Raw genomic sequence first — 72,089 nt, 5'->3', positions numbered from 1 at the left:
GGAAAAGTATGTTCTAGGGAGATGATATGGTTTGGCTGTGTCCCCACCCAAAATCTCATCTTGAATTGTAATCTCCATAATCCACATGTATCAAGGGCAGGACCAGGTGGAAGTAACAGGATCATGGGGGAGGTTTCCCTCGTACTGTTCTCATGATAGTGAGTGAGTCTCACAGGATCTGATGGTTTTATCAGTGTCTGGCATTTCCCCTATTTGTACTCATTCTCTGTCCTGCCTCCCTGTGAAGAGGTGCCTTCCACCATGATTATAAGTTTCCTGAGGCCTCCCCAGCCATGCGGAACTGTGAGTCAATTACATCTCTTTTCTTTATAAATTACCCTGTCTCAGGTACTTATTCATAGCAGTGTGCGAATGGAATAATACAGGAGATGGGATTGGATGTCTTTCACATAACTGAAATCTATATACTAAAAATTAAATCCCAACTTTCCTTCACCTGCATTACTATTCAGTGCTCATTAGTATCTAAAATTCTTTGAGTAGGACACTAGGCTAAGCACTGTATCATTATCTTATTTGATCTTCACCATAACTCTTATTTGTTAGAGATAGCTGGTTTTCACATTTTACAGATGAGGAAACCGAAGCTGTGAGAGATATACACACACACACACACACACACACACACACACACACACATATATGTGTGTATATATATACATATATATATATATTTACCAAACTATTAAGTGGCAGTAACATTACTCAAATTCAGTGTATATTCACGGTCATAGTCCTTAACTACATAGAGAGCCATATAGAACATTATCAGAACTCTAGATTTTACTCAGCATGAAATGTATATTTTATACTACAATGATATCTCAGTTGCCCAAGTAAGTATTTGAGAAGTCACTCTGGTAGGCAGAAAAGTGGACCCTGCCTGCAGATATCTATGTCCTAATCCCTGTAATCTATAAATCTGTTACATTACATGGCAAAGAGGAATTAGGGTTACAGATGGAATTAATGTTGCTAATCAACAGATAGAAAAATTATCTGGGTATGGCCAAAGTAATCAGAAGGGTTCTTAAAAGTGAAATGAGCTTGCAGAATAAAAGATAATTAAAGAGATGGCACTGTGAGAGGCCATGGTCTGACATTGCTGGCTTGAAGATGGAAAATGGGGCCATGAGCCAGGAAATGTGGGTGGCCTCTGGAAGTTGGAAAAGGCAAATAATCCAGATTTTCCCCTACAGTCTTCCAAAGGAATATAGCTCTGTGTACTTTGATTTTTGTCCAATGGGATCCATTAATACTTCTGACTCCCAGAATTGTATGATAATACGTTTTTGCTATTTTAAGCCACTAAGTTTGTGGTAATTTGTTACAGCAACACTAGGAAACTGATAGTCATCGTTAACTTTTCTTTGTACCTCTCCACCATTTCTATCATAGTCATAATGAAAATTTGTGTGGGTTTTATCTTTAATTTTTGTTGGCTTATCACTCCCTCACCACCATGTTGTCTTAGAAAGGATTTAATGTTCTTACTGGGTTAATATCTTCAAAAAAGTTCATCTTTTCTAGCTTTATTTTCGTTTAATTCAGTACCTCATTTTCTCTCCACTGAATATTTGTGGTATTATCTTTGCTAGTTTTCTTGCCTTCTACACTTATGCCTTGGTCCACATTTGTGCAAAGTGATCCATCATTCTAAAATGCATGCAATGACACAGGGGAGTATGTAGAAGTAGAAGAGAGGTGCTTTAGCGAGAGCCACCAGCGTGAAGGAAGTTGGTTTTTTACCCCCTGTTTCCATGTGAGATTTGTTTTATTTAGATCATTCATTATGCATTAACTTACTCTTGCTATTGCTTACAGACAGGATACTTTACTTTTAGAAACTACAAGTGCAAAGCACAGGAATGTAGATGCTCACCACAACTTAGAGTTATGTGGGTGCTTCTCTGCTTCCTGTTCTCATCACGGGACATGACAATGCAACAGAGAGGACTTTTGACATTCCTAGTTAAGAAACCATTCATAAGCAGCAAAAAGAAAAACCATTAATCCAACTTATTCCTAAATCCTAATAATCTGTATTCAAATTGTTTATTTAGCATTATAGAATGAAGACTGAACTTGGAATCTTAAACATGGAAGGTGAATTCTACCTTTAACTCTTATTGTATATATGTCCTCATTACAAGTCACTCCACCTGTCAAACCTGTTTCCTCATCTGGAAAAATGAATGTAGAAAGGAAATTAACTTGGGTTGGGAGCTGGGCTACAGACGTATGTACATTGTCTCATCTAATCTCCAGAAAAAAGCAAAGAACCATTAGTGCACAGACTTGTCTTTTCACTCTTCTATCTAAAAAACCAAAAACTTTTATGAATTATAATAATAGAAGAGGCTGAAATATGAACTCTGAATAACTGTGAACCTTAGCTGTAATACTGGGAGGCAATATCCATTTCTCCCAAAGGACATCAGGAAACCTGGCATCTAGTAACTACTTTGTTGTTGATAAGATGCGTGACTTTAGACAAGCTATGTGCTCCCATTTCTGCTGCCTTCTTAAAATGAGAGGATTGGATTATTTCTACAAACCCTTCCCTTTGATATTCCATGCCGGGAATTGGCAACTATCTTCTACAAAGGGCCAGATAGTAAATATTTTAGGCTTTGCAGACCATAATGTCTCTGTCAAAACTACTCAACTCTATCTGTACAGAACAAAGACAGCTGTAGATAATATGTAAATTAATTGGCATGATTACATTAGAGTAAAACTCTACTTACAAAACAGATTGTGGCCTGAATTTAGCCCAGAGAACTTAGTTTGATGAGCCCTGGTCTATGGAGCAATGAAGAATTTTGTGTGTGACCAATTCCACTCTTCCTTTTTCTGTTTGGATCAATATAGTCAGAACTAATTTTGTTCATGCCTCGCCTAAAGGTGTCTCTCTGTTGAAGTGGAGTTTACTTATGTGCTTCAATCTTTTTTGTTTCAGTCAGAATTAAGCTGAGAATTTTGAGAAGTAAATAGACAGGTTTTTGGCTGTAGCTTATTAAGAACAGCATTGGCTATCTTAAGCATACATGAATACTATCATGTTCTACATATGAACATGACAGAAATGAAGAAAACATTAATGAATAAAAGTTATATGATAGTTATGAATTTGGATAGATTTAAGATCCTACTCTCACCTATTTGTTCCAATTTTTATGTGTGATTACATTATCACAGCATCCTAGCCAGTATATTGACACCAATCAAAATACACGTTGGATTGTGTTTTAAGTTATCAAATGTATTGCTTTTATGAAATGCACAGAGGTCTTTAATGAGGCTTCTTAGCTATAGGAGAATGTTTCACAAAGGATGGGGAACAGAGGGGAATTAAGAATTTTCATGTATTTCTGAAGATGGTAGATGGACAAATGGCCTGTTAAAGATATTTGATTAGGTTAAGCAACCATCACAGGAAAGTGACTTGGAAATCACTGTCGAAGCCAGCATTTGAACAATAATATAACTTTAGGTCTGTGTACTCTAAGTTTTTCTTTATGTATGGCTTGGCCAGTTCAACAATGGTATTACTTTAGTATTACTAAAGCATTAGTATTACTAAAGCATTACTTTAGAACTTTCTTTTCTTTTGCTCTTGTTTAATTCAGCTAGCTCTTTGTGCTAAAGATGAATCTGATGGCAATGTGTATCACCAAAGGTTTTCATCACAGCAAGAAGTACTTCTGAAGCTGGAGGAAACTTTGGGCACATTGACAAATATCCCCAAAGCAAGACTTGCAGTATGGGCTCCTAAATCAGCAAGTGTTTTGATATTTGCATGTTCTCTTTATTTTCTATTCTCATTGTTTCTTTCTGTTCTGCTATACCTTCAACTTCACTTGCTCAGTGACTTCAGTCATAGAAAATATTCAGAGGGCGTGGGCAGATGGTGAATTCACCAGGGAGTTTATGCAATTCTCTGATTCATTTCATCATTCTAGAATTATACAGAAATAAGCCCAGTATGAGCTTAAGCATATTCTGCCTTGAAGAATGAAAAAAAAAACACACCAAAAATGATTAAAACATAAATTTCAGTAGTCTTCTATTTGCCCTGTAGAATATTTCTAATTAGATTTAATTGAATTCTGTCAGTTCCTTACCCCTGATAGCTGCATTTTTCAGTTCTGGATAACATTTTTATCAGTGTTTGTTTTTTTTTCTGATAATGACATTTTTCTCATGATTTTTTATCTGATCAACCTTTCATGAATTTTATAAATAAATATGTATTTATTGTATGAGCTTCAACATTATTGTGCTTACTTTTGACATGATCCATTTTGTTATTACAACCTGGTGCCGTGTAAAGAATCTGTCAATTCCACTGGTTCTCAATGAGATGCAGTTTTATCCCATGTCACACATTTGGAAATGTTTGGAGACATTTTCGGCTCTCACAACCTGGGGTGAGAGGAGACAGGGAGAGATACTAGTTGCATCTAATGGGTACATGTCAGGGATTTTGCCAATGGTCTTGCTATGCACAGTCCAGACCCTCATCCCCAATAAGGAAAACAAAAATATCCAGTTCAAGTTACCAACAGTGTCCAGGTCTAAAAAATTCAGGTCTGGTCTAAAAGCATGTAAAAATGTACACAGATAATTCAAGCAATTCTATATCATAGCACAAATCTTTAACATGCCATAAGTCCTTACAGTACATATGGGAAAGTTTTACAGGAAAGTGCTAGAAGCTTTGTTTCTGATGGTATTCAATCTACTCTTATATTAAGAAAATTGCAAAGTAGAGAGTCTTACAATGCACCCAAATTAATATATTTTTCCTTGAGAAATGACCAGGAGGATTTGATTAAGAATATATATATTTGTTTGTAGTTATCTTCGTAGTTACATCTGCACAGAACATTTTTTTTCTATTAATTGCTGTCAGTCATTCTATTCCATTTCTTTGCTACCCATACTTGAGTACTAGAGGAGCTGCCAAATATAAGCTTTGACCCTGGAAATTTGGGGAAAGACATTGGGAGTGAGAATCTACTCTCTCTTTCTTTCCCTATGGTGACTAAACCTATAACACACAATGTACCAGATATTTCTAAGGCCGTACTTTTGATTACATGAATTGAAGAAGCACTGAAGATCTAGAGGGAGACAGAGATAAACCAAAAGAGGAAGAAGTTGTGTAATAAGCTCTTCTGTGTGTTATGAATGTATTTTCCACTCTGGCACATTTTCAAAAGTAGGAAATAAAAAATAAAGTTGCTTTGTGCATACTGGCAATAATAGACTGTTGTTTGTTTCTTTTTTTTTTTATTATACTTTAAGTTTTAGGGTACATGTGCACAATGTGCAGGTTAGTTACATATGTATACATGTGCCATGCTGGTGCGCTACACCCAGTAACTGGTCATCTAGCATTAGGTATATCTCCCGATGCTATCCCTCCCCCCTCCCCCACCCCACAACAGTCCCCAGAGTGTGATATTCCCCTTCCTGTGTCCATGTGATCTCATTGTTCAATTCCCACCTATGAGTGAGAATATGCGGTGTTTGGTTTTTTGTCCTTGCGATAGTTTACTGAGAATGATGATTTCCAATTTCATCCATGTCCCTACAAAGGACATGAACTCATCATTTTTTATGGCTGCATAGTATTCCATGGTGTATATGTGCCACATTTTCTTAATCCAGTCTATCATTGGTGGACATTGGGGTTGGTTCCAAGTCTTTGCTATTGTGAATAATGCCGCAATAAACATACGTGTGCATGTGTCTTTATAGCAGCATGATTTATAGTCCTTTGGGTATATACCCAGTAATGGGATGGCCGGGTGAAATGGTATTTCCAGTTCTAGATCACTGAGGAATCGCCATACTGACTTCCACAATGGTTGAACTAGTTTACAGTCCCACCAACAGTGTAAAAGTGTTCCTATTTCTCCACATCCTCTCCAGCACCTGTTGTTTCCTGACTTTTTAATGATCGCCATTCTAACTAGTGTGAGATGGTATCTCATTGTGGTTTTGATTTGCATTTCTCTGATGGCCAGTGATGATGAGCATTTTTTCATGTGTTTTTTGGCTGCATAAATGTCTTCTTTTGATAAGTGTCTGTTCATGTCCTTCACCCACTTTTTGATGGGGTTGTTTGTTTTTTTTCTTGTAAATTTGTTTGAGTTCATTGTAGATTCTGGATATTAGCCCTTTGTCAGATGAGTAGGTTGCGAAAATTTTCTCCCATTTTGTAGGTTGCCTGTTCACTCTGATGGTAGTTTCTTTTGCTGTGCAGAAGCTCTTTAGTTTAATTAGATCCTATTTGTCAATTTTGTCTTTTGTTGCCATTGCTTTTGGTGTTTTAGACATGAAGTCCTTGCCCATGCCTATGTCCTGAATGGTAATGCCTAGGTTTTCTTCTAGGGTTTTTATGGTTTTAGGTCTAACATTTAAATCTTTAATCCATCTTGAATTGATTTTTGTATAAGGTGTAAGGAAGGGATCCAGTTTCAGCTTTCTACATACGGCTAGCCAGTTTTCCCAGCATCATTTATTAAATAGGGAATCCTTTCCCCATTGCTTGTTTTTGTCAGGTTTGTCAAAGATCAGATAGTTGTAGATATGCGGCGTTAATTCTGAGGGCTCCGTTCTGTTCCATTGATCTATATCTCTGTTTTGGTATCAGTACCATGCTGTTTTGGTTACTGTAGCCTTGTAGTATAGTTTGAAGTCAGGTAGTGTGATGCCTCCAGCTTTGTTCTTTTGGCTTAGGATTGACTTGGTGATGCAGGCTCTTTTTTGGTTCCATATGAACTTTAAAGTAGTTTTTCCAATTCTGTGAAGAAAGTCATTGGTAGCTTGATGGGGATGGCATTGAATCTGTAAATTACCTTGGGCAGTATGGCCATTTTCACGATATTGATTCTTCTACCCATGAGCATGGAATGTTCTTCCATTTGTTTGTATCCTCTTTTATTTCGTTGAGCAGTGGTTTGCAGTTCTCCTTGAAGAGGTCCTTCACATCCCTTGTAAGTTGGATTCCTAGGTATTTTATTCTCTTTGAAGCAATTGTGAATGGGAGTTCACTCATGATTTGGCTCTCTGTTTGTCTGTTGTTGGTGTATAAGAATGCTTGTGATTTTTGTACATTGATTTTGTATCCTGAGACTTTGCTGCAGTTGCTTATCAGCTTAAGGAGATTTTGGGCTGAGACAATGAGGTTTTCTAGATATACAATCATGTCGTCTGCAAACAGGGACAATTTGACTTCCTCTTTTCCTAATTGAATACCCTTTATTTCCTTCTCCTGCCTAATTGCCCTGGTTGAATAGGAGTGGTGAGAGAGGGCATCCCTGTCTTGTGCCAGTTTTCAAAGGGAATGCTTCCGGTTTTTGCCCATTCAGTATGATATTGGCTGTGGGTTTGTCATAGATAGCTCTTATTATTTTGAAATACGTCCCATCAATACCTAATTTATTGAGAGTTTTTAGCATGAAGGGTTGTTGAATTTTGTCAAAGGCTTTTTCTGCATCTATTGAGATAATCATGTGGTTTTTGTCTTTGGCTCTGTTTATATGCTGGATTACATTTATTGATTTGCATATATTGAACCAGCCTTGCATCCCAGGGATGAAGCCCACTCGATCATGGTGGATAAGCTTTTTGATGTGCTGCTGGATTCGTTTTGCCAGTATTTCATTGAGGATTTTTGCATCAATGTTCATCAAGGATATTGGTCTAAAATTCTCTTTTTTTGTTGTGTCTCTGCCTGGCTTTGGTATCAGAATGATGCTGGCCTCATAAAATGAGTTAGGGAGGATTCCCTCTTTTTCTATTGATTGGAATAGTTTCAGAAGAAATGGTACCAGTTCCTCCTTGTACCTCTGGTAGAATTCACCTGTGAATCCATCTGGTCCTGGACTCTTTTTGGTTGGTAAGCTATTGATTATTGCCACAATTTCTGCTCCTGTTATTGGTCTATTCAGAGATTCAACTTCTTCCTGGTTTAGTCTTGGGAGAGTGTATGTGTCGAGGAATTTATCCATTTCTTCTAGATTTTCTAGTTTATTTGCGTAGAGGTGTTTGTAGTATTCTCTGACGGTAGTTTGTATTTCTGTGGGATTGGTGGTGATATCCCCTTTTTCATTTTTTCTTGCGTCTATTTGATTCTTCTCTCTTTTTTTCTTTATTAGTCTTGCTAGCGGTCTATCAATTTTGTTGATCCTTTCAAAAAACCAGCCTCTGGATTCATTAATTTTTTGAAGGGTTTTTTGTGTCTCTATTTCCTTCAGTTCTGCTCTGATTTTAGTTATTTCTTGCCTTCTGCTAGCTTTTGAATGTGTTTGCTCTTGCTTTTCTAGTTCTTTTAATTGTGATGTTAGGGTGTCAATTTTGGATCTTTCCTGCGTTCTCTTGTGGGCATTTAGTGCTATAAATTTTCCTCTACACACTGCTTTGAATGCATCCCAGAGATTCTGGTATGTTGTGTCTTTGTTCTCATTGGTTTAAAGAACATCTTTATTTCTGCCTTCATTTCGTTATGTACCCAGTAGTCATTCAGGAGCAGGTTGTTCAGTTTCCATGTAGTTGAGCGGTTTTGAGTGAGATTCTTAATCCTGAGTTCTAGTTTGATTGCACTGTGGTCTGAGAGATAGTTTGTTATAATTTCTGTTCTTTTACATTTGCTGAGGAGAGCTTTACTTCCCAGTATGTGGTCAATTTTGGAATAGGTGTGGTGTGGTGCTGAAAAAAATGTATATTCTGTTGATTTGGGGTGGAGAGTTCTCTAGATGTCTATTAGGTCCACTTGGTGCAGAGCTGAGTTCAATTCCTGGGTATCCTTGTTGACTTTCTGTCTCGTTGATCTGTCTAATGTTGACAGTGGGGTGTTAAAGTCTCCCATTATTAATGTGTGGGAGTCTAAGTCTCTTTGTAGGTCACTCAGGACTTGCTTTATGAATCTTGGTACTCCTGTATTGGGTGCATATATATTTAGGATAGTTAGCTCTTCTTGTTGAATTGATCCCTTTACCATTATGTAATGGCCTGCTTTGTCTCTTTTGATCTTTGTTAATTTAAAGTCTGTTTTATCAGAGACTATGATTGCAACCCCTGCCTTTTTTTGTTTTCCATTGGCTTTGTAGATCTTCCTCCATCCTTTTATTTTGAGCCTATATGTGTCTCTGAACGTGAGATGGGTTTCCTGAATACAGCACACTGATGGGTCTTGACTCTTTATCGAATTTTCCAGTCTGTGTCTTTTAATTGGAGCATTTAGTCCATTTACATTTAAAGTTAATATTGTTATGTGTGAATTTGATCCTGTCATTATGATGTTAGCTGGTTATTTTGCTCGTTAGTTGATGCAGTTTCTTCCTAGTCTCAATCGTCTTTACATTTTGGCATGATTTTGCAGCGGCTGGTACCGGTTGTTCCTTTCCATGTTTAGTGCTTCCTTCAGGAGCTCTTGTAAGGCAGGCCTGGTTGTGACAAAATCTCTCAGCATTTGCTTGTCTGTAAAGGACTTTATTTCTCCTTCACTTATGAAGCTTAGTGTGGCTGGATATGAAATTCTGGGTTGAAAATTCTTTTCTTTAAGAATGTTGAATATTGGCCCCCACTCTCTTCTGGCTTGTGGGGTTTCTGCTGAGAGATCCGCTGTTAGTCTGATGGGCTTCCCTTTGAGGGTAACCCGACCTTTCTCTCTGGCTGCCCTTAACATTTTTTCCTTCATTTCAACTTTGGTGAATCTGACAATTATGTGTCTTGGAGTTGCTCTTCTCGAGGAGTATCTTTGTGGCATTCTCTGTATTTCCTGAATCTGAACGTTGGCCTGCCTTGCTAGATTGGGGAAGTTCTCCTGGATAATATCCTGCAGAGTGTTTTCCAACTTGGTTCCATTCTCCCCATCACTTTCAGGTACACCAATCAGACGTAGATTTGGTCTTTTCACATAGTCCGATATTTCTTGGAGGCTTTGCTCATTTCTTTTTATTCTTTTTTCTCTAAACTTCCCTTCTCGCTTCATTTCATTCATTTCATCTTCCATTGCTGATACCCTTTCTTCCAGTTGATCGCATCGGCTCCTGAGGTTTCTGCATTCTTCACGTAGTTCTCGAGCCTTGGTTTTCAGCTCCATCAGCTCCTTTAAGCACTTCTCTGTATTGGTTATTCTAGTTATACATTCTTCTAAATTTTTTTCAAAGTTTTCAACTTCTTTGCCTTTGGTTTGAATGTCCTCCTGTAGCTCAGAGTAATTTGATCGTCTGAAGCCTTCTTCTCTCAGCTCGTCAAAGTCATTCTCCATCCAGCTTTGTTCCGTTGCTGGTGAGGAACTGCGTTCCTTTGGAGGAGGAGAGGCGCTCTGCTTTTTAGAGTTTCCAGTTTTTCTGTTCTGTTTTTTCCCCATCTTTGTGGTTTTATCTACTTTTGGTCTTTGATGATGGTGATGTACAGATGGGTTTTTGGTGTGGATGTCCTTTCTGTTTGTTAGTTTTCCTTCTAACAGAGAGGACCCTCAGCTGCAGGTCTGTTGGAATACCCTGCCATGTGAGGTGTCAGTGTGCCCCTGCTGGGGGTGCCTCCCAGTTAGGCTGCCCGGGGGTCAGGGGTCAGGGACCCACTTGAGGAGGCAGTCTGCCCGTTCTCAGATCTCCAGCTGCGTGCTGGGAGAACCACTGCTCTCTTCAAAGCTGTCAGACAGGGACATTTATGTCTGCAGAGGTTCCTGCTGTCTTTTTGTTTGTTTGTGCCCTGCCCCCAGAGGTGGAGCCTACAGAGGCAGGCAGGCCTCCTTGAGCTGTGGTGGGCTCCACCAGTTCGAGCTTCCCGGCTGCTTTGTTTACCTAATCAAGCCTGGGCAATGGCGGGCGCCCCTCCCCCAGCCTCGCTGCCGCCTTGCAGTTTGATCTCAGACTGCTGTGCTAGCAATCAGCGAGACTCCATGGGCGTAGGACCCTCCGAGCCAGGTGCGGGATATACTCTCGTGGTGTGCTGTTTTTTAAGCCCATCGGAAAAGCGCAGTATTCGGGTGGGAGTGACCCGATTTTCCAGGTGCGTCCGTCACCCCTTTCTTTGACTCGGAAAGGGAACTCCCTGACTCCTTGCGCTTCCCAAGTGAGGCAATGCCTCGCCCTGCTTTGGCTCGCGCACGGTGCGCGCACCCACTGACCTGCGCCCACTGTCTGGCACTCCCTAGTGAGATGAACCCGGTACCTCAGATGGAAATGCAGAAATCACCCGTCTTCTGCGTCGCTCACGCTGGGAGCTGTAGACCGGAGCTGTTCCTATTCGGCCATCTTGGCTCCTCCCTCCAGGGTTATTAATTTAAGCCATGAAATTTGAAGTGGTTTGTTATACTGAAATAGGGAGGTAATACAGGTTCTAGCAACCAAGTAATCTGGAAGAAAGTGCACAGTATTTCTTTTCTGCAGTGACCATTAAGTTACCCAGAAACTCAAAATAGGGTTTATAGAGATGAAATAACTTAAGCCATGAAAAACAGTTTATCTTTACACGAAAATTTTAAATGGTTGTTTTGTCCTTGCTTTTATAAGAAACCCTGTAAAATATACCAATACCCAGATTGGTGAGAGGAGGGGAAGGATTATAAAAGGAGGGTAAGTACTATGTTCTGAATGTTTATGTCCCCCACAAAATTTATATGTTGAAACATAATCACCACTGTGATGATATTCAGAGATAGGGCCTCTTGAAAGGTGATTAGAATATCAGGACAGAGCCCTAATGAGTGGGATTAGTGCTCTCCTAAAAGGGGCCTCAGAGAGCTGCCTTAACTTTTATACCATGTGAGGAAACAGCCAGAAGGTGCCATCTATGAACCAGAAAGTGGGCCCTCACCAGGCACTGAAACTGCCTTAATCTTGTACTCCCCAGTCTCCAGAACCATGAGAAATAAGTTTCTGTTGTTTATAAGCCACCGAGTATATGGTATTTTGCTGTAGCAGTCTGAATGGACCAAGACAGTAATGAATGTGACATGAACATAAAATTGAAATTGAAGTTCCTTGTCTTAAATTTCTGGTTTTGTGAGTTGGTGCTTATGATAAATAATACTGTGAATTATACTCATGGACACAAATAATCCCACTGGAAATTTTTGGATAAAAATTTTAATGTCTGACAATTTGTGACATGAATGTGGCTATATTTCTAGTATTTTAAATTGCCATTTGCAAAGATAAGCTGGTACCTCAATGAGATAATAAATAGCTGCATTTATCTAAAGACATTTAAAAGAAATTGGCGTTCAACATTAAAGCGGCCTGCATGCAATTAAAAAAATGTGAGTTAACTTCAAACTAAATCAACAAAGGGAACTTTTAGATAAAGTATGATTTTTTCACCTATTTATGTTTTTGTATTCCCTAGAGGAAGATACGGATTTTTCTTTGGCTATAGCTGGAGTCTGAGTGATCATAACAGAGATGGTCTAAAGCTATCCAAATTGTGACCACTTTTAAGAAACATAAACTATTAGAGAAAAAAAATGAGAAAAAAATAGAGGTTGCTAAATGTGAGTGAGGAGAACAACACTGTAATTTGAATACATGGTGTGGTTTTATAACACATAACATGGTAAAATAAAGGCAATGGAAAAGGAGAAAAACTGGTAGCACAAAAATGCAAATGAAAGATTGAATTAATAAACTCACATTAAACCAGGTAAAAAAGAAACAATGACTTAACAGCAACAATGTGAAATTGTGATGTGTTTTTGAAAAAAATAATACTTTTGATCCACTGTGAAAGTGGATAGTAGCCTCCATTTTACCCTGTTCCACCTTAAGCACTCATGTGAAATAATTTCAACTCCCAGCATACTGAATTTGGTCTTTTTTTTTTCTAAAACAAAACTGGAATCCTTAGAAAGTTGCATACTTTAAAATGGGCTGGAAGCCTCCTGTTCTTGTGAGGAAGCAAGATGACTTTCAAAGATGTCTGGAAGTTGTGACATAGGAGCCAGCTTAAAATTGTGCCCACTAGTCTGTGAAAATTTGAACTTTAAAAAGGTGATTATGATCACCTGGAATCAGTGGTCTACGAAAGGCCAAAAGTCCATGGTAATGCTTAAGAGGACAACATGAAGTAAGCAAGAAACAAGTTTTATATAATATGTCGTTAGATTGGGGCACCAGTACAAACCATTGTAGCTAGATATCAAAATCTACCAAGGGTCAGGGCTGTGCTGTGGAAAATGCATGTACGATTACGATCCTCAGACAAATTTTTATCAGGTCCATCTGAGTCTAGATATTAACTCAGATCTGTGTACTTTCTCGGCTACTGGGAACATGGGGGCAGATATTGCATGGGCACTTGGGTATTCACATTGTTAATGAGGGCAGAACCTTTTTGATGGTGAGAATGAGTCAAAATAAAACCATATATATTGTGCGAGTTCTTTCTGAATGACATAATACCACATATAAAGAGGTGATGATACAACAGTGAGTTTAAATGTGTCAGAATCCCATCCTGTGTGGACATTTGCAGCTACACTTCCCCAGGAATCCTAGGTACTGAAGAGAAGGTTTGTTGAGCAATGAAAAACTCAGACTTTATACCACCATTCAGGAAAAAAGTATATGCTTCAGTCACCAAAAACTAGAAATGTATGCAATGATATAGTTTGGCTTTGTGCCCACCCAAATCTAACCTTTAATTGTAGCTCCCATAATTCCCACATGTTGTGGGAGGGACCCGGCAGGAGATAATTGAATCATGGGGCTGGTTTCCCACATACTGTTCTCGTGATAGTGAATAAGTCTCACAAGATCTGATGGATTTATTAGGGGAAACCCCTTTTGCTTGGTTCTCATACTTCCATGTAAGAAGTGCCTTTTACCTTCCACTATGACTGTGAGGCCTCCTCAGCCACGTGGAACTGTGAGTTCATTAAACCTCCTTTTCTTTACAAATTACCCAGTCTCGAGTATATTTTTATCAGTAGCATGAAAACAGACTAATACAGCAAACTGATACTAGTAGAGTGAGGTGCTGCGGTAAAGATACCCAAAAATGTGGAAGCAAATTTGGAACTGGGTAACACGCAGAAGTTGGAACATTTTCCAGGGCTCAGAAGAAGACAGGAAAATGTGGGAAAGTTTGGAACTTCCTAGAGACTTGATGAATGGCTTTGACCAAAATGCTGATAATGATATATACAATGAAATCCAGACTGAGGTGGTCTCAGATAGAGATGAGGAACTTGTTGGAAACTGTAGCAAAGGTGACTCTTGCTATGTTTTAGCAAAGAGACTGGCAGCATTTTGCCCCTGCCCTAGAGATTGTGGAATTTTGAACTTGCAGGAGATGATTTAGGGTGTCTGGCAGAATAAATTTCTAAGCAGCAAAGCATTCAGGATGTGACTTGTGTGCTGTTAAGGGCATTCAGTTTTAAAATGGAAACAGAGCATAAAAATTCAGAAAATTTGCAGCCTGATGATGCAATAGAAAAGAAAAACCCATTTTCTGGGGAGAAATTCAAGCTGGCTGCAGAAATTTGCATAAGTAACAAGGAGCCAAATGTTAATCACCAAGACAATGGGGAAAATGTCTCCAGGGTATGTGAGAGACCTTTGCAGTAACCAGTCCCATCACAGGCCCAGAGTCTTAGGAGGAAAAAGTGGTTTCGTGGGCTGGGTCCAGGGCCCCCTTGCTGTGTGCAGCCTAGGGCATTGATGCCTGGTGACCCAGCTGCTTTAGCTGTGACTAAAAAAGGCCAAGGTACAGCTCGGGCTGTGGCTTCAGAGGGTGCCAGCCCAAAGCCTTGGCAGCTTCCACATGGCGTTAAGCCTTCAGGTGCCCAGAAGTCAAGAATTGAGGTCTGGGAACCTCCGTCTAGATTTCCGAGGATATATGGAAACTCCTGGATGTCCAGGCAGAAGTTTGCTGCAGGGGCAAGGCCCTCACAGAAACCTTCTGCTAGGGCAATGGGGAAGGAAAATGTGGGGTTCAAGCCCGCACTGAGTCCCCCGTGGGGCACTGCCTAGTGAAGCTGTGAGAAGAGGGCCACTGTCCTCCAGACTCCAGAATGGTAGATCCACCAACAGCTTTCACTGTGTGCCTGGAAAAGCTGCAGACACTCAACACCAGCCTGTGAAAGCAGCCAGGAGGGAGGCTGTACCAGGCAAAGCCACAGGAGTAGAGCTGTCGACCATGAAAGCCCACCTCTTACATCAGTGTGACCTGGTTGTGAGACATAGAGTCAAAGGAGATCATTCTGGAGCTTTAAGATTTGACTGCCCTACTTGATTTCAGACTTGCATGGGGCCTTTAGCCCCTTCGTCTTGGCTCATTTCTCCCATTAGGAATGGGTGTATTTATCCAATGCCTGTACTCCCATTGTATCTAGGAAGTAACTAACCTGCTTCTGATTTTACAGGCTTATCGGCAGAAGGGACTTGACTTGTATGGGATGAGACTTTGAACTGTGGACTTTTGAGTTAATGCCAAAATGATTTAAGACTATGGGGGACTGTTGGGAAGGCATGATTTGTTTTGAAATGTGTAGACATGAGATTTGGGTGGAGGGCAGGGGCAGAATGATATGGTTTGGCTTCCCCACCCAGATATCATCTTGAATTGTAGCTCCCTTAATTCCCATGTGTTGTGGGAAGGACCCTTTGGGAGATAATTGAATCATGAGGGTGGTTCCCCCATACTGTTCTTGTAATAGTGAACAAGTCTCATGAGATCTGATGGTTTTATAAGGGGAAACCCCTTTCGCTTGGTTCTCATTCTCTCTTGCCGCCACCACATAAGAAGTGCCTTTCGCCTTCCACCATGATTGTGAGGCCTCCCCAGCTACATGGAACTGTGAGACCATTAAACCTTTCTTTCTTTATAAATTACCCAGTCTCGGGTATGTCTTTTATCAGCAGTGTTAAAATGAACTAATACATGCAATAAGGGAGACGACTTAGTGGTCACAAGGAAAACATATTGTCTCAATAATTACTGTTAATGTGGCTATGAAATTAAGAAAACTAAGTAAATTTTTAAAACTAAGAAAATTAAGTAAAGGTCCTAAAATATAAATGCATAGTGTAAACAACAAAATTATTTTAAAATCTAGAAAAAGGTCAGTGATTCAGCAAGAATTCAGCTTTTTTGTTCCAAAAGAGCTCCACCTCGTGAGGATAGTATTGCTTGCAGCTGTTCTCTCTATTAGGAACTTTGCAGGCAGAGTCATCTGAAGAAGGTGTTAGGGGAAGAAGTGAAAGTACTGAAAATACAAAGTATGCTAAAGACTTCATCTTGTTGGGTAGAAGCATCATAGAAAGCTGATTAGTTCGTGATACCAGTAAGAAAATGTACATTTTTTCAGTGCCTACAGTTCTTGGGCCCCATTCCTAGTTTCATTCCAGGACAGGAAGGGCCACACTGACTGAAATGAAAGCAAAGGCCCTGTTGGAATCTCAGTCCTGGAGAAACTGATAGAAACTTCCAGAGGAGCTCAAGATCATGAAATAAATGCTAGCATGGTCAAACCAGCTCTCAAAGAAGTGAAAGATTGACTTTCCTCTGGTAGGGGGGATTCAAAAAGTGCATAAACTGGGGAAAATATTTAAATTGAGGTGGTGGTGACCAACACTGCTACTAAGGTAGAAGCGTAAGGGAAATTCTGGTTTGGGGTGAGGGGTTAATATCAATCTCAAAGTTATTAGTTTGGTGAAAAAGTAATTGTGATTTTTGCCATTTCTTTTAATAGCAAAAACCACAATTAAATTACTTTTGCACCAACCTAATAAATAATTTTAATATATGGTCAAAATGTCTCTTTTCAATCAAAATAAAATGTTTGAAGGTTTCAGGGTCAAAAATAAAGTTTGTTCCCACAGTTTTGTAACCAGACTATTTCTCCTTCCTGAAGATGTAGGCGTTCCCTGATGGAAAACTATTGGAACAGAATAACAAATCTTCTGAGAGAGGTATGGTTGGGTAGGACTCTGAGAAAACAGAAAAAGTTTAGAGAGCAACATAAATGAAAGTAAAGGAGGGAACAGATACTGATGCATGTGGTAGTGAGAAAACCAGTCTGACTAGAGTAGATAACCCATGGGCAAGTAGAGAACAAAGATGATTATGTAGGGAAGGTCATGGGCACTTGGAGGGCACATGTGGATGTTTAGATTTAATGATGAAACTTGAATTGTATGTTTTTGAGTGATATGAAAAAATGATATTTAAAGAGATTAATCTGGTAGCAATAAACAGGATGGGCAGTAGTGAGAAACTGAGAGATTTGTGGAAGGACCTAAAATTTGGATGACGATAGCCCAAGCAAGGGGAATGAGATTGGTGACAAAGGAACAAATACTAGACACATTAAAAAGCAGATGTTTCTTTCCTCTTTTTTTATTACAAAAATATTACATACTTCAAAAGTTCCAATTGCACAAAAGTATATAAAGTAAAAAATAAATATGTATGTATATATGTACCTATTTGAGCATAATCACTATTAGAAGTGATATTTCGAACTTCTAAACCAGCATAGGAAGAAGTACATATACTTTGACAAATCTATCAAGACTTTAAAAAGACAGAAAAATTAATGAATATTACCAAATTATAATAAATATGAAAGGTTTAATTGTGAAATATTAAGGTAGACATTGCGAGATCAAGTAAAAAAACTCATCACATGCAGTCTTGAAAAGATATACCCAAACCAAAACAACAGAGAAAAGCTGAAAATACTGGTATGAATATAGTAGGCAAATGGTAACAAAAATAAAGTAGAGGTAGCATAGAAGAGTCAAAACAAAAATCATTAAATGAATCAAGGAAGGTATCTTTTTGAATTAATATACATTGTGAACTAATACAATCCAATAAGATAATATCATAAAAAAAACCCTGAAAAGCAATTTCAAATATGTCAAGCCAAAAAAGTTAGAAATAGGAGACTGTAATAAAACCATGAAGTGAGACATTTTATATATTTTTATTAGAAAATTTAGATAAATCAGACAAAAATAGAAAATTTGAATAACAATGAACTAATTTGACTTAATTTGTAGAAGCATGATATAATATTTACTGCAACAAAAAATATGTATTTTCTCCAATTGTTCATGGAATATTTATAAAAATTTCATATAGAATACAAAGAAAATATTCCAAGAGGTATAACTCATGCAAGAAACATTCTCCATCCATGAGATAGTATAAGTAGTAATTAAGGGAAAAAGGGATAGGAAGCAAAACATCAACTAAAACCTAACCACACTGAAATATATACACTTCTAAATAACTCTTGGATTAAACAGGAAAACAAAGCTTTAAATATGAGGTGACAAAAAAACAAACAAAGAAACATGAAAATGCTGAAAACTATGGGATACAATCAAACATGTATTTAGAGGAAATTTTCTAACTTAAATGCACTAAACAGAAAAGAAAGAATTAAAAGTAAACTAAACATTACCTAGAGAATCTAGAAAGAGATCAAACAGAACTAAAGAATGTAAAAAGAAGGAATTTACAAAAGCAGAAAGTGATATTTGAAAACACTTGGTATTTTAAAAAAATAGATAACTGAAAATAAAATATACAAATCTAAGGAAAGTCCTACCAGAGAAAATAAAAAAGCATATAGCCACATATATGCAAATTAAGGCACATTGGGAAATATTATGTGTAATTTCCAATCAATACATTTGAAAATCCAGATGAAATGGACAGTTTTGACAAAATTGACTCCAGAAGAGGAGAAAATCTTGGATAAAATAATCATACAAGAAATGGAAAGATTTAAATTTCTAGGCCCCAAGCATGTACTAGGACAAAACAGTTATATTGGTGAGTGTTACCAATTGTTTAAGGAACAGCTTGTGTCTAAGTTATTTACATTGTGGAAAAAGAAAAATCTTTATTCACAAAAATATCATAATCCTAATATCAAATCAGGAAATGGGTATCGCAGAAAGGAAAACAATAAATAAGAGTTTCCCAACAAGTGTACCTCAGCACACTGGTGTCCTGCGAATGGGTTGTATGTGTACTGTAATCTTTATGTCCTAAGACGTTGGGTCAACCAGGCAGATCCTGTGAAGCCAAGTTGCCTTTGCCCTGAGCAATCTTGTCTATTTACCCCAGGGTGCCATGATGTGAAAGAGGTAATAGGGCACTTCTATAGGCATTTGTTCACATAGAGTTTTATATCCTAAATAAAATAATGACATACCAAAACACCACTACCAAATCAGTTTTATTCCAGGAATCTAAGAATAGCTCAACATTATGTAATTAACTACATTAATGGATTAAAGAGAATAACCATATCATCACCTTGATATCAGCTTGTCAGATGCCAGAAAAGGCATCTTGATTGATAACATTCTGTATCCATCCCTGATAAAATTATAAGTCAATCAAGAACAGAAGGGCATTTCCATAACTTGAAAAGGGGCATTTATCAGAAACAATGGCAATTATAATATTTAAACAATGAGGCATTTCTATTAGAGCCAAAAACAGAAGGTTGCCTGCTCTTTATTAACCAACATCAATCTGCATTGTCCTGGAAGTTATAAAGTCTTTACCAATGTGCTAAAAAAAAAAATAGATACAAACATTAGCAAGGAAAAGACAAAAGTTTTATTATTTGCAAATGGCATGATTGTGTATCTAAGAAATCAAGATAATCAAATGAAAATAAAAACTACTGTTAGAGCTAGGAATAGAGTTCAATATGATACCTGGATACAAGATAAATATTAAATAGCTTTTCTATGCACTAATGATAATGAATTTTTAAAATGCAATATCATTCACGTAAGAGGAATTAAAACTATAAACAAATAAGCCTAACAATTATTTTAATATCTAAATGGAGACTACAATAAATTTAAATAAATTGAGACAGATCCCTCGTTACTAGATGCAAAACCCACTATCATAAAGATGGCAGTTCTTGACATGTTACTCAAAAGGTCTGAAGCATTTCCAAGGGATTAATTTTTTATGGGCATTCATGAGTTAATTTTAAAATTAATCTGGAAAAATGGGATGCACAAGAATAGTGAAAAATTCTGAAAAAAATAATAATGTAGGGGAAGCAGTCCCATCATATGTCAAAACATAATGCTACAGTAATTAAAGCAGTGAGGTACTAGCTCAGTACTAGAGAAATATTATCAGTTGAACAGAAAAGAAACATAAAAAAACCCCATATAGTTCATGATAAAAAGAGAATTTCAAATCAGTATGGAAATAATTCAATTGAATAAGTAAGTTGAAAAAACGGACTCTCTCTTCTGAAAAAAATAAGCTTAGATTCCTACTCTGTACCATGGAAACACTTATAAAAGAAAAGCCAATTCTACATAGAGTACTAAGCAATAAGAACGTACAAAATATTGGAAGAACCAGGCACACTGGCCCACACCTGTAGTCCCAGCTACTCGGGAGGCTGAGGCAAGAAGATCTCTTTGGCCCAAGAGTTCAAGACCAGTGTGGACAACACAGAAAGACCATATCTCAAAAAGTATATTTTTTGATTAGAAGAATATATAGGAGAATACTTTTATAATCTTGGGAGTGCAGAAGCCTATCTAAATATGAAACAAAAACAAGAAATTATAAAAGATTAAAATGTTTGTCTATTTACATAATTAAATCTTCTTTATGGTAATTAGCACCATAAATAAATTTAAAAGACAAATGATAAACATTTGCAATATACACCAGACAAAAGGATATCAGCTCCAATATCCAGAGATCTACAAATTAATAATAAAAAAAGACAAATGACACAACAAAAGAATAGGTAAAGGACACAAACAAGCAATTTCTTACAGAAGAAATAAAAATAGCTAGTAAATGTATGAAAAGTTGCTTAACTTTACAAATTATTAGAGAAAAATAATTTAAAGGAATGAGATTAGATTTTCCATCCAAAATATTGACAAAAGTCAAAAATAATAGCATTCAGCATGGCAGGAGGGCAATTTAGCTCAAACATGTTGATCCAGAAATTTTATTTCTCAGGTACTAGCTCTTTAAAATCCTTGTAAAAGTGCAAAAAATTGTAAAGATGCTTTATATATCATTATCTATATTAGCAACAAACTGTTAACAACCAAAAGATCTATCATGTGGAAAGAATTAAATAAATAATAGATTGTAAAGATGCTTTATATAGCATTATCTATAATAGCTACAAACTGTTAACAACCTAAAGATCTAATGTGGAAATAATTGAATAAATAATATAGTACACCCTACTCTGAAATTTCCTGTAGCTGTTTTATAAAATGACTTTCTACAGAGCAGGAGAAAAGCAAGTTGTAGAATATATGTATAGGATGTTAATTTAATGTTAATAATAATATTATTATTCTATTATTATAACATTTAATGTTAATAATAACATATCAACACTTTTCTTCTCACTCCGTTACGTATTTTCATTTTCTAAAACACATGAGAATACATTCAAGTAAATAAAAAAAAGTATGAGGAAGGTAACAAAACAAAGAGTCATGGCTATCTCTGGGAGATAGATAGGATTAGGAGAAGGATATTTTCACTTTTTACTTTATACACTACTGCTTTTTTTTACTTTTTACTACAAACATATATTACTTTTATAACAAAAAATAAGCCCACCCTATAAAACACACACACACACATATATATATACACATATATGTGTATATATATGTATATATATTCCATATATATGTGTATATATATGGAATATGCATATATGGAATATACATATATACATATATGTGTATATATGGAATATAGATACATATATGTGTATATATGGAATATAGATACATATATGTGTATATATGGAATATACGTATATACATATATATGTGTATATATGGAAACAGAAAAAAAGTGATTTGAAATCTGACTACACAGAAGCAACTATTAACATATCAACACTTTTCTTTAACCTCCCTGTTATGTATTTTCAACATATTTTGGATCATGCGCTATGTAATTTTGAGCTTGTTTTTCAATAAATATAATATTGTATTTTCCTATATCAATAAAAACACATTAACATAAAGTTTAAATATATTTTAATTTTGAAAATAACACATGTTCAAAATAGAACATTTCGAGAACAAAGAACCAAAAGAGAATAAAAATCCCATGTAGTCTTACTACCCACAGATAAATTACTTTAAAAAATAATGAAAGACAAATGTACAGAAAGGGATTAATAATCCTTAGATTGTGCACAGTGTCTCATTGATTCATGCAAGGCCCTCTTTTATTTTTACTCATTAACTTGCCTTTTTATTTAATGTTAATAATAATCATAAAATTATTAAATAATAATGGGATTTCAATTACATAATGACACCAACCACTACCCAACACACGAGTACTAGAATGTTAACCATAATATGAATTCATGTACATTGTCCTCCCATATTCTGACCCTCTTTCCTCAACCCCAGTGACCATCATCTTCAATTTTAAATTTTTTTTGCTTTTTAATAAATTATTTGTATGCTATGTGTATGTAGCCCTAAATAATATAGTGCTTAGTTTTACCTGTTTTTGAATAATATAAAAAGGATATCCTACTATATGTAGTCTTTTGAGACTTGATATCTTAATATTCTAGAAGTAAAATCTACCCATATTGTTATGTGTAGCTGTAGAACATTCATATAATGACTATATAATATTTTACGTGAAATATACCATGATTTATCCATTTTCTTTTTGGGACTTTTACTACTAACATTTTAGTGTATATCTTCTAGTTATTTTCCTGAAAGTATTTAGTTTTCCTTCTATGAAACATGAACATTATACATATTTTTTGTGACCTATTTCTCTCACTGATGATACCTTATGAACATATTCCCATTTTGGTAAATATTCTTCCATGGTATAAATTTAAATGACCGCACAGTATTCCATTAGATAGTTACAATATAATTTTCTAACCACCCCAACTGTTAGACACATGATTGCTTGTAATTTTTTTGCTGTGATAAACATTATGATGCACATGGTCTTGTTTGGCTCAGCAACTCTCCTTTTAGAAATTTATCCTAAGTAATACCCAAACACATCTGCACACAAATATGTACAGGAACACCAGGTAGAATGACACAGTTTGTGTTCTTCACACCTTACATAAAGTATGTGCTGATCACAGAAGTTTTTATAATACAAGAAAATTGGAAGGAACTTAATGCTCACCAATAGGCGATGGAGTAAGTAAATTATATATTAAAATTATTACATAGCTGCACAGTTACTGACATAGACAGTTGTTCACAATTTATTAAGTGTAAGAAAGAAATAGGTTAAATTGCAGTATGATTACATTTTGTACAAGAAAATATGCTAGTAAAAGTGTCTACAAGAGCATACACGAAAATCCTTACAGTGATTATCTCTAGATACTGAAATTATTTGAGAATTTGTTTTTTTTCACTTTGCTAACATATATTTTGAAGTGTTTCCAACAGTAAAACTTGATTCCATGTACAAGAAAAAAGATGAATAGTTTTGTGCACAATTGTTTAAATATTTTTCCTGAATAGAAAATACCTGTACATTGTAAGAACTTAAAAATAAAAGAATATATAGAAGAAAATAAAATCATACATAATCCAACCCATCCAGTAATAATTAGTTTACAGTCCCCAATACATTTACTTCTAGTCATTTGTCACTGATTATATATTTTAAAATAGTTGCCATCACACTTTATGTAACCTTGTATGCTGATTTTTCACTTAACTTATAAAATGAATATGCCATAGCATTTTAATGGAAGAATATTCCATCATAGGTACATGGCACATTTACTTAATCATTCCCTGAATGTTAGACTAAGGTTTTTCTGTTTTTCACTATACCAAATAACTATGTGAGGAGTATCTTTGTGTGTGAGTTATCCACATTTTAGATAATTTCCTTGGACAGATTCCTTGAAGTGGAATATACTAAACCAAAAAGTACATTTTTATATCCCTTGATATAAATTTTCAAATAGTACTTCATATATATTTTAAGGCAAAATGAGTAGCAGGGAAAATAAAGAGGTCAAAACAGCTGGGTCCCATGGCTATTGTTAGCACTCAGATTAGTAAAACTGATACACAAAAAATCTGTTTTATTTAAGTCACAAGGCTATATTGTGAGAACCAAATGAGAATATAGATTCTTCAGAGTCACAATAAATATTACTTCTTTAGGAATGCTTTCCTTGATTTTCCAGACTCTCAGTTACTTTTTCTTCATGGCCTTAACAATTGATAAATAATTTTCCAATTATCTGTATGTTGTTTCCCACAGACGATTTTAAGCTTTATCAAAACATGCCTGGCATACAGTTAGCGCTCAATAAATATTTGTTGAATGAATGAATGAATGAATGAGGTGACAGCATTTTGTAAAGTATAAATCATTAGACATTCAGAAGGTATTTCTATTTTAATTGGCATTATCATTGTTCCTTTTTGTTATCATATAGAGGATTTTAAATCTTTAGAGAGTCCCTGCCTAACTGTAAAAATTTAATTATGTGGTTTTCATGCTTTTCATGCCAGCCAGAAGCATGGGTAGCAACATTGCTGAAGGCACCTGGTGGGAGCTGAGACTTAGAGAACCAACTACTTGGTTCTCCAGATCAGCATGCTGGGATTTAAGGAGTTGCAGCTACCATTAGTCGGATACAAGGCAGTGGCCAGGAACCCAGGAGGTTGCGATATTTGAAGCAGGTAGATGCTGGAGGTTAGAAACAAACTAATGGTAAGTGCTCCACATAGTAAGGTGCAAACTGGACAAAAGTCAGTAAAAGGGGATTCAAATAGATAGAAGAGTTAAATTCCAAGCACCAGTACTCGAAGCATGGAGCTATGAATATGATTCTGAAGCAAAGGGTAATTGAACTCAGTGCTTCCTTATATTCTTCCTGCCAAAACTGAAAATGGTATCAGAAAGTGTTTGCACCTACTTCCATATACAGGTCCAAGGGAATGGCAGTAGCTGGTTGGGGAATAAAAGCTGTGCATACAAACAGACTCTGGCAGTGACAGGATCAAGCGAGACCATTTGTATACGGGATTGTATAATATTGTACACAAAATGTGGAAGCAATCAACCTTTGGATCACATCATTCTATCATGATTTTAAACAGCAGATATTATAGCATAGTGGTTACAATCATGGACTCTCACAACAGGCTAGCCGGGTTTAAATCTGGCTCCATTATTTAGTAGTTGTGTCCTGTGGACAAAATTCACTTCACCTCTGTGCCAGTTTCCTCATCTGTAAAATAGGGATAATGATGGTACCTAGCTTCAATGGGTTGTTGTGAAGATTAAATAGATTAAATGAGTTAATGCATGTAAGGATCTGAGAACAGTGCCTGGATGTAGCAAATGCTATGTTAAGTGTTGTTGTTGTTGTTGTTGTTGCTATTATTATTATTATTATATTATTATTCTTTGGTCATGTAAGACCAATGATAAAAATTAATATCATTTAAAATGGACAAATAATGTTAACTTTACCTAAAATACCAGTCTTAAACAGGAATTTTTCTCATTAAATAAAAATTTCACTTAGACCTAAACATAGTCAACTGTATAAAAACCGTAAGCACTAGTGAAGTAGTAAAATTTATTGCAGCAGTCCTATCTGTTTATTCTGCAGAAGTTTTATTATGGACATTATTTTTAAAAGTTGTAGAGATTAAACACACATTTCCTAATAGTAAAAAACACAAACTGCAGTACTGTTGGTTCATAAGATCTGGTGTATAAGGAGGAATGTCCCATTAAATGTTTTTGAAGCTAATTCAACTAGAAGCAGAAATAGTTGAGTTGGAAGATTTTTCTGTAGAGTGATTTTAACATGGGAAGGCTCAGACAGGGGAAGCCTAGATTTGAAAAGGCCTGGACCTGGGGAAAGGTTGGAAGATCTGGACTATAGAACATGTTAGAATACCTGGATATTGCAGACACTGGAAGACCTGAATGTCAGAAGATCAGCACACTGGAGACGTTGGAAGACATGGATATTGAGCCAGTTGATGGAAGACTGGGTAGTTGTTGGAAGACATGAAGATGCTGGAAGACGTAGAGATGCTGGAAGACGTGGAGATGTTGGAAGACGAGCAGATGCTGGAAGCCCTGGAGATGCTGGAAGACCTGGAGATATAGGAAGACATGGATTTGTTGGAAGACGTAGCTTAGTTGGAAGACATATATTTTCTGGAAGACGTGGATTTTCTGGAAGACATGGCTTGGTTGGAAGACATGGATTTTCTGGAAGACGTACCTTTGTTGGAAGACGTACCTTTGTTGGAAGACGTACCTTTGTTGGAAGACACACCTTTGTTGGAAGACACACCTTTGTTGGAAGACACAAGTAGGCTGGAAGACATTAATTTGATGGAAGACATGGCTTTGTTGGAAGACGTGGATTTGCTGGAAGACACGGATTTCCTGGAAGACCTGGATTTTTCGGAAGCTATGGATTTGACGGAAGACAAGGATTTTCTGGAAGACGTGGATAGTCTGGAAGACATGGCTTTGTTGGAAGACGTGGACTTGCTGGAAGACACGGATTTCCTGGAAGACCCGGATTTTTTGGAAGCTATAGATTTGAGGGAAGACAAGGATTTTCTGGAAGACATGGATAGTCTGGAAGACCTGGAGGCCATTGGAAGATGTGGATTTTCTGGAAGACATGGCTTTTTTGGAAGACGTAGATTTTCAGGAAGACCCAAATTATCCGGAAGACCTGGATTGTTGGGAAGACGTGGATTTTCTGGAAGACTGGGAGGTTACTGGAAGACGTGGATCTTCTGGAAGACATGGATTTTCTGGAAGACGTGGATCTTCAGGAAGACATATATTGGCTGGAAGACCTGGATTTTTTCCGGAAGATGTGGATTGACTGGAAGACCTGGATTTGGTGGAAGACATAGATTTTTCTGGAAGACACTGACTGGAAGACCTGGATTTCTTTCTGGAAGACACTGATTGACTGGAAGACCTGGATTTCTTTCTGGAAGACACTGATTGACTGGAAGATCTAGATTTTTCTGGAAGAACTAGATTTACTGGAAGACTTGGATTTGGTGGAAGACACAGATTTTTCTGGAAGACATGGATTAGCTGGAAGATCTGTATTTGATGGAAGACCTTGAAATTATTGGAAGACATGGATTTCCTGGAAGACGTGGATTTTCCTGGAAGATCTGGATTTGGTGGAAGACCTATAATTGCTGGAAGACTGGATTTGCTGGAAGACTTGATTTACTGGAAGACTTGGAGCTTCTTGGAAGACATGGATTGTCCGGAAGACATGGATTGTCTGGAAGATGTGGATTTTCTGGAAGCTCAGGATTATCCGGAAGACCTTGAGATTATTGGAAGACTTGAAGTCGCTGGAAGACCCGGAGTTGTTGGAAGACCTTGACACTGGCGCCATCGGAAACCCTGGACATTGGAAACATTGTAAGCACAGGATATTGGAGATATTGCAAGCCTTGGATTTTGAAGACATTGGTTACTCTGGACATTGATATTTCTGGAGGCCCTGGACATTGGGATATTGAATATTGGAAGTCATAGACACTGAAATCTCTGGAAATTAGAGATATTGTAAGTCCTGTACCTTGGAACTCCTAAATACTGGCAGATATAAACAACAGCAGATGTAGACATTTATAAATCCTAAAATGAGAAGCCCTGGATATTGGGAGACATTGGTAAGCATGGATATTGACATATTTATGTCAAAAGACAGTTTGGAAGAATTAAATTTTAAAGATGCTGGATGTCAAGAATACTGGCAGCCTGGACAATATGAGACCAGGATATTAAGAGGTCTATTCATTCAGACGTTGAGGATATTGATGTATCTGAAAGTTCTTGCAGGTATTTAAAGACTTGGGCATTGGAGGAATTGGCGATAAAAATACACCGTAAAACTAGAATGTAGGAGACATTTAAAAATGTAAAAACTGAATGGTGTAAGTGCTGGAAAACATTGAAGAATCTAGACTTAAACACTATGAAATACATAGCCTCTAGAAGACCTGTATATAGGAGACATTGGAGGATTAGGACCATGGAAGACTTGTAATTTAGAACTCTGGATTCTGAAAGACAAGACCTGGACTTTGAAGATGGGTTGTTGGAGATATTAGAAGACCTAAATTTTTAATGACTTGAATACTGGGAAGTTTAGAAAACAAGGGCATTGGAGATGCTGCAGGACAGGGACTGGAACACACGGATGTTATAATATTGGGAAGATCTGGTAATTAAAGATGTTGGAAGCTGTGGAGCTTAGAAGACTTGAGTTAGAGAAACTGAAGAACAGAAAGGCTTAATCTTAATGGTATTGGAAAGTCATGCTGAAAGATAGTAGCAATATTCAAAGAGTTGTGTATTAGGGCCTAGATATTAAATTAAAAGACATCATGAGACTACCCTTATAGTCTTTAATACTATTTCATCTCTTCTGCTAAAAAGCAAAACACAAGGAAATAGCATTCTAGGAAGGTGAGAAAGAGAAGGCAGGGAAATTCAAGAAAAAGCAAATAGTTTGAATGGGTTGGAAGCTATCTTCATAGTCTCAATGAACTGGCCTTATTGGTTAACAAGATGGGAATGGGAAATTATCAAAGAATAAGCAGTATCTAGGTCGAGAGAACTGCTTGGCTTTAGATCAGGGATCAACAAACATTTTCTGTAAAGGTTCAGAAGTAAATATTTAAGGCTTTACAGGTTACATTGTCTCTGTTGCAACTACTCAACTCTGCCATTGTAGTGCAGTCACAGACAGTTAAGTAAATGAATGGGGATGGCTGTGCTGCATTAAAACTTTACTTAAAAAAAATGGTTGGGCTGCATTTGGCCCAAGGGCCTTAGTTTGCTATGCCCTGCTCTAACGCCAAATCAAGGATATGGTAAAGTTAAGTACATTCCAGGCTAGCATTCACATATGAGAACAAGCAGAGAAAATTGAAGCCGAATGGTAAATAACAATATCATGTGCTGTAATGATAGGAGATGAAACTGGCAAGAACCTAAGAATTTAGATCTCTAGGCAATTGTTTGGACAATTGCCCAAACAGGGAGCCTTGTATTCAGAGCCAAAATTAAATGGGTTGCATTCAGGGGCCCAACCAACAGGGCTGAGGATCAATGAGGATGTCCTAATTTAATTAAATAGGCTGGAAGCTTAAGTAAATTAGAGAAGAAACCCACCCTACAGACTGGACATATATGGAGGGGAACAGGAAAAAGATTATAGCTTGGTAGGCTCTTCTCAGGCACCCTGGCTTCAGGTAATACATGTAATTTCTTAAGTGACAAAGACCTTAAGTGACAAGCTTCAGGGATTAGACTTGAGCTATGCGCTGAAGGCCCTTAGTACTTAGATAAGGCTGAGGAAGTCAGGAACTATCACATACATTACATGAAAGAGAACACTGGCATACAAAACTGGGAAAGTACACTGGAACTACGCCATGCATGATTTAAAGATCAAGTAGTGGAATATATAGACAATGGGTGGTTATTAAACGTCTATGAACGAGGAGGTATTGGAATCAGAACCGTACATAAGGAAAGCCAGTTGAGCAGCAAGGTGCTGAATAGCAAAGACTACTAGATACATACAGTAGAACACCTAATACCCCAAGCTAAAACACTTAAAGGGTTGGGATGTGAGGCTAATACAGTTATGCAGGTAAGTGGTAGTGGGGGCTAGAATTAAGGCAGTGATATTTCTGTCACTCAGCAGACACAGCATCAGTTATGATGAATACTTAAGATTCTGAATAACACTATTTTAAACTTCTTGAATGCCATCATAGAATACATGAAATTCAAAGAAGTTCAGAAGCCAGCTGTGAGGAATTTTCCTTGCCTAGTAAGATTACGTAGACTTACACAAATTCTCTCAAAAGGCAGCTGAGCTAATATTTTGGTGGTCAAGCAAAGCAGGTCCTATTTAGCTTTATCTTTACTCCTATATCACAGTTACCTAATTTTCTTTAAAGTGGAAACAAGTGGATGGATTATTTTCTAGAGAATAAGAACTCATCCATGTCCAAAACAGATTACCTCTAGTCACTACACAAATAAATGTCAGTAATGATAACCACATTATAGCATAAAGAATCACTGCAGATCAGGGAGTAACTTACAGACAAGGAAATTATTGTTTCATGTATCCCTCATCAGCAAACAAAAAGAAATACTAAAACTCATTTTTAAACTTCCTTCTCTCATCTTAAAACCATCATGCATACCTTAATTTGAGGGAAATTAAGTATCAAAGTGTGAAAATTTTGCAAAGATAGGCGCAAACTCTCATATTCTGGTTGCATAATGCTTATTCATGTTATAATAATAATAATAATCACAACAATTTATTGAGCGCTTACTATGTGCCAGGCACTGTACTAAGCATTTCATATAATCTTATAGCAATCCTATAATGCAGGTATTTTGACTGCATTTTACAGATCAGAAACTGAAGTCTGGAATGGTTAAGAAATATGCCCACATTCACACAGCTGGTAATTGGTAGAGGCAGGATTTGAAAGCAGATCCGTGTGATTACAAAACCTTGCCTCCGTGCTGATTCTCCACAACCCAATAACCCAGGGGTTGTACTGCCAGGACTAAGCACCACTCACCCAAAACGAGGGTGCCCCCAGCCCAGAGCAGACAAGAAGTCAGTGGCAAAGCTCTCACTTTAAGTCCCATTTTCTTATCATTGTGACACTCACCATACCACTGCCAAGTAGTCAAGAACCAATTCTAGGTGTTTGCAAAGATGAGTTAATTATATCTTTGGCTTTACGTAGCAATGCAAGAAAGATGAAATGCAGTGTCTCAAACACAATAGATTCATACTTAATTTCTCAATATTTGTTATTTATGCTAATGATACTAATTCTTTCATCTATTTTCTATTTGATTTTATAGTTCCCAGTAATATATACACTCTGTTCATAGTACATCATATTTCTGAATTCTTAAGCAACCATAACACACTGACATCAAAGGCCATTAAAAGGTAATAATACTATGTAAAGTTCAGTAATCAATGCATTTCACATCATAAACCTTGTTCACGCAAGCTTTTAGACTATATATACTGTCAAAACCCTTTATTAGCATTCGGGTGGTAGAAGCTATGTAATCCAAATGTGTAATTTAAAGAGCTTTCTCTGCATTTTGAACTTAAAAGATTTTAAACAAAAAGTTCTTTTTAAATGTAATACAAGTTTCCTAACATATTCTTCACATCTCATCAGCCTGGGCTGCCCTTTCTCCCCACCCCTCCTTTTTTTTCTTTTTGCCACAGTGGTTAAACATGTCTATAAAGAACGAAATTTCCATGCACTTTGTAATACTGAGCTCAAGAATTTACCCAAGCCATTTGACAACAGATTCTCTCCACTCAAACTGTGCCTAAAACATACTAAAAGAAACCTCAGCTTTGATATTTGGGGGACTTTTCTTAAAGAAGAAAAAAACACCCATTTACATGGCAGTGTTGTCATTAACTTCTATTTCTACCTTTAGCGTATAGCAAACTTTCTCATCCTCCTACAAGTTTTGCTGACTTGTTCAACTCAACCACAGTAAAATGTTCTTTGACTCTCATCAGTGATACTTCTTAGGTTCTTTTAACTGGATATTGTCTTAAACAATAATTAGATTTATCTCAATATTTTATTTCAAATGACCTGGGCCCTAGATAAATGTTTCCATACATCAAGCCAAAGTCAAAGTATTTCTATGACAACTAAGATCATATAATAGTCAATTTCTCATTTCATTATTTATATTAAGAGTTCCTAGTTGATGCAATTCAATTTATTTTATTTCTCTAATTCTGGTCAAAATAAATAAAAAAATGGCCAAGGTAGTAATCTCAGTAAATGGTAAAATTATCAAAACAGTTCTTTTTTTTTTCTTTCTTTCTTTGTTTGTTTAGACAGAGTCTCATCCTGTTGCCAGGCTGGAGTGCAGTGGTGCGATCTTGGCTCACTGCAACCTCTGCCTCCCAGGTTCAAGTGATTCTCCTGCCTCAGACTTACGAGTAGCTGGAGTTACAGGCATGCACCACCACGCCCAGCTAATTTTTATATTTTTAGTAGAGATGGGGTTTCACCATGTTGGCCAGGATGGTCTCGATCTCTTGACCTCGTGATCTGCCCGCCTCGGCCTCCCAAAGTGCTGGGATTACAGGCGTGAGCCACCACGCCCAGCCAAAACAGCTCATTCTTTAAAGTCATATAGAACCACTGATTATACTGAGGAAAAGATCATTGATTTAAAAATATTTACCTGTAGATGTGACTAAGAAGAAGCAAATGACCTATGAAAACTTAAAGCATTCACCATACAGAGTTCTCTGTTTTGGTTTATGGAAACAATAGATACAAAATATTAGCATTTTACACACAATATCTGTGCGTTATTTTTCCCAAAACCTATAACCCAGAGGGGAAATAAAAACAATTATCATAGAAAAAGAAACTCCCAGTAGGTACTGCCTCTCTTTCCTTTCAGAGAGTTGGTGTTTATATTTGCCTTGTTTCTATGGCATTATGCCCTACTTCCTTTTCTGGGAGGGACTAAAACATGGTAAAACTTGAACCATGGGCACAATTACACAATGCAATAATAATCCTATTTACTTTGGTCTCTATGAAAAAGTTTAGATATTCTCAAAATCAACCATTGTGGTTGATGCACCTTTCTCTCAAGGTAATGTCAGAGATAGAAAGACTTTAGACACCAAGTGGTCTTATTCTCTCATTTGAAAGACAAAGGCAGGAGTGACTTGAATAAGACCATTCATTGAACTAGTGGCAGAACAAACACTTTGAATCAAGGTTTCCTAGTTCCTGGGCCCACTACCATTTACATTTTCTATCATAATTTTCCCTAGCTTTAGAGCGGCAGTTTGAAAACCATGGCTATATAAAGAAACGCTGAAGGAAATTTTGAAATATACAGATTGTGGCCCTATCCCTGATTCAGCAGGTCTTTGTGCAGTTCCTGGAAATCTATATTTTTCAACGCTTTCTATCATTACTCTGATACACAGTCAGTGTTGAGAACAACTGTGGTTTAGATCAAGAGCGTAAGCTCTCCTGGAACTGTGGCGAATCCTAGATCCACAGCATCCTACAATGGGTTTTCAACCCTCATCTTCCTCATTTGACCATGTTGAAGAATATCTGTAGTCTCAACCATAACCATGCAAGCAAGCCCTTTTTAAAATTATTATTAAGTTCCAAGATACATGTGCAGAACGTGCAGGTTTGTTACATAATGATACATGTGCCATGGTGGTTCGCTGCACCCATCAACCCTTCATCTAGGTTTTAAGCCCCGTATGCATTAGGTATTTGTCCTAATGCTCTCCCTCCCCTTGCCCCCCACCCCCCAACAGGCCCCTGTGTGTGTTGTTCCCCTCCCAGTGTCCATGTGTTCTCATTGTTCAACTCCCACTTATGAGTAAGAAGAACATGTGGTGTTTGGTTCTCTGTTCCTGTGTTAGTTTGCTGAGAATGATGGCTTCCAGCTTCATCCATGTACCCACAAAGGGCATGATCTCAATTCTTTTTTATGGCTGCAGTATATTCCATGTTGTATATGTGCCACATTTTCTTTATCCAGTCTATCATTGATGGGCATTCGGGTTGGTTCCAAGTCTTTGCTATTGTAAATAGTGCTGCAACAAACATACGTGTGCATGTCTTTATAATAGAATAATCTATAATCTTTTGGGTATATACCTAGTAATGGGATGGCTGGGTCAAATGGTATTTCTGGTTCTAGATCCTTGAGGAATGGCCACACTGTCTTCCACAGTGGTTAAACTAATTTACACTCCCACCAACAGTGTAAAAACGTTCCTATTCTCCACATCCTCTCCAGCATCTATCCTTTCCTGACTTTTTAATAATCGCCATTCTGACTGGCCTAACGCGCGGTGGATGCGGACAGGCCAGCGCGCGACACCCCCGGAGTGGGTGGTCACGCGCGGGCTGGGGTAACGAGGACCCCGGCGGGTGGCGGGAGGAAGGAAGGAAGAGGGACAGCGCCGGACGTGCGGGTCCAACGGCCCCCTGAGCACGCCGGCAGACAAACCCTTGTGTGGAGGGCTCACTTTTAATAGATGGCAACGAGGAATCTGCTCTGCTACTCACGAAACCCTGACCCAGAAACAGGTTGCCTAGGAATGGTTTAGCGCCAGGTTCTTCACGAACGTGTCATGCATGATGCGCGGCGAGGGGGTGGCTGCCTTTCTGGCCGAGGCCAATTTTCCAGGATGAGGGGCTCTCCGCACCGGATCCCAGTCTGGCTCTCATTGTGGTTTTGATTGGCATTTCTCTAATGATCAGTGATGATGAGCTTTTTTTCATGTTTGTTGGCTGCGTAAGTGTCTTCTTTTGAGAAGTGTCTGTTCATATCATTTGCCCACTTTTTGATGGGGTTGTTTTTTCTTGTAAATTTGTTGAAGTTCCTTGCAGATTGTGGATATTAGACCTTTGTCAGATGGGTAGATTGCAAAATTTTTCTCCCATTCTTTAGGTTGCCTGTTCATTCTGATGCTAGTTTCATTTGCTGTGCAGAAGCCCTTTTAAACTTTTTTTTTTTTCCTTTTCCTTCAAAATATCAAACTCACATATAGTTCACAGACTGAGGAGAAAGTTACTGGACTCCCTCATGCCAAATTTCACGTTTGAGTGGGCTTGTTTCCTGCTTCCTACAAAACCAAATTCAATTTACTCTCTGATGTCAGTTTTTGACACAGCTGTTTAAAGCATTTTTTTTCATTACTGTACATACATTTCCTCATTCCAGGTTGTCTTTATGCTTTCTCAAGTTATATAAAGTCTCTTTTTGGCAAGCACATGCCAATGAATTATCTTTCTTCTTTTCTCTATTCAGGTTTTCTGTGCATCATTATCAGATATAATGATGAGGCCAGTGCTGTGAATCCGGCACAAACAGCAATTAAGACAGAAACAACAGCGATGTTATTTGGACTTCCTCTCTAGTCCCCAGAATAACTGTCCAACTGAGTTCAAAATGGACATCAGTTGGGAATGTGTAAAGCAGCCAAAAGAACAGGCAGGTTCAGCCTATGCCTTTGCCCAAAATTCTTAGAACAAGATAACAGCGTCATATCTCTGGCTTTGTGGGTTTTTTTTCCTCTGTTAAATCTGCCTGGAAAATTCCAAACATCCAAAATTAAAACAACCATGACAATAACTTTTGTAACACAATTGAATCGAATGAAGTAAATATATGGAATTATGAAAGGAATTTAAAAACAATCTGAGAATGAAGTCTCCATCACCATCAGAGAACAGGAGGTAATAATATCCATTTTTTGGAGGATATTCAATTCTTCAAATCACTGAGGAGGCCAGATATGAGAACAGAAAGAATCTATGAAAATGAACTCTAGCAGCTGTTCCTCCTTGATTAGCTACCAAAGGAAATCTGGAAATTTAACATAAATATACTGCTTTTCAGGATCAGCCAATAGCTAACATATACAATTGCTGGAAAAGAAATTAATTTAACTTATACCAAACTAATCCTTTCTGGTGAGATCACAAGTTAGGCTTAATCAGAATTAAAACAAATTTCAGGAGTACAAAATCAAATTATCCAGCCAAGTACAGTAGCAGCCCACTCCTTAAATGCTATAGTTGAGTTCCCGAAACTCTCAGAGTACCCATGTTGGAGGAATTTAAGATCTTTTAGGAAAAAATGAGGCAGGGACATGAGTATTATGAAAGCCTAGACAATTAGTTTGTTCACCAAACTAAAACAATAAAATAAATATCATTGATATTTTATATTAACAAGAGTGGATATCAGGCAATTAACTTCCTTTGTGATCTCAAGATGAAGATGATAATGGATCAATGAAAATGCTTGGTCGTAACAATAGTAACAGGGAAAGAATAGAGAAAATTGCATTTCGTCTGAAGAGATGTAAGCTCAGTCTTCTGCTCCTCTTTCATCCCCAGCACACAAATCACCATATCATCAGAGCCATCAGAGTCTGAATCCCAAGGTTTAACTATCTGTGTGTGGCGTTTCTACTTCCTGTTTTCCTGTTTGCAGAACGGGTTTGAATGACATGGCTTAATGTCAACCTCTTCTCCCCTGTCAAGTAAGCAGAGAGAAAATACTTATCGGTGTTTGTTTGGAGGTTTATTACTACTGCTTTATAGGATTGTAAGTAATCATCTAAGCCTTACCTGAAAGTCAATATGTAGCCCACCAAAGGATCTCTTTCTTTTGAATCATTGTGACAATTTCATTTGTGGAGTAGATACTTGAACATTCTTAGAGTTCTGGATGTTAACCTATGCTGGCTTCTTTTATTGCCTTTTTATGTGATCACATCTCCAAAATATTTCTCAACTATCTTTTGAAGGTGAGAGTCTAACAATTCAGTACTGTCACTTAACTCAATGTCTTCAAGGCCTTCACTATTCAAATGGTTTGCAGATGTTACAATATTTTCAATTTCCTCTACCACTGGAAGGAAACCTTCCGAATCAGTCACAACCTCATTCCAAAATTTCTGCCAGACTTCATTAAGTGTTGATTGTTTTATTTGTCTCACTGATTCTTCTACACCTGTTAAAGCATTACAAACGGAGAAATGTTGCCAAGCCACTTTCATGGTAAAGTTCTGGTGTCTCTGATAAGATCTTCAGGTAGTCAAAATACATGCAGAGCATAGTACATCACTAGCACTCTCAGATGCAAGAGTTGAAGGAGTGGAGTCGTACTGGGGGTAATGGAGATGACTTGAACACAAGGAGCAGCATTTATGACTGCATTTTTGTCTGTAGGAGCAGTGTCCAGAATCACAACACTGTGAAGTCAAGATTTTTTTTTCATTTAAATGTTATTTAACCTCAGAACAAAACACTTCAAAGACCAGTTCAAAAAGAGTTTCTCAGTGATCCATATTTCATGGTTTCCCTTCATGTACACAGAAAAGTGTTTCTGGCTTTCTCTTTAAAGAAGGTAACAATTTTGGAATCTGTAAAGCAACATGGGTTTAATCAGAACACACTGGAACAAAGCAGAACTTTGAGTTTGTCTTTTCCAGGCTTGAAGCCTCTGGTCCTTTTCTCATGCTTTGCAATAGATGTGCAAGTAGGCGTTTGCTTCCAGAGTTTCAGCAGCACTGACAACCTGCTCAGGCAAATTGCCATTGTCCTCAATCGTCGTCTTCAGGTATTCAGGATACTCTCCAGCAGCTCCTTAATCTGCTTCCTCTGACAGTCACTTCTCCACTTCTTTTCATTACAGGCCACAGCTTCGCTTCTCTTCTCTTCTTTCTTCTCTTCTCTTTTCTCTTCTCTTCTTTTCTTTTTTTGAGAAAGAGCTTTGCTCTCGTCACCCAGGCTGGAGTGCGATGGCACGATCTCAGCTCACTGCAACCTCTGCCTCCTAGGTTCAAGCGATTCTCCTGCCTCAGCCTCCTGAGTAGCTGAGATTACAGGCACCCGCCACCATGCCTGGCTAATTTTTGTATTTTTAGTAGAGACAAGGTTTCACCATGTTGGCCAGGCTAGTTGCAAACTCCAGACCTCAAGTGATCCACCCACCTGGCATTTCTTAAACCTACCCAACCACCCATTACTTGCAATGAATTTTATAACTTTCCATCCAGATTGAAATTTAAATTTGCATTTTTGTGATGCTCACTGGCAGATTTCACACACAGAAAGAGACCTATTCAACCTTCTCTGTTTTAGAAGCCACAAGTGCAAATCTCTTTATATTTTCCCTATTGTGGCATTTTGAGTAGTGTACGATTTTCTCAATGATTCTTGTGTGCCCCCGATTCACTGGCCCCAACTGCTTTCTCAATTTTCTTTATTGTATGATGTGTAGGTTCATTAACACCAAAAATATGCCCTAGGAAGTGTTGCTTTCACCATTATCAAGCATTTGAAGAACTTTCATTGTGTTCGCTATTAACATAAACTTTCTTGCCCTCTTTACTCTTCTTGCATCTCTATCATCCCTCTCCTTGTTCTTTTGCTTGCATGCCATTCTCACCCCTAACTCACGCATATTTACAATGACTGAAAGTTGTATATCAATGAGAGTACACAATATTAATTTGTAATACTTAAGAACCAAATGATAAAATTCATAAGACAAATAAAAAGGCTAACCAGTTTTTGTATGACAACACGTGTGTGATCAATGGCTGCAGAGGCAACAATAACAAGCAGAAGAACAAGAGTAGAAACAAGTAACCCAAATGTTGGTCTTCTCACAGGAGGTAGCAAGAAACAGGATGGTGACTTGAACTTGCATATCGTTCCAAAGCTCTCAAAGGCGCGGACTTAGGGAAACTCAAATTTTGTATGATGGTGACTTGGAGTTGTGAAGCGATCGTGGAACTCAGGAGTCAAGGTCAGGCTATCAGGCTGAGGTGAGAAGCACACCATCTAGGAAAAAGCAAACATAAAAATAGGAAATGAGGTCAGGAACAGAGGCAATCTAAATGAGTAGCTTATAAATTTGGAGTAATAAAAATATATGCCAGGGCCGGGCATGGTGGCTCACGCCTGTAATCCCGGCACTTTGGGTGGCTGAGGCAGGGGGATCACGAGGTCAGGAGTTTGAGACCAGCCTGGCCAATGTGGTGAAACCCCGTCTCTACTAAAAATGCAAAAAATTAGCTGGGCATGGTGGCACATGCCTATAATCCCAGCTACTTGGGAGGCTGAGGCAGGAGAATCACTTGAACCCAAGGGGCAGAGGTTGCAGTGAGCCGAGATCACACCACTGCACTCCAGCCTGGGTGACAGAGTAAGATTCCGTCTCAAAAAAAAAAAAAAAAAAGTATATATATATATATATATATATATATATACACATACATATATATGTGTGTGTGTGTGTATATATATATACACACATACATATATATGTGTGTGTGTGTATATATATACATACATATATATGTGTGTGTGTGTATATATATATATACACACATACATATATATGTGTGTGTGTGTATATATATATACACACATACATATATATGTGTGTGTGTGCATATATATATATACACACATACATATATATATATGTGTGTGTGTGTGTATATATATGCCAAATTGCCCTTACAAAGGTTGTACCAATTTGTATGCTAAAAGCAGATGAGAGTTCTTTCCTCTCATGTACTTACCAACATGACACATAATCAACATTTGTGACTTGTATCAATTAGAAGGTAAATAAGAAGGTATCTAATTTTTGTTTTAATTGATTTCTTTCATCACCTTTCCTCTTTAAATACTTGTTCTTATCCTTTTTCCACGTTATATTTTTTTCTTACTGATTTATAGGTACTGTTAACATTTTAGAGAACTTATTTTTAATCCTCTCTATATTGCAAATATTTTTTCCAAGCATGTCATTTACTTTCGAATTTTATTGCTTTTGTCTTTTGCCATAAAGTTGCTTCAAGTATTTATGTAGTCAACTGTTTCTGCCTTGCTTTGAAAAGTCTTTCCCCCAATAAGATAATACAAATATGTTCACTTATTCATTTTTAATATTTTTACAGTTGTCTGGTAGTATTTCCGAACATTAAGGAAAGGATGGGCTACTCAAAAAATGGTGTTGGAATAAACATCTGACTATCCATCCACAAGTGTCTGGAGTTCTCTCCCAGTGCTCTTTTTTCTCTCTAGAGCCTGAGAGTTTCTGGTAGTGCCATAACTCCTGGGTAACCAGGTTGAGTCCTCAAGCTGATCTTAGTTGATCCCTCAGTTTCTTTGGGTTAGTGTAGCTTTGAGAGGAAAATGTTTTCAAATAAATAATTACTATCTATTTTGTTGTCTTAAGTTTTGTTCGTCTACCAATCCATACTACAACTCATATCAACTGAACAACAGTACCAAGTTCTCGGATCTCAGATCTTCTGATAACGCTTCACTAATAATTAATAAATAAATAGTCACTCATAGTTTTGGAAGAACTGAGGGAATCAGAGCATGAGTAGGCTGTTAGATGACATTTGGCCACTGCTGTTGATTCTACTGGGTGCAGTAATGGAACTGTGGTAACATAAATAAATATATGTTTTGTCGAGGGAGGAACTGAAGCAAATAGATATACAATGTTATCAGTAATTTATTTTATGGAAAAATGTTAACAATTTTTATGTTGTGGTTTTGAGATGGAGTCTCACTCTGTCGCCCAGGCTGGAGTGCAGTGGCGTGATCTTGGCTCACTGCAACTGCCTCAGCCTCCGGAGTAGCTGTGATGATAGGCGTGAGCCACCACACCTGGCTAAATAGTTACCAATTTTTAAATCCAGGTGCTTGGTGGGCATTATAATTAGCATACAGTGAGCAGTGAGGACGACCAGAGGTCACTTTCATCGCCATACTGGTTTTGGTGAGTTCTGGCCGACTTCTTTACCACATGCTGTTTTATCAGCAAGGTCTTTGTGACCTGTATCTTGTGCTGACCTCCTATCTCATCCTGTGATTAAGAATGCCTTAACCTCCTAGGAATGCAGCCCAGTAGGTCTCAGCCTTATTTTACCCAGCCCCTACTCAAGATGGAGTCACTCTGGTTCAAACGCCTCTGATGCCACCTCTTCCAGGAAGCTTTCCCTGATCCCTCCTGCTGGCTTTGAATTGATGATGGAAACTCTCAGAGCCTTCCTCCAATGCCTACTCTGATTACAGCACTGAGGATATTTCACTATAGTGCCATCTGCTTCCCTGTGTTTTAATCATTTGGGAATGCCTTGACGGTAACTGGAATAGAATAGGTCCTCATTTTATAGCATAAATGTTTATAGTACAGAAAGTAAGACCAGCATGCAATGCTCTCAAAAGGAGTAGCATTTGAATGGGACCTTGAAGAATGGGTAGAATTTTTAGGGTGTGGAGGAGAAGGCAAGCAGGTGGAAGGGACAAAGGCAGAGGCACGAAATTGCTGGGTACGCGTGGAATTAGATGAGGGATGAAGCTGAAACAAAGGATGGCTGAAGTGGGCAGTAAAAATAAAACTGTAAAAGATTTGTTGAGGCAAATCTTAAAGGGCTTCAGATGCCAGATTTCTTAGATGAGGTGGAGTTGTTTAGCTGTCTTGATATTAACAAAAGGGTTTATGTTTGCAATGAATAAAATAGCAGATATTTAGGATTAATCTGACCTATTCTTCCTTGTTACTAGGTTTTGGCATACAAAATGTATGGAAAATTTGCTTTCATGGGGGGGGGTGGAGAAAAAACCGAATTTTATTAGATGCTATGGAAATCAAATGGGATTTTAGAATTGCCACTTGCAAATAGAAGACAGAATCTAAGACTGAGATGGAAGACAGCTGTAAAACAACAGGACTGGTCTAGAAAGATGTAAAAGCTGAAGCAAATGTAGATGAAGGAGCAATTGGGGCCTATGAGGCCCTCCATGATCTGGCCCCAGACTGTTAAAATAGTTTCCTGACTAACTTTGCCATAACCAAGTCCACCCTCATAGCCACCAGCTTTTTATTCCCCAAACAGTACCTCTGCTGTGTTGTGCTTACTCAATAAGCCTTCTGAACTGACCATCGGTGACCTTGTCCTAATTCTTGCTTCCTGCATTTGTGGGCATTACAAGGCACCTTACCCAAGAAAGGTTCTCTGGAAAGACTAGTTTACTTATTGGCTCCTGACCAAAATCACATTTGTACCTCTCCTCACAGCATTCCTTCTAGTTGGAATGCTCCCTCTTTCCTTTCTATCTATGGAATCTCATCATCCAACTCAAGTCCCATTTATTCCATTATATGACCGTCAGAAAGACATGAAGCCTTAGAGGCAGTAACTAGGTCCTATACTAATATGTATTTGTGTATGTATATTAGTACAAATATATATACTAATATATACACTAATCTATACATATACAAATATATATATTTTATTATATATAATAAATATGTTATATATTTAATTAATTATTATATATTTAATTAAATATATTTATTATATATAATAAATATATTATATCGTATATATATTTATTATGTAATAAATATATATTTATATATAATAAATATATAATATAGTATATATAATATATAATATAGTATATATATTATATGTGTTATATATATTACATCATTGATTAATTCAGAGGCCCAGAGAGAGGAAGCAGCAGTGCTCTTTCACAGCTTCTAAGATTACTATTGCACTTGTATTGTATAGTTACAGAATGGATGTGTTAACACTAACCCTTTTGTTACAGTCAAATCTTCTTAACATTTCATTTCCTCCTTGGTCCTGAGGTCTTCGATCTACCCTTGAATGAAGCATTATCAAAGGAGAAAGGGAGTAAGGTCAAGGAAATGGAACTAATATGTTTTGATGTGAGCACTCAGTATGTGGCAAACCCTTTACAACCTGATCATATTTTGGCCTTACAACATCCTTGTATTTGAAAAAGCAGAAGCTCAAAGATGACATGTGGCATGTCCAAAGTCACACAGCTAGCGTCCAAGCTCCAGACTCCAATATCCATGTTTTTTACACTAAACTAAGCTGTTTTCCCTTAAAATGAGTAGCTGTCATTCACATTCTGGAGCATGTGAAAATTCTGTCATGGAACTGCGTTATGGTTTGAATGTCTGTCTCCTCCAAAACTCATGTTGAAATGTAATTGCCACTGTAACAGTCTTAAGAGGTGAGATCTTTAAGAGGTGGTTAGGCTCCACCGTCATGAATAGATTAATGCCATTTTCATGGGAATGGATTCCTTACAAAAGGGCAAGTTTGGCCTCTCTCTCCTTTGCCATGGGATGACACAGCAAGAAAGCCCTTGCCAATTGTCAGTCCCTCAGTCTTGGCCTTCTCATCCTCCATAACCACATGAACAAATTTCTCTAATAAATCCCCTCTCCTCTATCTATCTATCTATCTAGCTATCCCATTGGTTCTGTCTCACTGGAGAACTCTGACTAATACAAACTAGTTTATAGCTTGTCTAAAAACTTCAGAGAAAAGATGTCTTCAAAATATTCTACTCTGAGTAAGAGACAAAGACTGCTTCATGAAATTATTCAAGAATTCTCTTGCATAGCCAATGTTTAAGAGGTGTAATTTACTAAATGTGCATAGAACCACTTCTTTAAAATTAAATAAGCAATATTATATGCAAATGAATCTAAGCAGCTCTAGAGCTAAACAATAAACTAAGGGGAAATTAATGCATCATGTTCAAATATTATTATCAAAAATGGAAAAAAATAATAGGTAAATAACACTAATAATGTGAATTTTTCTGGGCCAGGCACTGTTCTAGTTGCTTTACATATATTAACTCACTTAATATTTAATACAACCCTATGTGTTAGGCATTATTATTATTATTTTATAGATAAGGAAATTGAAGCTCAGACAAGTTACATAATCTGTCTGAGGTCACACATTTATTAAGCAGGAAAGCCCAAAATGTACAGCTATGCAATCTTGCTCTAGACGACACACTCATCCATTACAATGCACTTGAAACTAATGATATTAAGATTTTTTCTTGCAATTCTTAACTGCTCAAAATCATCCTAACACAAGAAACTTCTGGTTAAATAAAAAAGAAGGCCTCCACCTTTAGAAAAGATGTATGATAATACCTGTAGCATAACAATGAGCAAAAACCATCTTAAAATAAAACACCCAGAGTAGCTCATAGGTTCTAACACAAAATGTGAGTCTAAGTTTCTACAATATGAATTTTCTTTTTGTTCCACATATTCCTATCAAAACTGTAAGAAATAAATTAGTATCGATACAACTCTTCCATTAAATTTCTACAAATATTACCTAAACATAACGAACAGATTTCAATTCTAATCCTACTCAGAATCATACACATTCTTTCTTTGTTATTTCATTTATGATAATTAATTATACATCTTTTACATTGTTAATTTTTAAATTCCCACTGCACGTAGAAGCATATTTTACTGGAGACTTCTATGTAGAAAACTGAATTGTACATTGTAAGATCACATGACCATGCATATCCCAGTTTTCATTCTTCCAAATGAGTAATATACATTCACAAATCAACTTTCTTCATTTGAAAATTTAAATATCATCCCTATGAGCAAAAGCCCTAACTACTTATGTTCGAAACAATTGAGGGATATGATGCTGATATTTATTATCACATTTATTTTTTGTTCTTGCTATTTTAATCTTTGATTGTTATGGAACATCTTCACTCTCTTTCTATGGTTCAATGGGTTAACAACCAAATAGACATCCATCAGTTTTTAATAATAATCTATTTTTCACATTAAAATTTCATGGAAAATCGTTCATACTTCTTACTGGATGGAAGTTTTTTTAAATAGCTCTGAAAATTCACCACCAAAAACAGTCAAAAAAGATTCTATGTAGCAACAGTGCCCTCTGCTGGCTACAGCGTGGAACAGCTAAACCAGGCCTATAAGAAATCCAACAGCTAAGGGGATCTGCCGTGACCCCCGTTTGGCGATGCCGACAAGGACCGTTCTGCCCACCTTTTCCCCATTCCAGGTTAAGTAGAATTTGGCTTGATACCTCCTCAAGGGAAGCAAACTCTGTTTAGCAGGCCAGGGATCACATGTGCCCTTTTCTTCCTTTTGAAGAGCTAGTCAAGCCCAAAACCTCAAAAGATTTTAAGAAAAGACACACGGATTTGAACAATAGTTTCCTGATCTTCTCCAGATCTTTTACAGATCTTCCTCTTACCTCATTTTTCACTGGCCCGCATAAGACAAAAAAAAGCATTTATAAATAAAACCAGTCCATCCCCTACTCCGGAGCTACTTGCCCCCCTTGTCGCCTCCCTTAACCGTAATAGCAGCAAACAATTCAAGATCAGCATTAAATGGCTCTAGGGGATGGTAAGAATTGAAAACCCCTTTTAGCCAGCACCTAACAGTGTCTAGTCACTTACTAGGAGAGGTAAATGGTGCTTCCTAAGTTATTGAGTGTGATCCTCATTAAAGGTGCTTGTATCATTGCAACTTCAGACTGAACTGCCATACCACCAAATACACATGGGAAGCTAGAGAGGAACAAGGAATCTCTAAGCATAGAGGCATCCCTCTTCTAGAAAAATAATTCCAAAAGCCGTTCCCTGCTATTTGTAGTTACTTTAAAGATTTTATACTCAATTCAATTATTGAAGGGGTTCCTAAATACTAATTAAGGGAGTGCAGTTTCCCCTCGAACTTTGCTTCTGTGGGGATCGGGCGGTTCCAATGCAAAGCTTTGCAACTTGGGGCGGCTGCATAAGCTCTCAGCTTTGGGCTACTCCAAAATCCACGTTGACCCCAGGGCCTCGGTGAACAAAGCACTGGGCTGCGCTACTTGAGGCTCAGTCCCTGCCCCTTCCCACACAACCAGGAAGGCGTATACACAACGAAAACCGGAGGTCTACCACGTGGCACCACGGAGAGGAGGGAATCACTTCAGAGTTGATTAGCTGCGCCGGGGATTAGGGTGAGGCAAGTGAGGCTAAGTCGTTCAAGTGCAAGGTCTGAGCTTGCCCTTATTTAATATTTCTTATCTAGCTTCTTGCGGAATTTTGGCTATAACTTTGAATTTTAAAGAGATTGCATGAACAGTTTTATCTTGATTACTGAGTATCTTGGTGCCGCCTTAAATTTTGCACCCGAGGCGAGTGCCTTGCTCGTTTTGCCCTATTTACCACCGTGGTGATTGAGTGAGGGCGATTTTCCAGCTACCGAAGGGGCAAAAGATAGCCCGGAGGAGGAAGCCGGGAGCCGAGGCAGGAGCCCTCAGGATGGGAAGGAGGAGGAGGTCGCAGAGGTGGGCTCTGGCTGGCTGGCTGTGAGCCAGCGAAGACGCTCCGCTCAGGGAATTTGTGGGGCCGCCAGGGAAACCAGCTTGGTTAAAGCGGAATACGGGAAGGAGTCGGCTTACCGGGTCTGGCTGCTCCGGGCCACGCAATCTCCTGTCCTTAACCGCCTCCCCTCTCTGGGGAGGATTCGTCTCGTCTTTGCAGTGTGCCTACTCCGATGCAGTGCCGTTCCGTGCCACGTTGTCACCCGGCTGCTCTCTGGAGAGACCTGCCCCTGCGGATGGCCTCTCCAGCATTCGTCGGCTCCTGACTCGCCACCCTCTGCACTGGGCGGGGTCGCCCCCTTACCCCACTCCCTAAGGAGGGGAGGGCTGAATGCTGTCACTTCTGACCTAGTTGCAGTATGCCAGGGACTCTTCCTCAGTTACACCACTCACCCCCACCCCCACCCCCGCCCCCACCCCCGCCCCCGCCCCCGCCCCACTCCGTCTCTGCAGCGGAATTAACCAACTCAAGTCCAGAGCGGTAAGAGACCCTCCAAGGGTCTGTTGGTTATTCAATAACTGTAAAAGTCGTGGATGGATTCGATCATAAGGGCGTCAAATCTTAAAACTGGAAAAAACATCCGATTTGGAGAGTATTTAACATTCAATATCTGTCGTGAAAAGTCACCAAGCAAATTAAATGTGGGTTAATATTTAATACCAGTAGTGAATCCTAACAGATACACACAAAAAGAAACCTCTCTAAAGCAGGCCCTACGAATTGCTGCCTGTGCACGCTTGACACCTCCATCAAGGGGTATAAAAAAGCTTTCAGAGGAGGACGGAGTTTCTGTTGTGAAACGGCCTGAAGGAAGCTCAGTTTCACAGACCACCGGCCTGAGAGGATTTTATTTGCTGTTCCTACTCAATTCCTTTATAAGACCTCAAATTTCTCTGAAGCCCTTCGCAACATAAAATGGCAAGTGCTTGTCCACAGGTTACTCTGAGATTCTTACAAAGCATTTTAAATGGCTTGTTCAACTGAGACTGGCAGCTCAGAATTTGTTCTTCTAGAAAATGGATGTGAAAAACAGCTGTTAATGCCATACAGTTGTTTTAATGCGTTAAAGTGCACGGAAAACAACCAAGCCAGTGAAGATCCATATTTCTCCCAATTCCCCAAAGACATATTTTACTGGAGAAGTCTTGTCTTCAGATCTTCAACTTCATTTATTAAGGCCTTAATAAATGAGGATCGGTCAGTACAAGAACAAATATCAGACTTAGCAATTTAGTTCACCCAGTTAAAATTGAATCTCAGAGAAAGCAGTGAATCCCTTTTGTTTTTAGTTTTTTAACTGAAATTCACATTTAACTGTGTGCTTTCTTTCTGACAAACCCAAGAACAATGCACCAACTACTAGAATTTTTTTTTTTTTTTTTGAGACAGAGTCTCCCTCTGTCACCCAGGCTGGAGTGCAGTGGCACAATCTCGGCTCACTGCAACCTCTGCCTCCTGGGTTCAAGCAATTCTCCTGCCTCAGCCTCCTAAGTAGCTGAGATTACAGGCACCCGCCACTATGCCTGGCTAATATTTGTATTTTTTTGTTTTAATAGAGACGGGGTTTCACCATGTTGGCCAGGCTGGTTTTGAACTCCTGACCTCAGGTGATCTGCCCGCCTTGGCCTCCCAAAATGCTGGGATTACAGGCGTGAGCCACCGCGCCTGGCCTACTACTTGAATTTTTTTGTCTATAGTCTTTAACAAACAAGACAATAACAGATGTAGGCAAAAATATCACATGGACTTTTAGTAATTTATACATGCAAAAAATATACTAACCACATTGAAATATGTGTTATGAGAGTTATAAATATATAGATTAAGGAGACTGCCAATCGATAGCTAAGAAGTCTTTAACATTAGCCCAGGGATCTGCAAACTACTGCTTGCCAGTCAAATCACGCCTATGGTCATTTTTTGTACGATCTTTCACCTAAAATTAATGTTTACATTTTTTAGTGCTCAAAAAAAAATCAAAAGAAGAATATTTTGTGACAAGTGTAAGTTATGTGAATTTCAAAATTCGGTGTCCATAAATAAAAGTTTATAGTAACTTATTCATGCCCACTTATTTTCATATTGTCTCAAGCTGCTTTTCTGCTACAGTGGCAAAGCTGAATAGTTTCAACATAAACCATATAACCCTCACAGCCAGAAATATTTACTGTTACAGAAGCAGTTTGTCAATCCCTGATATAGATGAAGACATTACCTATAAAGTGGTGTTACAAATAATCGTTAAGTCTGTTAGCTGTAATTGAGTGGGCTCAACATTTTCCTTCTTAGATAAATTATTTGTTTAGTTATCATTTTTCTCACAGTCAAAAGAAAAAGACCATGTTTTCATACACACGAAATGCTGGTAAACTGCAAACCGATGGGATACAGGCTGTCTCTGCTTTTCATGACTTCTAATTCACCCTTTGTCCATTGCTACGCTGCTTCACAAACCAAAATACTGCTGTGGTTTCTAGAGTCCTAAGCCAATCAGTACTTTACCAAGTGGCTCGCCTGCCATCTAGTGGGGAAAGATAAGAGTGCTCTCTCTCTCTCTCTCTCTCTATTTCTTTTCGAAAAACTGACGAGGTCGCTATAAGCTGTAGGACCTCAGACAGTGATGATTATAATAGTAATTCATTACATTTTAATGGCAGTTTGAAATTTACAAACTATTTCCCAAAGTATAGTATTTTAGTTAATCCTCCCTCACCACAATTCTGTGATGTAAGCACATCTTCTTTGCCATATTTTTTCAGATGCAGAAACTGAGTGTAAACATTGGCTTACTCAAGGTCCTACAGGTGGGCTCGAACCAAACGTCATGCTCTGTTTGCTGAACCTAACACCTCTGAATTTGGGCTCTCTCATTTCTACATTTCCAGTTCTATTCTATGAATGATTTTGAGTCTCTGCCACAAGGACATTTATTTTGGGAAACTCCCTTGGGTAGTCTTTTCAAACAAACAGGACCCATCCAAAACATCCCCTCTCCAACAAATATTCTAAGGAGGCAAACAATTTTTTTAGCTAAAGGTTTAATTAATGTTTATCTAAACATGTTGTTATCTTAGACCCATTTTATGATGCACGACACATAAATTGGGAAGAAGATACTTAAGGCTTAAACCTTGGAGGGCTGTGAGACTCCTGGCAGAATGCCTGCTACTAGCTACCCTAAATCCTTTTCTGATTAAGACATAAAATAATTTTTCCAATTCAGTATGAGTTCCAACTTTTGAACCTACAAAACAACGTTTGCTTAGAGCTTTGACAGTGTAAGCCACAGAGTTCTCAAGAAGAGGTCCATTTTAATTGTTCAGTGTCTCAGAAACTTCCAGCTGCTTGTGAATCTGCAAAGGGACCTCAGAGCTCACGTGCTAAAGCTCATTTGAGAGGGAAGATTTGTGGGTGTTTCCAGTACTCACTAAGATGTCTCTGTCTTGTAACAGCAGCCTTTGTGCTTAGTGATGACCAAGTACCAGATTAAATGAACCAAAGGTTAGGGCAACCCATCAGAAAGAGTCATGTTTACACTGACATTCATCTGCAGAGTCTGCAGTTTGGGACACAATGAGAATAGACCAAATCATGGACCAGCTGCTAAATGCAGCTGTACTTGAGTGTGTCCAAAACTACAAGGAGGGTAAATGCACACAAAAGCAGGTTCCAGAGCTTTGCAGATCATTGTTCCCAGGCTGTGCCTATTTCTTGTGAACAAGCCTCCTGTGACAATATTTTAGTGTTACTTGCAGATAGTCACACTTTCATATTAAACATTTCAAGTTGTGGTGGGAGTGTGAAAACTAAGACACCTGGTACATGGGAAAGAAATAGTTTTATTGCTAGACTTTATGAACAGCCTTAAGTTTAACCACAGGTGAACTTTACTGTTTGCAAGCTCTCCTGATGTGATTTATATCATACATGGAGGAGCTCTTTGAAACTCTCTAGCTCGGACATGACATTGTATTGGTTGCCCAACTTGCCTTGGCTGCCAACATTCTGGCTAGGCCATTTTTAGCTGTTGAGGACCAGATATATATATATAATATATAGGTTGCTCACTGCAACCTCTGCCTCCCGGGTTCAAGTGATTCTCCTGCCTCAGCCTCCCAAGTAGCTGGGATTACAGGCGCATGCCACCATGCCCAGCTAATTGTTGTATTTTTAGTAGAGACAGGGTTTCTCCATGTTGGTAAGGCTGGTCTTGAACTCCTGTCCTCAGGTGATCCACCCGCCTCGGCCTCCCAAAGTGCTGGGATTACAAGCGTGAGCCACCGCGCCCGGCCTATTCAAGCTATTTCTTCTGTTTTACCACATCCCTCACTCCTTTCCCTGTTGAACTTCTGCTTAGCTTTTAAAGCTCACCTCCAATCTGATCTATTTGGTAAATCCTTATCTGAGACCCCAGCTAGAAGTAAACACACTCACCTCTGAACCTACTTTATAGCCCTATGTCTGAGTTTCTTGTAGGGCACTCGGCATTTTCTACCTGGTATTGGAATTATTCATGGGCGTGGCAGTCACATTCACTAGACTATATGCTCACTGAAGAAAACCCAGTTCAATGAGTGCTTAGACCATGACTCCTTCCTTGTTTTCCTTAAAGAGAGCAATCCCCAGGCTCCCACATCACTTTGTTCTTACCTCAGTTGTCCATAACACTTAACCTTATCCCAGGATGCTGTTACTAGTCTGAGTATCTGCCTTCCCTAGAGGATAAACTCCTTGAGATCAAATAGTGTTTTGTCTTTGTATTACCAGCCTAGTATAGTCTCATTCTCCTGTGTATGTTGAATGAATGAAAAAAAGAGTCAAGCCTTTCCTGAATTTCCCCAACTTCCTTCCTTCTCTCAACTCCAAGAGCAATTTTTTTCTTCCTTGTGACACTTGGGTTATTTTGTTTTAGAGTTATCTACAGACAGGTCTTAGCTCCCTTGTTAGACTATAAGCACCCTATGGTTGGAGCTATGTCTTAGGGGTATCTCCATGGTCCTGTCACCTAGCAGAGTCTCTGGTCCAGTAAATAGACTCAATAAATACTTTCTGAATGAATTATTTGTCACAATGAGTGTAGCCCCTTAATGCTGGGCTCATAGGTGTTCCCAAAGAATACACAAGCCAAACATGATGACTTGCAACTGCAATCCCAGTGACTTGGGAGGGAGGCAGGAAGATCACTTGAGTCCAGGAGTTTGAGACCAGCCTGGGCAACATAGTGAAACCCAACCTGTAAACAAAAAAAAAAAAATTTAATTTGCTAGGCATGGTGCTGCGTGCCTGTAGTCCCAGCTTCTCTGGAGGCTGAGGCGGGAGAATGACTTACACCCAGGAGTTGGCAGCTGCAGTGAGCTATGATTGAGCCACTGCACACCAGCCTGGGCAACAGAGTGAGAGTCCATCTCTTAAAAAAAAGAAAGAAAGAAAGAAAGAAAAGAGGCCTGGGGTGATGGCTCATGCCTGTAATCCCAGCACTCTGGGAGGCCGAGGTGGGCAGATCACCTGAGGTCGGGAGTTCGAGACCAGCCTGACCAACATGGAGAAACCCCATCTCTACTTAAAAAAAAAAAAAAAATACAAAATTAACTGGGCATGGTGGCACATGCCTGTAATCCCAGCTATTCGGGAGGCTGAGGCAGGAGAATAGCTTGAACCCGGGAGGTGGAGGTTGCAGTGAGCCGAGATCATGCCATTGCACTCCAGCCTGGGCAACAACAGCAAAACTCTATCTCAAAAAAAAAAAAGAAAAGAAAAGAAAAATAAAATAAAATAAATGAAAGAAGCTGAGCCATGGAGAAATCAGCCATCTAGGCTGAGGTGAGTTGTGTGTGATAGAATGGCTGTGAGCTACCAGGCTTATCATTCACACCAATACAGACAAGCAGCCATCAGTTGTCACTGTCAGTAGCACCATTAGAGGTAATTCATTGTTCTTTGCCTTGCCACGGTAGAAATTAGGAGAGCAAATATCAACGTCTTCCGAGAGAATAGAACAAAGGGATAAAAACCTATAAGGAAAATATAATTTTCGGCCAGGCACAGTGGCTCACGCCTGTAATCCCAGCACTTTGGGAGGCCAAGGCGGGTGGATCACCTGAGGTCAGGAGTTCGAGACCAGCCTGGCCAACACGGCGAAACCCTGTCTCTACTAAAAATAAAAACAAAAATTAGCCAGGCATGGTGGCGGGCACCTGTAATCCCTGCTACTCGGGAGGCTGGGGCAGGAGAATCACTTGAACCTGGGAGGCGGAGGCTGCAGTGAGCTGAGATCACGCTATTGCACTCTAGCCTGGGAGACAAGAGCAAAACTCTGTCAAAAAAGAAAAAAAAAGGAAAATGTAGCTTTCATACATCATTTTTACACAATAGCTGAACATATTCTAGAAAAATCTGCATTTATTGGCCAGTGCAATTGTATTCCAATTCTAGTATTCCTTTCACATCACAATTTTAAATCATTGAAAATAAAATAATTGATAATTTTAAAATAAAATAATTACAGCACCTGGTCATTATCTTAGCACCTGGTAAGATAAATAATAGGTTAAAATGCTTATATTATAGCACAATGGTAGAAAGGTTTTAAAAGTTCATAAAAAAGACGTAGGTCTACAGGTTAATAATTAGTCATTCCTATGCCATCATGAATAAATAAAAATAAATTTTCTGAGAATGAAATGATCCTCAAAACTCGGTTCTTTATAAAATAACACAACCCTAAGATTTATAGGAAAAAAGAGAAATGACATTTCAGAGAACCAACTCAGTGTCAAGTACAGTCCTAGATGCTTTGACACACATGATATAATTTATCCCGCTAAAAAACATATACAAAGAGGCTGGATGTGGTGTCTCACGCCTGTAATCCCAGCACTTTGGGAGGCCGAGATGGGTGGATCTCTTGAGGTCAGGAGTTCAAGACTAGCCTGGCCCATATGGTGAAACCCTGTCTCTACTAAAAATACAAAAATTAGCTGGACGTGCTGGTGCTTGTCTGTAATCCCAGCTACTTGGGAGGCTGAGACAGGAGAATCGCTTGAACCCAGGAGGCGGAGGTTGCAGTGAGCCGAGATTGCGCCTCTGCACTACAGCCTGGGTGACAGAGGGAGACTCTGTCTCAAAAAACAAAACAAAAAGAATTATACAAACAGAAGTCACACAGCTCATAAGCATCTGAACTGGAGCTTGATCCTATCTCTTTGGTGTCCCTCCGTTTATTCTGCCCTTCTAATTAAGAACTCATTGCAAGTATCAGTACTGTTTAATCTTCTCCCTCCTCACCACAAACAGCATTTCAGTTGCTATCTGGGCCAGTTAATTGAATTTCAGAGACTCATTTAATACATCTAAATCCAAGTGGTCAGTATTTCTGCCATTCAGCTTGCCAATGCCTATCATATAGTTCACTTTAGATAGTTTAAACCTGTTAAGTTTGTCTTTTTAAATTTTTTTCATCTCCTCAAGGCGCACGGTTGTAATAACCTGCTGACAGAAACCCCATCATGGCAATCCAAGTAGGCTGAGTTCCAATGGATCAATAACTCACTTGGTGGCTGGCTGCCAAGTGGCCAGTCGCCATCAGAAAATATGGAGCCAATTCTTCTCTCGTCTGCCACTGATTAATTGGCAGTTCTATTGCCAAAAACGTTCTTCCTTGGCAGTGGTGACAGTCCCTTCCAAGCAATCATAGGCATGAGAGTAAGTGTGCAACCAGCCTCCAGATAGGGAGTCGCTGCAAACATTTATAGACATTTTTGGATTGGGGAAAAGTGTGTAGAAATGTATGCATAAAGTACTTATGTAATAGGGTATACACAATCAGTTTAAAAACACTAAACACTTGTCAAAATGGCAGTTAAATTTTTTTCAGAATTAAATGAAAATGATGGAACAAGAATCAGGAAAGTAATTACCCAGAAAAAAAAAATGTTTCTTGGATTTGTAATTACAGTTAATTGCTATGAAACACCATGTTGATTTGAAAAGCTGTTAACTAAATTGAAAATAATGACATTGTGAATGCATATGTTTTTATGTTTGCCTATGCATGTGGGCTAGGGTAAAGCCCCAAATGACTCTGTGAACCAGCTCACCATAGCACCTTCTGGACTGGCTGTACATCCAGCCTCCTTACTCTGGTTGCATCTACTTTTCTCTTTCTCACTCCGTCCCGATACACTTGCAAGTTCCTGCTCCCTTCCCCTATTCCGTAGAGCTTCTAGGATGGAGATGCCAAGAGAAAATAATTTATGAGATTAAAAAATAATAAAATGAAGCTGTGCAGGTGACTTGGCTTTATTAATTGGCATTCGATCTTGAGTCTTTCTACACTTTACATAACTGCAAAGCATGTCATTTTTATTAACTGTAGCCACAACTACCTAAGTACAAGAGGTTTCCAGTTTCATTCATTTCAAAGTTTCATTCAAATGTGATTTAGGTTATGAGTGTAGTATGACAATGGACTTGCAGAAAATCTGTCCTAAAAAACAAACAGTGATTTTATCTTTTCAAACTTTACCTGACACAAAAAATAATCTAAATCCATGGCTCCATGTAATGTCTCTTTGATGACTTAATAGTACTATCCTCTTACAGCTGTTCTAGTTACTTACTATTCTATTTTGGGCAGGGGTTTATATAAGTAGTTCAGAGAATTCTACTTTTTTTTCAAGCACTTACATGTACATGTCTCAATAATATTTAAATACTGATCCAATATGTACTTGTCCATTTTAATGACTCCTTATTTAGTAAAATTTATTTATATTTGACTAGAACTTACCCTCATTTATCTTTCATATTTAGGGACAATCTGACCCCCTAAAATATCTCTATCTCTGCAAAATATGTACTGTGGTAGAAGGTGCTTTTCCCAGCTTCCCATCAATGTCTAGCCTCTATTTTATGAAAATGCCAGGGGAATGGAGATATGCTGAGTCTAAGTATTTGATAGAGAAACTAATTAGGCTTTGACAATTAGCTACCAAATTAAACTCTGGTACCTTTAGACTGACCCAAACAGAGGGCAATTCTGTAAGCATATACTTTCACAAGATTAATATTCATAAATTAATCTATTCATTCTACAAACATTTCTTTAGCTTCTGTTCTGGAGGCATCACCGTGCAAGGTGTGGAAAATAGGTAGAGCAACTCATGAAAGCTTCACAAAACTATGCAGTGGATATTATGATTCCTATTTTACAAGTGGAGCTCAGAGAAGTTAAGTTACTTACCCAAGGCCATATAGCGCCACTCCAAAACAACTCAAACAACGAATACACCTTTAACTTAATCTTTCACTCAGGGAAGTAGTATTTGATCAAAAACCTTGGGCAGAGGATTGGTAGAGTTTTAAGGCACTGTGGACACACAGGATTATTTACTGGAGCTTTTATCAACTCTCTACTACCTTGCCAAGATATTACCACCACTAAAGATGGCACCAAATATGGACATTCATGATCACAGTAGCTCAGCACCTCTTTTTCAAGCACCTGTAGTGTCAGGAAGTTCTGTGACTTACCAGGATCAGAAGATACAATTCAATAGAGTCTGATTTAAAAGCCTAGGTTTTTAGTTATTTTGAAAATCTGTTCTAAATTCATTACCGGGACTCCGATTTTAGTCAACCATAGAAGTTGGGCAAGTACCTACGGCTCTGAGAATCAAGAGGACAACTAGGAAAGGAAAGGAGCAGCTTCCCTTCTTACCTAAGGCCCATATCTAGGACCCAACCACAAGTAACTATAGATCTTATGAGCATATAGGGATGGCAGACTTCAGTGAGGGTGAACCCCAAAATTTGAGGGTGAGGCTAAAAAAAACCAGCCTATGCTATCAGAAATCAACATGAAATCGATGGCTGCTTGCTCCATGTTAGAGGTCCGTCCAATTTCTATCAAGCCACGTTGTCTACTTTTACTTCCTTCAATATATTAGGAGTCCAAAAAAATCCCCCAGTAGAAAAAAAAAATCTGCTGGAAGAAATTTTCTTTACCTAGGAGATAGCCACACTCCTTGAGCTCCATTTTCCCCTCTGAAAACAGACCAAGCAATGTCAAGTATCTCCCTGGGAGACAAGATGCAGTATAATAAGCTGATTTTCAGAAACTCAAACAAGAAGCAGCAGCTAAGACAGAATTAATTCAAGGTACGATTTCCTGTCTGTTTGCTAGATTTTTGAGTACTGAAGAGAGAAACAGTTTTGCCCTTGAGACTGGTTAAGAGTCAGGGCTAAGCCTGCTTCAGTGATTCATGCCCCCTTAATCCAGTAGCTGTCCAATTTGGATGTACACAAGTTTCTGGCATTCATATAACAAAGTCTTTTTTTTTATGATTACACCACCCATGGCCTTATGGAAAAAATTCAGAGCACATAAGAAAGGTCACTATGAGTCAGTTTAATTAGAACCATAGGGAGGAAGGGATCATTATTTTTCATAATATGCCAATGTGATTCCAGTGTGCATCCAAGACTAAGTGCCACTAGTTTGGATGGTTTCAACCTTGGGAGGTTTTTGAACTGGAACTCAGGTCAAATATAACAGGAATAACTGTCTAGACCTGGATTGTCCAATAGAAATATAGGAGCTAGCCGAACGCGGTGGCCCGCGCTTGTAATCCCAGCACTTTGGGAGGCCAAGGTGGGCAGATCACAAGATCAAGAGATCGAGACCATCTTGGCCAACATGGTGAAACCCCATCTCTACTAAAAATACAAAAATTAGCCGGGCGTGGTGGCAGGCACCTGTAATCCCAACTACTCGGCAGGCTGAGGCAGGAGAACTGCTTGAACCTGGGAGGCAGAGGTTGCAGTGAGCCGAGATCATGCCACTGCACTTCAGCCTGGGCGACAGAGCAAGACTCCACCTCAAAAAAAAAAAAAAAAAAAAAAAAAGAAAGAAAAGAAAAGAAATATAGGCACCATGGGTATCATTTTCAATATTTGGAATAGCATATTTTAAAAAGTGAAAAGTAACAGGTAAATTATTTTTATAACGTATTTCATATAACGAAACATATCCAAAATGTTATCATTTCCACATATAATAAAGATAAAAAATAACAGGATATTTTATAAAATTTTCAGAAGAAGTCTTGGAAATGTGGTACGTATTTTACATATATAGCACATCCTCGGTACTAGACAACACAGCTCTAGAAGCTAAGGCACTCTTCCACCATGAGATTATGCTCAAAGACATACCCCCCAAAAGTATATGGCTCTTACTTCCCTATTGGTTATCACTCCAACATGGCCCTGTATAAAAAAATAAAGGCGAAGATGTTTCACGAAGTTACAAACACTCAAAGCTGAAAGTGCCCATAGATATTTGGTCCAATGTCTTGATCTACTAACAAGGTAATTGAGGCCCAAGAGTGGAAGGCTTATCCCAAATTATACTGATAATAAGTAGCATAGACTAATTAGTACAGACTCTGGAATCTTAGTCTGCTTTCACTATCCTGAAAGAGACTGGTAGTTGAAAAGGTGGCATCTGTCCTAATTTTCCCTTTTCTTAATTTTCGAAAAAGTATTTAATCCTGAAAACAACAAAGAAACTGATCTTCCTTTTCTATTTATGTATGTAACAAAATTATGTTATCAGCAATTTAATCATATCATCTAGCCAAATATATCAGAAACTTTACATTTTATGTTAAATAATTAAAATAACTAATTCTTACTTTGTTGGGATTTTTTTCTGGTTGTAGCAGGCTTATTTGATGTAGATAGCTTATTTGATGCCTCCTCAACCATCAATTTCAGCCCACTAAGCATGAGATGGCTAAAGGGCCGAATTAACTCAGGAGGCTCCCAGTTGAATGTAGTCATTATATCATTTTGAGTAGATGTATGTGAGAAAAGGACACACAGATGAGGGAAGGACAAGTGACAGGCAGTTTTGACAAACTCAAATACTTGAAATTAGGACTAAGAATGAAAGCTAAGGTCTTACCAGTTTCTGAAGCAAGAGTGTTTTCTCTTTATTCTGCTTTAATTGCACAGTGGTGAGAAAATTTCCATTCCCCTAGAAAAGTAATGCATTCTTGCTTGTCCAACTTTACATTACCTGATATGATTTGGGCATGAGTTTTTTACAAAAAAAGTGAAAAACAGCCTCATAATCAATGATACTTTTACAAGCTATTCACACAGAGAAAGCCAGGGAATCTTTACTATGGGGCTTGCACAGAGCCCAGTTAACCTGGCAATATTCATGTACCACATTGTGAAGATATAAGCAAATGACTATGCCTGGTGGTTGGACCCAATAGACAAGTGAAGTATTGTTGATGTTAGAGACAGACAGGCCCTTCCTCACAAAACATCTAGGGGCTTTGTTCCCTCTCCCTCCTCCTCTAGACCTTGGAGTTGATAGGATTTTGTGATGTCGCTACTGACTATTCAGACGTGGAAATAGCAGAGATTGCTGAAAAATTTGTTTCTTGCTCGTGGTGGAAGGGATGACAGGGATGCATTTGAGATGAGCTTTAACAGATGGGATGGGTTTTAAACAGCCCAATTGAGGAAAAGCAGCACCACAGGCAAAGGCAGTGGCAGACAGAGTGGGAGAAAAGCCTAAAGAACTGGAAGAAGCCAGAGCTAGGGGGAGCTACTACTGTGTCCTGTCCCTAAGATAATCATCACCAAGGGATCAAGGGAGAGGGATATGAAAATGGTTGTGGCAAAGGTGAAGGAGCGATTGCAAACATCTCTCTTCCTTTTGGCCAAGTTCCTCCTAAAACTTCCAGCTCTCCTTTTCCTTTTTTAAACTTCTATGTAATAAGGAGGCCTGTAGGGTAGATATATAGACTCCTTTCTGAGTTGCTGCAGGGAACTGAATAACGGGCTTTGTAAACAAGGCTCTTTAAAAGTCCTTAATCCCAAGACATTTAGTAATATTCACAAATACAAGATTAAATGAAAAATTTGAAAAGCAAAATATGCCTGCCACATTAATAAAGTAGTAGTGGACTACAATAAGGTTTTCATTTAATCTCTTTAGGAGGCCCTTAATACCCTGCATTGACTACAAAACTATTCTTGTTTCCTCTGAAATTCTACCTCAGCAGATTGTTGATCCAGCCATGGAAAGACACTGAAGCCTCTTCAAAATGTATTCTTCCCACTGGCAGATCGGTTTAGGTTATGAAGTCTTATTTTATATCATATGCATCTTGCTTTGGTCTCACGGTGATTATTTCCCAGATTAAATAGTCCTCTATCGGATATACAAACAGCCAACAAACATATGAAAAAATGCTCAACATCACCAATTATCAGGGAAATGCAAATTAAAACCACCATGAAATACCACCTTACTTCTGCAAAAATGGCCATAATTAAAAAACAACAAAAAAAAGATGTTGGCATGGATGTGATAAAAAGGGAGAACTTTTACACTGCTGGTGGGAATGTAAACTAGTATAACCACTATGGAAAACGGTATTGAGATTCCTTAAAGAACTGAAAGTAGAACTTCCATTTGATCCAACAATCCCACAACTGGGCATTTACCCAAAACAAAATAAGCAATTATACAAAGAGACACATGCACAGACATTTATATTAATAGCAGTACAATTCACAATTGCAAAAATATGAAACCAATCTAAGTCTTCATCAACCAATGAATGCATAAAGAACATGTGGTATATATGCACCATGGAATACTACTCAGCCATAAAAACAATGAAATAATGTCTTTTGCAGAAACTTGGATGCAGCTGGAGGCCATTATTCTAAGTGAAGTAACTCAGGAATGGAAAACCAAATATTGTACGTTCCCACTAATAAGTGGGAGCTGAGCTATGAGGATGCAAAGGCATAAGAACGATGTAATGGACTTTGGAGACTCACCAGGAAAGGATGTGTGGTGAGTGAGCAATAAAAGACTACATATTAGGTACAGTGTATACTGCTCAGGTGACGGATGCACCAAACTCTCAGAAATCACCACCAAATAACTTACCATGTAACCAAAAACCACCTGTACCCCAAAAGCTATTGAAATAAAAAACAGTCCTCTATCGATAGACATGGTTTTTAAAAATTAACTTATTTTTAGTTGACCAAAAATGGCATATATTTATTGTGTATATGATGCTTTATTGAAACATGTATACAGTGTGAAATGTATTACATTTTAACATGTAATACATTTAATATGTATTACATATTACATATGTTAACTAATTAACATATGTATTACCTCACATAGTTATTTTTGTGGTGACAACACTTAAAATCTACTCTTGACAATTTTCAAGAATACAATATATTGTTATTCACCACATTCACCATGTTGTACAATAGATCTCTTGAACTTATTCCTCCTGTCTAACTGAAATTTTGGATCCTTTGACAAACGTCTCCCCAGGTACCCTCCTCCTTACCCCAGCCCCTGGCAAACATCATTCTACTCTCTGCTCCCATGAGTTCAACTTTTTTTACACTCCACATATGAAGACAAAACAGTATTTATCTTCTATGTCTGGCTTATTTTATTTAACATAATGTTCTCCAGGTTCATCCATGTTGTCCCAAATGACAAGATTTTCTTTTTTATGGCTGAATTGTATTCTATTGTGTATATATACCAGATTTTCTTTATCTATTCATTCATTGATGGACTTGTAGAACATGTTTTTAAAACTTCCAAACTTGGCCAGGCGTGGTGTCTCACACCTGTAATACCAACACTTTGGGGAGGCGAAAGCAGGAGGATCACTTGCGCCCAGGAGTTTGAGACCAGCCTGGGCAACATAGGGAGACCTCATCTCTACAAAAAACTTTTCAAAAAAATGTTTAAAATTAGCCAGGCAAGGTGATGGGAGCCTGTGGTCCCAATTACTCAGGCAGCTAAGGTGGGAAAATCACTTGAGTCCAGGAGGTCAAGGCTGCAGTGAGCCTTGACTGTGCCATTGTACCCCAGCTTGGGAGACACAGCAAGACCCTGTCTCAAAAATTCTATTAAACTAAACTAAATTAAAACTGCAAAACTTAAAATACTTGTCAAGTAGTTACCCACAAACATTACTTCTCTTCCTCCTTCCATCACTGTCTTTCCTCCTCCCCTACTTCTTATAATTTGTAGAGACTCTAAGTCTTCTCCCCTGGAGAATCTGCATACTGTGTGCCTCCTTCTTCCTTGATATCTGGGCAGTTCACTGAGCCTCAAGTTGCTCCTCTATTCTGGCTCCTCCAGTCTTTGTTATTCACTATTTTAAAAATTGGACCAATTAGTTTAACTTCAAGATTAGAGAAAATAAAACGTATCACAAAAACTTTCCCATCCCTGTTACTCAGGATGATTACAGAATGTTTTTGGCAAATTCCTAATGTTAAAAAGTTTTATATTCTTTAAACTATGGATATCTGGAATGTAACATCTAGACAACCGCCTCACATATGAAATGTTATAGGGTTGTCACCTAAAAGGTATTTCAGAATTGGATAAACCACCTGTTTTTACACTCATGAAAGGTGACCAGTTGTAAGAAAAAGCTAGAGTCTATTTCAGCTGAATTACTCTTATCTTTATAAAGTACATCAAAACATGTCTGCAAATTTTATCTGAGAATCAGAAGTATACACTAAAATCTACAGTTGTAATAATTTCACTGGACCAATAAATGCCACTAATATTAAATGCAATATTGTCTTCCACATCTAAAAAGTTATTTATACTTATTATTACAATTAACAATTATAATACTTCACAATATATAAATATATCATATTTTAGTTTATAAAATATATATCATATTTTATTATATATATATATTTTATATATATCATATATAATATATATAAAATATATCATATATAAAATATATATCATATATAAAATATATATCATATATAAAATATATCATATATAAAATATATATCTCATATTTTATTTTATAATATGTGTTTATGCCTATTTTCTCACTTGCCCTCACAATAACCCTGTGAAGAAGCCACAGCAAATACTGTTGTTCTTCCCATTTTAAAAAGGAGAAAACTGGCAATGAGATAAAGATCACCCAACTAGTTAATAGTGGAGCTAGATGTTGAATTTATTTTCTGACTTCCTGTTTGATGGTAGATAGCAATGGGGTACTTATCTGGCACTCAATAATAAGATGTTTCATTGTCTGAATAAAATGGATTGCAATTATGTCAGAGAGCTGACCTTTAACTGATTAGGTTGAGGGAAGAGAAAGAGGGTGAATAGAAAGACAAAGAGATCTGTACCACTCTCAGATCAAGTGTTCACCTGCAGCCATTAAAGTGAAATTCAGTGAAATACTTTTGCTGGTTTATGGTCCCACTTTCTCTAAACAAGAAGCATATTTTCCCAAACATTTATATTAATTTGTAACCTCATCACTTTAACAAACTTTCATTAAAACAAAAATGAGGTGGCTTCTTTTGGGGTAGAAGTTAATATTTTATATTCTTCTATCCCAGTTTGTTTATCTGTAAAGGATCATGAAATGCCCCTTTAACTGCATAAGACGTTGTCATCCACTGTCTACTCTGGTCCTTAGAAACTGTTGGATAGGCCAGGCATGGTGGCTCACACCTGTAATCCCAGCACTTTGAGAGGCTGAGGCGGGCAGATCACCTGAGGTCAGGAGTTCGAGACCAGCCTGGCCAACATGGCGAAACCCCGTCTCTACTAAAAATACAAAAATTAGCTGGGCATGGTGGCGCACGCCTGTAAGCCCAGCTACTCGGGAGGCTGAGACAGGAGAATCACTTGAACCCAGGAGGCGGAGGTTGCAGTGAGCCGAGATCACGCCATTGCACTTCAGCCTGGGCGACAAGAGTGAAACTCTGTCTCAGAAAAAAACTGTTGGACAAAGAGGAGAGAAGAGTCCAGGGCAGGGATGGGATGTGGCCAAATAGGTCAAGGCACCAAAGGCACAGCCAGAGGAATTTTGCTTTCCATAGCTAATTCCACATCTTCAAAAATAAGGCAACTCTTAGTGAAGATAGTTGGGCACAGCCATCCTAGCCCACTGCCAGCTGGAGGAAAACAAAAATCAAAGCCAGCACACCTGGCTTCACATGTTTACAATGCCTGTACTGTTCTGCATGAAAAGCCAGGCCAGAATTCAGTGAAGGCCAATGTAATTCCTTTTTTTTTTTTTTTTTTGGATGGAGTTTGGCTCTTCCCGCCCAGGCTGGAGTGCAATGGCGCGATCTCAGCTCACTGCAACCTCCTTCTCCTGGGTTCAAGCGATTCTCCTGCCTCAATCTCCCGAGTAGCCGGGATTACAGGCTCCAGCCACCATGCCCGGCTAATTTTTGTATTTTTAGTAGAGACAGGGTTTCACCATGTTGGCCAGGCTGGTCTCGAGCTCCTGACCTCAGGAAATCCACCCGCCTTGGCCTCCCAAAGTGCTGGGATTACAGGCATGAGCCACCGTGCCCAGCCCGATGTAATTCTTTATTCATCAGTTCAGAGATTTCCAAACTTTGAAAAAAAATGCAAATTCCAGCCCATCTTACCCCATACCTAAATGTTTTTTCAGAACACTTCCAAATACAACAAAGTTTTTGTTGCATTTATTATTTTTCCTACTAAGAAAACTCCTATGCATTTATTGTGGAAAATTTTGAAACTGCAGGGAAAATGTATTTACCTTTCCTTGTTAAGATGGATTCAGTTGTGCTTTAGAAACTTACATGCCCTGTCTTTCAAATCTTAGGGCCAAAAGAAGGAACCATATTTGAAACTGGCTTTGGAGTGAGTCAGTGTGTGTGACGAAATGCAGTTTGTAAGGTAGATACTGCAGGAGCTCCAGTCTCAGGAAGGGAGTTAGAACAGTAAATATAGTAAATGTCAAGGGTGGAGTGGGAGGGTGATAGAACACCTAATCATAAATATGGGACAATGTGAGCAAACTCTTCATTAGTTGCTCCCAGCAAGCACACGGCTCTTTTTACTCAACACATTTCTAATACCAAATAGTTTGTTCTGTTGCCTCCATAAATACATTAGTAGCTGTCACCTATCTTATAATTTTTAGTTTAGCCCTTGTATGAAGTGTTGATTACATGATTGTAAGTGAGTGATCATTGTGATGTGTGCTACTTGTACAAATCCATCAGGAATGTGAATATTCTCAAAATGTAACTTCACACTGGATCCCTCTCTCATCCAACTATATGAAGCATAAATCTGCCAAATCACATTTTCTTTACATTCTACTGGGGATTATTATTTAGTTAATTAGATAAAGAATATATCACACTTTTTAGCCCATGTAGTGAACAAACTTAGTTAAAATCTAGAGGAACGGGGAAAGGGGAGATGTTGATCAAAGGATACAAAGTTTCAGTTAGACAGGAGGAATAAGCTTTAGTGATCTATTTCACAGAATGGTGACTGTAATAAATAATTATGCATTGTATATTTTAAATGTTTCACCACAAAAAGTTAAGTAGTTAAAAGAGTAGATTTTAAATGTTTTCAACACGAAAAAGATTAAGTATGTGAGGTAATGGATTTGTCAGTTTGAGTTAATCATTCCACAATGTCAACATATATCAAAACATCACGTGGTACCCCATAAATATATACTACTACAGTTTGTTAATCAAATAAATATTTTCTAACCTAGTGGAAGAAAAAATTAGAATGCTATATTTTTAAGTGACCAAGTTCTCTTTTCCTCTATTTGCAGGCAGTGTCATTCATTCCTAACACTGTGGCTGGGGAGGGAGGCGTGAAGAGAGAAAGGCAGTTTCAAGTTCACTCCTGATTTATTGTGAGCAGTGTATATGACTAATAAAATTCCTCAATCTTATGTAAGTTTCATTTTTCCATATTTTCTTGGGCCTGGTCCCAGGCAGCATATGAAATGACCAGTGGATAAACTAGGGATAATATATAGAAGAAAAATAGACACTAAAGTTATCAACAAAAAATATAACCAGATAACTTTCTACCCTCCACTTTATTACTTTCTGTGTCACCAGGACCTACATTCAGTAGTGAAATACTTTTGGTTGGAAGCACTGGTTATCCCTGTAGTTCTTAGTGAAGCAGCATTGGGGCATCTTCCAGCTGGGTTTAGACTGTCTGGAAACTACGGCTGAATCGACAATGCAATCTGACCATGTCATGTGGTCAATAGAGAAATGATGTTCAGCTTAGGGAATGAATGGTCAGACTCACCAGGAATGCTATGTCAGACTTTGGTACCCTGGCCTATGGACTGTTGAGAGGAAAAAGCATGGATAACAGAAGCCTCAAAATTGTCAAATGAGGATTGAGAAAAACTTAGCTAAGCAAAGAGTTAAATGAAACATAGGTGCTGTCTTCAAGTATCAAAAGGGTCATATATCAGCAGGAGGTGACTTGCCCAAGAGATCAGAACCTCTATCAAAGGAGGCAGATTTCAGTTCAATGTGAGGAAGAGTTATCTAATGAATATGGCCAGAGACTGAATGGGCTACCTTAGAAAACACCAAGCTCCCCAGTACTGGAGATGTTCAAGCAAAGGTAGGAGAGATATTTTATTGGGAATTTCAAAACTGAGATATAGGGATTACACTAAATGGCCTTTAAGGGTTGTTTGCAACTCTTAAGACTATATCATCACCTTCCCTTGTCTTGTCCTCGGTCTCAACTGGGGTCTAGGGGAAGCACTGGAAATTTTTCCTATATCATAAGTGAGGTCATTGCTTAGCTTTCAACCTACCTTCGCTGACAGGTGTGGCCTCTCTTGGTTGGTCTGGGAACACAGCAGGGATTTTAGACAATGCTGCAGGTAGCTTAAAAAAGCTCTGGTCCAGCTGGATGCGGTGACTCATGCCTGTAATCCCAACACTTTGGGAGGCCAGGGTGGGCGGGGGGGGAAATGGATCACAAGGTCTGGAGTTCAAGACCAGCCTGGCCAATATGGTGAAACCCAGTCTCTACTAAAAATACAAAAATTAGCTGGGCATGGTGGTGTGCATCTGTAGTCCCAGCTACTAGGGAGGCTGAGGCAGAAGAATCGCTTGAACCCGGGAGGCAGAGGTTGCAGTGAGCCAAGATCGCACCACTACCCTCCGGCCTGGGCGACAAAGCGAGACTCCATCTCCTCCCCCCGCCCAAAAAAAAAAAACTAATCCAAACTAGAGCTGGGCTTGACCTAATTTACCTATAGGCACCTGCACAGATGACAATCATCCATCTAGCTCACAAAGCCCTCCAGAGAATGTTTCCCACTACCAGCTTCTCACATACAAGCAGCTTTATGCTTGAACCAAGACCTCTGCACAGCAGTCAACTCCCCTCTGTGGGCTCCTTTGTGATGAAAGCCTCTCAAAATGCACAGGTTTAGAAGTAATGCTCAAGCTCTCTTTACCACAAATGCAGATGTCCAACCACATCTTTACCTCCTATCTCCCTAACTGATCTAGATTGTGATTCATCCTCCCCAAGCCAAGTTGTGAAGCAGCTGGAAGTCTCTGATCTGAACCAATAACAGATCAGAAGTTGGCTCTTTGCTATTGGTTTGCCAGGTTTGCAGCCCTTGTGGCAGCCTGAACCTAGTGTACAAACTCAGGTGCAAAAAAATCAAAATGATGCAAATACTCCTACCTACCTTACCCTTGCATTCTGACACAATGCAATAAACCCCTCTTCCTCATTTCCCAACAGAAATATGCAACCAAATATACTGTAACATTTTAGCCAGGAAACAGCCTTTTCATGAATGCTCACTCCTAAAATACTACATTCCTATCCTTCTTTCTGCACGTACAAGAAACAGTTTCAGCAATTTCTGATATTCCCAGGTCTACACAGTCAGTAGCAACACCTAAAAATTTTAGCAACTCCAAGGTCAAGAGGAGGAGGTGGAGGGAAAGCCTCTCGACTTTCTTTTGGGGAAGGCTTCCCTGTACCTAACAGCAAAAATCCTTCAAAATGACTATTGATGTAACTGCTCGCAGGGTCACGTGCTTGTATCTTCACAATATGGTACATGAATACTGCCAGATTAACTAGACTCTGTGCAAGCCCCATAATAAAGATTTTCTTGCTTTCTCTGTGCAAATATTTTAATGTCTTATAACTGTATCATTAATTGGGAAGGCTGTCTTTACCTTTTTTTTTTGTAAAAATTCACACGCAACTCATATTGGGTAATATAAAGTTGGACAAGTGAAATGCATTACTATTCAGGGTAGAAAGGGATTTTCTCACTACTGTGCAATTAAAGCAGAATAAACATAAAAAAAACTCTCTTACTGCAGAAGCTGATAAGCTTGTGGCTGTCATCCTTAAGCCCTGATTCCAAGTGTCAAAGTTTGTCAAAACTTCCTGTTACTTCTCCGTCTATCATCTGTGTGTCCCTGTCTAATCAAAATGACCTAATAACAAATACCTGACATTTTACCAGATATAAATCTCTATTTCTTTTTTCTTTTTCTTTTTTTTTTTTTGAGACAGCGTTTTGCTCTGTTGCCCAGGCTGGAGTGCAATGGTGTGATCTTGGCTCATTGCAACCTCTGTCTCCTGGGTTCAAGCAATTCTCCTGCCTCAGCCTCCCGAATAGCTGGAATTACAGGTGCCCGCCACTATGCCCAGCTAATTTTTGTATTTTTAGTAGAGACGGGGTTTCACCATGTTGGCTAGCCTGGTCTCGAACTCCTGATCTCTGATGATCCGCTCTCCTTGGCCTCCCAAAGTGCCGGGATTACAGGTGTGAGCCAATACGCGCCTGGCCACTTTCTTTTCTTTTCCCTTTCCCTTTCCCTTTTCCCTTCCCTTTCCCTTTCCCTTTCCCTTTCCTTTCCTTTCCTTTCCTTCCTTCCTTCCTTTCTCTCTCTCTCTCTCTCTCTCTCTATCACCTTCTACCATAAGGCCTTACCAAGAAATATTCTTTCTGCTATTCACCGAGTGTTTTGTCAGCTCAAAGTCACACTAATTGCTTTCCATATACGTATTTTAGAGGGATACCTTGTTGTCGTGCCGGAATTTTCTGCCTACATGAATATGAACAAATCTCAGGATATAGAATCACTGCCTGAATGAATACTCTCTCTTTAGGGGATTTAAGTAGTTTGATTTTTTTTATGTACTTGCGAAAGAGACCACATTTCAGTAGGGCAAAATATAGTACAGAAAAAGGAAAGTTAAAAAGTTGTCTACTTGGATCTACCTGGGGGGATGCAGGAAAAATAAAAGTGTTTCTGTCCGCTTTTGAGTACCCTGGATTCAATGTACAAATCTAAGAGCAAAGCTCAAATTAACCGTGAATTAATAATCCTCACTTTGCCAATAGGACAGTCACTTACTTGAAGATTTTGACCTTCCTCTCTCATAGAAATCCCAAGAGTGTACCCTACACTAATCAAGCTAAGAGCCCTACATATTAAAAAATATATATCAGGTGCAATTGGTGGTTTTTCAAGATATTCAGCACAAAACCTTTTAATAAGCTCCACTCAATAATTTTAACCATAATCCAACTTACACAAAAATTTTCCAATAAACTTTTGCAAAACAAAGTGCCCCTGGGAAAGCTTTCTTTAGGTAAGATGTAACCAATATATTCAGTCTATTTACTGTAAAGATAGATTAGAAGTTCCCTACAAAGATGCAGTGAGGTTAAATTAAGTTGATTACCTGGGACTGATGAGAGCTGAGAGACAGGGAGGAGCACACTGCCCATTTTGCCAGCAATGCCGAAGGGACAGTGTGAAATAAAGCAAACTGTTGTTCGCCATCTCCCATCAGTGAGAAAAAGCATTGCCAAGATTATTTGCAAATCATCTTTCAACTGGCATTTTCTGTGGCCTCATCTGAACTGCTACTTTCACCTCTGTCCATTGCATTTCATAGCAAGATGCTGTAATTGTTTAAGACCCTCAGGATGTACTACAGAAGGCAATCATCTATAGGCATTCTTGCATTTGGAGCCATCTGGCATTTCCTGACTTCCCCAAGGTCTCTATTATGAGCTATTCCCCTTTACAACCAAGAAAATGAATTCCCTCATACAATAGAGACAAAAGAGTCCTTTCCTTACTCAGGTAATGGCAGCTCTGAATACAGTTCTCTTCTGGGTAACAGGAAAACTTCTGTTAGTCTGAGAGGGCGGGCACCCTTGGCCATTCCCTCCTTCATCTTGGTGTCCAAGACAAGTGCTTGTGACCATGCCCCAGTGGCTCAGAGGATCTCTTCAAGCTGCACTTCCTCTTCTCTCTTCCAAACCCTCTAAGCCTATTTGCATTTCTGCAATTTGCATCCAGGTGCCTCAACCCAGCCCTTTTGACAACAGTGGGATGCCCTGGTTGGACTCTTGAAATTTCAAAGGCATGATTTCCTGGCTCTAGTACCCACTGGAATATTTACTCTGTATTCATGGGTCAGAGCAGCCTCACTACTGAGTCTAATTCAGATCCCTAGAGCCCCTGGCTGGTGCTTGCCACCCAGGCTCCAAGCTCTAGAGAGGAATAAATCATCCTTTACGTCTGTTTCAACCTTTACTGTTTCAACTGTTGCAGGTCACAATGTACTTTCACTGGAATTTCAATTTGATTCTAACAATTGCCTTATCTGGGGTTAAGCAGGGCAAGTGTAATGTCACAGACATTTTATAGATGAGAAACTAGAAACACAGAAGATGCCCCAGGTTGTATCATGGAAAAATAAGGAGTCAATATAAGGTACTGTTGAGTCGTACTAACTACCCCTGTTCTACAACTGTGATTCCTAACAACACAATAGCAGCAATAATAGCTTATGAATCCTATGTTATGAGCTGACAGCAAGAATTCAGTGCACATTAGGAATGCTTCTAATTTTATTTTGCATCTTCAGTTAATTATTCACTGGCAAGTATCTCCTTTTGAATGGAATCAGCTACATAATTGGTGGGGCCTAGTGCAAAATGAAAATGTGGGGCCCCTTTTTCAAAAATTATTAAGAATTTCAAGACAGTGACAGCAGAGCATTAAGCCAAGTATGGAACCTTTGTAAGCAAGGGGCCCTGTGCAAAAGCCCCTTTTGCTCATGAAGTTGGCCTTGCTTCTAAACCCTCAAGAAATACCTAAGTCTTAATGTCAGGTTTCACTGTAGGGACAAGAGAGAAAACAGGTCATTGGTTCTCTTATTCTTCTCGTTGCAAAAAAAACATTCACTTTGTTACTTCTTGTAAATCTCATATCATCAAGAGTATCATTAGAATCAGGGATGTGCCATAATTCCTGGTTGACAAATCTCGATTTTATGTTATTGATTCTTGAGATAATGTACTTCCTGTGAAATTTTGATGCATCCTGCTGACCTCCCAAATATAATATAAAACAAAAACTAGAGAAGCTGCTCAATCTTCATTCCTTCCCTTCTTAGACCCTTCAGTCAAGAAAAGGTATACTGATTATGTTAAGACTAAACTAAGCCTTGACGAGGAGAACTCCATCTGTCAGCTTACTTATGAAGAAAAACAGAGTCATTGAAGTCATAGCTTCACACAAGACAGTGCTAAGCAGTTCTCCCAATGGAGGTACTAGACCTTTTCAGTCTGGAGAGATCTGGTCTGTCCCAGCCCTGGCCCCACATGTCACCATTCTTCCCTAGCCCTCCCACTTCCAAACCAGGAAACAAAGAACAGAATGCCAGGAAAACCATGAAATACCAATTATGATGAGATGTATAATGAAATGTTATTTAAGAGGACTCTGATAAAATTTTAAAGAGAATCACATTTTAAGTTTTGTAAATACGATAATATATAGAAAAGGTGTTTTCATTAGGCCAATGTCTTCCAGTTTGACTTTCTGCCCTCCATGATCCTTTTCTCTTGATAAATGACTTGGTGTATTTAATCAATTCTAGGATGCATATTTTTTTAATCACACTTCATATTACTGAAATAAGAATGGATCTTATAATCAATGTAATTTTATAGTCACTGTGGGCCAGAAGGTGGTTGAATAGGGGTAGACATTGTCTGTTTATGCTCAAATTTGGTCACGGCTGTTGTTATATCATGATACATAATAAAAATATATATCTAAATAAGTCTAAAAGAGCTCATTAGTAAGTATAAAATTAAAATTCTATGAATATGAAAGCATTACATCATAGTTTATCTGGAAGTGTATTTTTCTCTTAATGTTACATAAAAATAATTACATAAAAAAGTTTCAGATGTGGATGGGGGTGGCGGCTCACGGCTGTGATCCCAGCACTTTGGGAGGCCAAGGCAGGCAGATCACCTGAGGTCGGGAATTCGAGACTAGCCTGACCAACATGGAGAAACCCCATCTCTACTAAAAATCCAAAAAATTAGCCGGGCGTGGTGGTGCATGCCTGTAATCCCAGCTACTAGGGAGACTGAGGCAGGAGAATCGCTTGAACCCGGGAGGCGGAAGTTGCTGTGATCCAAGATCATACCATTGCACTCCAGCCTGGGCAACAAGAGCGAAACTCCATCTCAAAAAGAAAAAAAAAGAAATCAGATGTGATTAAATACTTTATGTCTTCAATAGAATGTATTATCCACCACTGGAATTATGAAGAGTCTGAAAAGCTTCACATGTAACCACCAAGAAGCCTTTCAAAGTTCATATGGGAAAGTGTCTAGGTACTAATAGATGTTTTTTCCAATATTCTTACTGGAATATTACTTTTTAAACTTTTTCTTGCTTACTACTAAAAATCCCACAATATGGAAACCCAAAAACTAGTAAAAGGCACACGTTACATCAGAATAGCAATATACTGAACCAGATTAGTGGAAAATCAATTTTTTCCATAGAAGTGGTTTTAGGGAAACTTAGAGAGATTTCCAATATAAACTTTAGACCAGCACTGTCATATAATATATACAATGTGAGCTTCACAAGTAATTTTAAATTTTCTTGTTGCAACATTTTTTAAAAGTCTAAAAATCAGGTAAAATTAATTTTAGTGAAATGTACTATTTAATTCTATATCATCAAAATATTATTTCAACATGTAATTAACATAAAATATTAGTGAAATACTTTATGTGTCCTGTCCTTGAAATCCAGTATGTATTTTATACTTACAGCATATCTGTTTGTACTAGTCACATTTTAAATGTTAAATAGCCACATGTGATTGTGGCTCCCAAACTGGACAAAACAAGTTTAGTCAAAATATGT

The 72,089-nt window shown here is 38.3% G+C and overlaps 1 pseudogene; it reads left to right on the top strand.

The window, feature by feature from the left end:
- The first annotated feature begins 17,373 nt into the window (after window positions 1-17,373).
- Window positions 17,374-38,525, top strand: LOC129395365 (cerebellar degeneration-related antigen 1-like; annotated as a pseudogene).
- The last annotated feature ends 33,564 nt before the right edge of the window (window positions 38,526-72,089 follow it).

The sequence above is a fragment of the Pan paniscus genome, chromosome X (genome assembly GCF_029289425.2).
Source record: "Pan paniscus chromosome X, NHGRI_mPanPan1-v2.0_pri, whole genome shotgun sequence".
Classification (NCBI taxonomy): domain Eukaryota; kingdom Metazoa; phylum Chordata; class Mammalia; order Primates; family Hominidae; genus Pan; species Pan paniscus.
The sequence above is the reverse complement of the archived record's forward strand: the minus strand, read 5'-3'. Positions and strand labels throughout refer to the sequence as shown.